We start from the raw sequence: 60,948 nt of genomic DNA, 5'->3' as shown, positions 1-60,948 counted from the left end.
TATCTCTTGGGATCAGGGAGGGTAGGAGCTCCTTCTCTCCCCCATGAGGATGTAAAGTTAATGGGCTAGAGTGGCAGTGGCAGCTTTGTGTGAATGTATGGACGAGTGTGCGAGGTGTGAACACACAGGAGGCCAGGTGCGTGTGAAGTGTGCACAAGTGTGTCCATGAATATGTGAAAGTGTGAGTGTGTGGGTGTGAATGTGTGTTGGTGTGAGGCTGTGCCAGTCTGTGTGTGTGTGAGCTTATGAGGGTGAGTGTATGCGGGAGCCTGGACGTCTGGGTGTGACTGTGCACGAAGCTGCGGAATAGATTCAAACTAATATTTACAAAATATGTGTAGGATTTAAGAATTAAGATATAACAGACCCCCGTGACTCCAGCACACAATTTTAGACACGTGACACGTGCCTTTGACATGTGCCTTCCCGCTCTGGGCCGCCGTGGAACCAGTCGCCCGGATTTTGGGTGGTCGTCCCGCTGCTATTCTTCATAGAGCTCAAGCGTTCTCGCCGTCCCGGGGCCGTGTGCCCCGGCGTCAGGTGACGCGGCTCAGTGCTGCCCTCTGCGGGCGAGGGACGCCGGCTTCCTTGGGCTCAGCCCCAGCCCGGTGAGAGGAAGTCCGCCCAGTTCGCCCAGGTGAGCCCGCGCAGAGGCGGACGCAGTCGCTGTGCACACGCACATGCAGGACAGGCGTGGACACAGATCCACGCACAGAGGTGTGCATAGACTCTTCCAGCGCCCGTCTGTGTTGTGTCCCCAGCGGGTGCCACATCCTGTGCGGGCAGCTCCAAAAGCAGCCGCTATGCCTAAGGGATGCGCCGTGGGAACCGGGCGGTCCCCGCGCGGGGGAACGTGCCCTCCCCCCCAAGCAGGGACCCTCGGATTCGGCTGGGTGGGCAGGCTGGCTTTGGGGCCCGTAGATTAATAGAGGGGGTGGGCGGGGAGGAAGGAAATGTGCCAGAGGCAGGGAAGGGCTTTTTTGAGATGGAGGATGGGGGTCGAGGGGCATGACACAACGACATAATGCGCAGGCCAGCTCTAGAAGGGAATTTCGTGTCCACGGGCCTGGAGGCAGGGGATGGACACACTGCCCAGCCATGGGAGGTCTACGGGGGCCGTGGGACTAGAGAGGGAGCCAAAGATGGTGTGAAGGAGCCAGGCCTGGAGGACGAGGGGCGGGTTTGCAGAGCGCAGGCGGAGCTTGGGTCTCCCGGTCCCCGCGTGCCGCCTCCGCCCCGACGGCCCCTCCCGGCACTGCCGCAGAGGCGCGACCCGGGGCGGCCAGCAGAGGGCGCTCCTGCCACAGAGTTGAGGCTCCGGTGGCGTGTCGCTGTTTAACGCGGCGTCAGTCTGGGAAAGGGCCGGGCCTGGGGTCCCCGTGGGAAGCGCTGGGGGCCACCAAGCATGGAGGCGAGAAGAGACGAGCTCGCGAGGTGGGAGCCCCACGGTGTCCCGTTTCTCCCCTTCCGCTGCTCTCTGGTCAGGCATATGTCTGGACAATGTTTCATCCTTTTGTCTCCAGGTGGTGGCCTTGACGTCACCCTCAGGAATGTGACTCCCCGCCCCCAACCTGCCCTGGAGGTCTTCCCCTGGGCCTCCGTTTCGGCCTAGGCCAGCGGCCTTTCCAGAAAGTTCCCTGTGTTCTAGCCCGGGGTTCTGCCTCCCACGCCTCCCCTGGCCTCTAGGAGGAGGACTTCCTCAGCCTGCCGCTGGAGCCCAGCGTCCCTGGGGCCTTCTGCTGTCCCCGAGCCCTGCGTGCGGTGTGGCAGTCTCCATCCACTACTGGGGGCGAGATCAGGGAGGAGAAAGTGCCTGCACAGTGACCCTCTTCCACCGCCAACACCATCCCCACCTGGGCAGAGGCATGCTGAGCTCAAGTCATTCATTTATTCATTTGTTCCCTTATTCATTCATGTCTACAGTTATGGGACACCATTTGCTATGTGCATTTCTGGAGGCAGAGAAGAAGGAGGCGGGGTCCCCAGCCCATGTCTAGAGGAGGAGACAGGTGTACAGGCAGGTGTGACGGAACCGGGTGATACATGCTCAGAGAGAGGTGAAGTGCTGTTTTCCTGTGAGCTCTGCTTTCCCTTCTGGCTTCTCCATCCCACCCAGTGGCACTGCCGCCCACCCACCTGCTCGGCCCAGAAAATGCAGAGTCATCCTGCTGCCTTCCCCGCGTTGGCCGCCGTGTCCCCGTCCTCCCCTGGCATCTGTCTCCCAGGCCTGGGGCGGCTCTGCCCCCATCTAGCTTTCACATCCCCACCAAAGCGAGCCCCTTCTGCAAACTGCCCGCTGCCCACACACAAAAAAGGAGGGATTAACACACGTGACTTGAGTGAGGGAGGAAGTCTGTTTGGAAAAGACCTGTAAACAAAGCAGGAAAACCAGCGAGCAACTGGGAAAACACAGTCACAACACCTGTGCCAAGTCGTCATTCCCATGTTCATGAAAAGCTCACACAAGCCGGTAAAGACAAGACCCGGAGAAAAACAGGCAAAGGGTAGGAAGAGCCAGTTTCTAAGAAACAAAAAGGAAAACAGGAAGAGACCAAAAAATACGGGAAAGGATGTTGTCTTAGTCTGTTTTGTGCTGCTCTAATGGATTACCCGAGACCTGGTAATTTACAAAGAACAGAGATTTATTTCTTGTAGTTCTGGAGGCTGGGAAGTCCAAGGTTGAGGTGCCCACATCTGGCGAGGGCCTTTGTCCTGTGTCATCCCATGGCAGAAGGCGGAAGGGCAAGAGAGCATGTGAGAGAGAGAAAGGGAAGGAAAGGGACGAGAAGGGGGCCAAACTCATCCTTTTTTCAAGACCCCACTCTCGAAATAACAGCACCCATCCATTCATTAGGATGGACCTCAGCACCTTTTAAAGATGCCACCTCCCAACACTGATGCATCGGGGATTGTGTTTCCGACACGTGACCTTGGGGGGACACATTCAAATCATACAGGATGTTCAATTTCACTCATAATTAAAGGAATGTTAACAGAGGCCCTTTTCAACTATCACGAAAGACAAAAAATGGAAAATAACAACAAACCAACCTTGACGATACCAGTGCTGAATTAGAATTATGGGGGGAACGTTATTCTCATTCATCTTTAGTGGGAGTGAAAATTTGTGGAACTTTTCAAGGAGACTTTTTTTTTTTTTTTTTTTTTGTTGAGACAGAGTCTCACTCTGTTGCCCAGGCTAGAGTGAGTGCCGTGGCGTCAGCCTAGCTCACAGCAACCTCAAACTCCTGGGCTTAAGCGATCCTACTGCCTCAGCCTCCCGAGTAGCTGGGACTACAGGCATGCGCAACCATTCCCGGCTAATTTTTTCTATATAGATTTTTAGGTGTCCATATAATGTCTTTCTATTTTTAGTAGAGACGGGGGTCTCGCTCAGGCTGGTCTCGAACTCCTGACCTTGAGCAATCCACCCGCCTCGGCCTCCCAGAGTGCTAGGATTACAGGCGTGAGCCACCGCGCCCGGCCAAGGAGACTTTTTTTTTTTTTAAATTGTGGAAAATTTCAAATATACACAAAAGTAGAGAGAAGTAGCAAAACGCACTCCTGTATTCGGTGTCCGGTTTCGATAACGGACAACATGTTGCCATTCTGGTTTCTTCTCTTTCCTCTTACCAGCTTTTGTGGGGGAAGTGAGAGTATTTTAAAGCAAACTCCAGATATCATTTGATTTTACTCTGGAAGAAAACTTAGCAATAGCTGTCAAAGTAAAAAATGGATTTACCCTTTAACCCAGTAAACCCACTGCTAAAATTTCCTCTGAGGATATATTTGCAAAGGTTCACCATGCTATGTGTTCAGGGAGGTTTATTAAGCCTTTGTTTGTAAAAGCGAAAAAACCTGGAGACCAGAGAAGTGGTCGGTAGGGATGGAGTAAAATTAAAACTCATGGGTAGGGCCAGGTGTGGTGGCTCATGCCTATAATCCCAGCACTCTGGGAGGCTGAACAGGAAGCTCTTTTGAGCTCAGGTGTTCGAGACCAGCCTGAGCAAGAGCGAGATCCCGTCTCTACTAAAAATAGAGAAATTAGCGGGGCTTGGTGGTGTGCACCTGTAGGCCCAGCTACTGGGGAGACTGAGGCAGGAGGATGGCTTGGGTCCAGGAGTTGGAGGTTGCTGTGAGCTATCATGACACCACTGTACTCTAGCCTGGGTGACAGAGTGAGACCCTGTCTCAAAACAAAACAAAACACAAAATAACCTACTCCCAGGTGTGATAGATTAAACAGAATGAGGTGGCTTTCCAAGAGATATTATTCACTGGGAAACTGAGGCATTGGAGACATCAATAATATCCCTTTTGTTTAATTAAAATCTATATAAATAGACTCATTACAAACAAAACGGAGCACAGCAGTGCTTGGATGACTCTTGCTGCAGGATAAAGTCCATACTCTTTGCAGCCTTTCCTGGTGGTCTTCCTTTCTCACCCTCGTTCCAGTCATTTCTCCCACTTGCACATCCTGTGAATTGGCCCACAGATTCCCAAAAGGGGTGCCAAGGAACCCGAGCTCCACAAGCTCCTCCTGGAAGTGTCTCCATGTCCAAATGAGTTTGGGAAACTCTGAGCGCCGTGGAGAGTCCCAGTGTGCGTTAGCTTGCTACAGGCTCTGGGAAGTCTGCCGTGAAACACGCGAACAAAAGCTGTTTGTCAAGGAGGTGCCTTGCCCTGGCCCACCAGGCTGTGGGTCGGGTTCTCAGCTCTGGCTCAGCAGAGAGCACAGGGCCCAGCTCTGGGACATCAGGGATGAGCGCCTCCGTTCTGCGGGGCCGGGCCTGCCCCTTTCTGGCCTTACATGGTCTCTCCCTCGCTCACGCCACCCCAGCCACGCTGGCCCCTCTTTCTGATCCCCGAAGAGGAATACCTTGGTCCAGCCTCAGGGCCTTTGCACTGGCTGTTTCTTTGGCCTGGAGTGCTCTTCCCTGCGCATGGCTGGCTCCTTCCTTAATTCAGCTCCCCTGTTAACTGTCACCTAGGAGTGGCCTTCCCCGGCCTCCGAAGCACTCATATCCCTCTTTGCGTGTCCTCGGAGAACGTATCATTCACTGGTTTGTTGGTTGCCCCCTCCCCAGCTAGAATGTCTGCTCCGTAAGAGCACAGATGTTGTCTGCTGCGTCCATATTCCCAGAGCCGGGGAGGGTGCCCAGCACAGGGGAGGGGCTCGGGTAGTAGTCGCCGAAGAAATGTGTTTCTTTATAAGCCCAGGTTCCACACACCCCTGTTGTATCCCCCGAGATGCTGGTCCAGCTACGAGTCTCCGGGTGTTCCCCCCACCCCCCCCACACCAGGCACCTTCCCACCTCTGCCTGGACGATTTCCCACCTCGTCACTTGGCAAAGTGCTGCCCTTGCTTTGAAACCCAACTTCACTGTCCCTCCCTGTGAAACTGTCCTCGGTCGCCTGGAATGAATGAATGAGTCACTCCCTCCCTGGTCCTCCCAAGGTGCTTGTACACACATACCTTTATCGCCACGCAAATAGCATTGTGCTATGATGAACTATCCGTGCGTCTGTCCGTCTCTCCCTCACGGGCCTGCTCTCATTAAGGGCAGTGTTCGGCTGACTCAGTACTCAATTCTGAGCACCCGGCCCAGTGACTGCCACCCAATGAATGCGATGAGTAGATGCTGAATGAAATCCAATTTTGGGCTCTTACTGCTTTTGTCCATTCAGCAAGCATCGATAGGGCACCTACTGTGTACAAAGCACTGATTTAGACCTTGTAGGCGGGTCCAAAGATGAACGGAAAGCCATCTTTTGGCTGCTAAAGGATTGCATTCTAGGAGGGTGGCAAAGCCACCTCCCATTAAGTCTAACACAAGTGACAGTGGCTACCACTTGTGGTACTAGAATGGTTCAGGGGAGTGAGTGTATTGATTTTCTTTTTCTTTTGTTTTTTGAGGTAGAGTCTTGCTCTGTCACCCTGGGTGGAGTGCTGTGGCATCATCCATAGCTCACAGCAACCTCAAATTCCTGGGCTCAAGCAATCCTCCTGCCTCAGCCTCCAGAGTAGCTGGGACTAGAGGCACACACTGTGGCGCCGAGCTAATTTTTCTATTTTTAGTAGGGATGGGGTCTTGCTCTTGTTCAGGCTGGTCTTGAACTCCCGACCTCAAGTGATCCTCCTGCCTTGGCCTTCCAGAGTGCTAGGGAGTATATTAATTTTCTATTGCTGCTGTAACAAACTACCACAAATGTAGGGGCTTAAAGCAACACACATTTATTCTTTCACAGTTCTGGAAATCAAAAGTCCAAAATGGGTCCTATGGGGCTAAAACCAAAGTGTGAGCAGGGCTGTGCCCCTTAGGGGAGAATCTCTTCCTTGCCTTTTCCAGCTTCTAGAGGCTTCCGCGTTCCTTGGCTCACAGCTCCACATCACTCTGACCTCGGCTTCTGTTGTCCTGTCTCCTCCTCTGACTCCAACCCTCCTGCCCCTCTCCTGTTAAGGACCCTTGCGTTTACACTGGGCTCACATCTACAAAGTCCTTTTTGCCCTCTAAGGTGCCTATTTCCAAGTTCTGGGATATGGATATTTTGGGGCTGTTATTCTGCCTACTGCAGGCAGGGAAGGATCCACCTCTCACTGCAGGGGGCCTTTGCCCAGCCAGCTTTTGGGGTGACTTGCTCAAGGCTACAGAGTCCAGATTTGACCCCACGTTCTTGGACTTGGAGTTTGGAGCTCTTTTCATGACATCACAGAGTCCTGATCGTAGATACCATGTTGCCTGACCCTGGGGGTTGTGAAGTTTGGGGGCTCTGGTTCCTCCCCAATAAAACCTTGCTGAGGAAGCTGTATCAACCTGAAATGTAAAACGCAAGGCTCCCAGGGCCCCTGGGTTCTGAGGAAGAGACAGCAGGGACAACAGGGCTGCACAAGTTTAGTGGAGGGGAGCTGGCTCCTGGCTGGCTGGAGGGGGCAGCTCAGCTCCAGGGACGGGCGGAGCAGGCCGTGATGGGGAGCAGCTGGACGGGGCTGGTGGGGCAGAGTGTTCCATGGAGCCCAGGCCTCTGCAAAGGAATGTTCCTGTCTTGCCCTCCTGTTTTTCCCTTGGAAAAGAAGGATGACCTACCCTGGTTCTCCTCCCCAAGCCCTCCTCCCCTGGTCCTCCTCCCTGGTCTTGCTGCCTTGGTCCTGCTCCCAGGTCCTCCTCCCTGGTCCTCCTCCCCTGCTCCTGTTCCTCTGGTCCTCCTCCCCCGTCCTCCTCCCCTGCTCCTGCTCCTCTGGTCTTCCTCCTCTCATCCTGCTCTGCAGTCCTCCTCCCTTGGTCCTGCTCCCCAGATCCTCTTCTCCTCATCCTGCTCTGCAGTCCTCCTCCCTTGGTCCTCCTCCTCTGGTCCTCCTCCCTTGGTTCTCCTCCCCTGGTCCTGCTCCCCAGATCCTCTTCCCCTCATCCTGCTCCCCAGTCCTCCTCTCTTGGTCCTCCTCCCCAGGTCCTGCTGCCCTGGCCCTCCTCCCCTGGTCCTCCCAGTCATCCTCCAGCCCTCCCTTGTTGGTCAGGCAGGTGGGTCATAGTGTGGTGGGCTGGGTGGTCAGCACCAGGGCGAGAGCCGAGCGCCCCCTTCCTGTAGGCTGCGCCGGGTGAAGGGAGGAGACACTGTGCTCAGAGCATCCCGAGGCTCGCATGGGGGAGAAACAACCCACCCCTGTGTCAAGGGAGCTCCCACGGGAGGGGAGCCAGGGTGCTGCCCTGGGGCAGTGTCCAATCTGAGGGGAAAGACACGGCCTCTCTTTCGGGGAGCCTGGCCCCACCTGCCCCAGGGGAAGCTACGCAAGAGCATTGCAGCGCAGGGCAGCTGAGTGCGTCAGTAGGGAGCAACCAGCCTCCGCAGGGCACAGGGAGAGGAGGGAGGTGGGGCCGGGAGGGCGGGAAGGAGTCTCTGACTTCCGGTTCCCAGGCCCTCAGGGCCCCTGGGCCAGTCTGCAGGGCAAAGTGGGGAGGGGCTGTGAGCCTCCCCCAAAGGGGAGCTCCCCAGAGTTGCCTCTTGCCCCTCCCCCATGGTCTCTCAGGCCAAGGAAGGGAGAGGGGAGGAAGAGGGAGGGAGGGGGAGGCGAGGGGGGAAGAGAGAGAGAGAGAGAGAGAGGATGCAAGGGCAGAGGGAAGAAGTCAGGCTGGTCAAGCTTGAGTTTTCAGCCTATGGGAAGCTGCAGGATTTCCCACACGTGGCTACCTCTTTTCGGAGACTTCCTCCCCACCCATTCCCGCAGGCTCCCAGCCCTCTCTCCCTCCCTGGCCTGTCCTCCCTGCCCTGGACCTCCTCTAGGGCATTTGGGCCTCTGGGTCCTTTCTTGGGAAGGGGCCCTGGGCAGCTGCTGTGGCTCAGCCTGGAAAGGTGGGGTGTCCCTGGGTGTCTGTGTCCTACGTCTTGGGTTCCCCGGGGCAATGGTTCCTGGAAGCCAGTCAGAAGTGGCTGGGTGGGGCAGAGGGAAAGAAAGGCTGAGTCTCTTGTCCCTGGATAGGGAGCCCCTGGCCGAGCCCTGGAGTGTGCAGGGGCACTGGGGGATCCCCCTGCCCCCCGTCTCTCCAAACTGGGAGGAGGCCGGGAGCCCGTGGCCCCAGCAAGCCAGACACAAATCGTTAGTGGGTGGATCTGAGCAGGAAATGGAGCAGAGGAAGATGGGGTTCCGCCTTGGAGCAGCCAGCAGGTGTGGCTGGGCGGGGGTGCACTTCTGGGGGGATGGCTGGCAAGGGGTGGGGAGTGCTTGGGAGAGGCAAAGGGTGCCCATCCTGGGCAAGGTGCTTGCTGGTGAGGGGCTCAGTGCCTGTGGGGCAAATGGAAAGGGGCTGATGGGGCCTTAGTGGCAGGGGACAGGGGTGGGGGGTGAGCACGGTCCTAGGGGTTGACAGCTAACGGTTGGGGGGCCTGTTGGAGCCAGGGTCAGCTGGGCAGCATGGCATGACCCTTGTCAACATCAGCATGCGCCTACTGCACACCGCCTGCACACAGGGCCCTGGATCCTTCTACACCGTCTGCCGTCCATCGGCAGAGTAGGGGTGGTGTCCGGGGCCACCTCCCCCGCGCCCCGGTCCTGCTCCGCACTTGAGCACGCTGGCTTTTCAGCACGCTGCAGGGGAGACCTAGGGCCTATGAGGGTCGTGAGGCTGGGCGGGCACCCCGGGCTCTGGGGCACCTTCGAGTCCTCCCAGCCACCTCCCTGGGCCCCTCCTGCCTCCCCCCTGTGCTGGGCTGCAGCAGCCTCGGCGGGAGCGAAGCAGCTGTCTGGATCGCCCCCTCCTGCTCCTCTTCCTCTTTCACATGGGCCAAGCTGCTGCCGCTTTGGGCCGTGGGCCGGGCGCTGCCCCTCAAGGAACTCTCCCGGTGGGGGCGGAGGACAGGCCCGGGCGGGAGGAGTCATGCCTCCTCCAGAGGGCCTCTGTGCGGACTGTGGCCGGATCCTGCCAGGGCTCCTCCCCAGCAGGGCGAGTGGGGGCTGCTGCGGCCCTGGCTCCAGGCCTCAACGCCAACGCTGCGCTGCCCACCGCCCCTGCGCCTTGCGCCTCGGAGCCCGTGAGGAAACTGAGGCTCTGAGGAGGAACATCCGGGTACTCTCAGCCCAGGCCAGGCTTGGCCACACCCTCCAGAGGCCCGGGAGGCCTGCCTGGGGTCCTGCTTCCGTCTCCGCTGTGGTCTCACCCTAGGAGAGGAGGCCGCGCTGGCCCGTCCTTCAGCACTCCAGGCCTCTCTGGGCTGCAGCATCCGAGGGGGTCTCACAGTCGGTGGGGCCTCCAGACAGCAGAGGCCAAGCGGTCCCAGATCCCTGGCCTGGGGAAACTGAGGCCCAGAGAGGAGGATGAGTCGGCCGACAGCAGGAAGCCTGATCGGTGATGGGGGGACCTTGTGGGGGCCGAGTGGTGGTGGGGGGGGATGAGGCCTTGGTGAGTTTGGACGGAGGAAGGTTAATAAACTCTCTGCCTCTTCAAACCGGGCTTCAAGGCTAAAGTCTGGGGGCTTTGGAGGTGGGGTTCCCAGGCAGGGTGAGGGCCAGGGGTCATGGGCTCTAGGGAGAGGCAGTGTGGGGAGGTGGAACCCCATGGCCTGGCCCCCTCCCCAGACTCCTGGCTCTTTGGTGCCGGAAGGAGAACAATCCCTCCTCTGAGCCCAGGGTGAGGCTTGCCTGGGGGGACAGCGTAGGGGGTGAGGTCAGCTCCTGGGAAGAGGGGCTTGGGGCAGGGTGGCTCTGGCAGGGGAGGGGGAGGGGTCTTCACTGCATGTCCTTCCATGTGAGGGTGACCGGCTGGTGCAGGGCCCGGCTGTGGCCCACTCAGGTGAACCCAGGTTCTACTGGGCCTCTCTCCTCCTTCAAGACAGTCCTGGATGGCCAGGAAGTCCTTCCTGATGTCTGTCCTTGCTCTCTAGCCTTGGCTTTGTGCCTCTCCCCCACTCCTCCCCCAGCACCCTTCACAGGCCCGGCGGGAGGAGGATAAAGTCAGGGCTCAGCCTCTCTCCCAGATGGCTCCTGCCCTTCCCAGCTGGTACTTTCCATGAAAGACCACCCACTTTCTAAGCAGGAAGTCCTTCGAGCAGTCTAGCCTTGTCAGAGGAGCTCTGGGCTACATGGAAAACCTGACTCGCTCCTTGTCCCTGTGAGCAGGCAGAGAGCCCAGGCCACCCATGCACTTCCCTCCCTGGCCCTGTCCCTCGGGCCCTGGCCACCCCAGGGAGCTCCGCATTCAGACAGTCCCGGAGCAGACGCCAGTGTCCTGGCAGCGCCTAAATCATTAGTGCCGCTGAGATTAGACTGGTAATCTCCTCGCTGCGTGGAGCGGCGCCAGCGCCAGGATGTGGGATCGCTGCTCCCTGGCAGGGGCTTCCTCAGGGCATGCAGGCTCCTGCACAAACCTTGCTCCCCCCGCCTCCCCCTTTCCCCCCACCCTCCTCTGGGAGGCCCTCTGGCCCGACTTTCCTCAGGTGCAGGGGGAGTGGGCAGGGAGGTCACCCTAACCCTCTGGTCTCAGCCCCTGGCCCCCCGCCCACCCCGCTTCTGTTTTGCCAGAGCTTGACTGATGTCACTATCTCTGTAGATTCCCTCAAAGACCTTGGGAGACAGGAATGATCCCCCTTTCACAAGTGAGGACATGGAGGCTCTTGAGCTGGCTTCCTGAAAGGTTTGGACCCGGAGCTCCCTCCGGGAAGGGCCATGTCTATCCCCTGCGTCTCCTCGCGCAGATTTGGAATAATCCCGGGAGAGCCGGGGGCTCTCTTGGGTCTGAGGCTAATTCTCTGCCTCTAACTGGGGCTCCATCAGAGCCATGTTGGACCCGGGGGAGGATGCCAGTCCCCCAATCCCTCCCCCTTGCCCTGGAATGCGGGGTGGGGGCCAGACCGGCCTCCCGGCTCCCAGCCTGTGAAGCCTTGCTCCACGGCTGCCTGCTCCCAGGCCTGGGCTCTCCGGACTGCCCCCAAGAATGAGCTCAGCCTCCTAATTGTGGCTGAGGCTGGAGGATCACCCTAGCCTGGGGCGCAGCTCCAACACCACCTTTGTTTCTGAACGGACAATGGGCTGCTAAGAGGCCAGGGCACCCGGGCTGGGCTCCTAGGCTCTAGCTCAGGAGGGGGCCGGGGGGGTGCACTCAGCGTGTCTATTCCAAGCCCCTGGCCCCGGGCAGCTGGTACAGTGGCAAATTCCTGGGCTTTTGGCTCAGACTTCAGGGGCCAGGGCCCAGCCCCCCTTCAGCCTGGCTATAAAGGGCTGACCAGTGTCTCCGTCCAGACCGGACCCTGCATCTGACCCTGGGACACCGTGGCTGCCACCACCAGCAGCATCTGCCAGTTCTCAACCTCCGGCTCCAGCGAGGGCCTGTGCATGCCCGGCGGGGGCTTCTCTCGGACGTTCTCCTTCCGTGTCGGGGCCGTCTGTCGGGCCCTCAGCCTCCTGGGAGCCGGCAGCTGTGGCAACATATCGGTCACCTCGTCCTTCTTCTTGGTGGGCTTGTGGGGAGGCTACAGCAGTGGCTACACCTGCAGCCTGGGTGGGGGCCTTGGCTCCAGCTTTGGTGTGGTGGATGCTCTGCTGAGGGGTGGCGAGAAGGCCACTGCACAGAACCTCAACGACCGCCTGGCCTCCTACCTGGACAAGGTGCGTGCCCTGGAGGAGGCCAACACCGAGCAGTACAAGAAGCGGGACCCGACCCGCCCAGCACGTGACTACAGCCACTACTTCAAGACCACTGAGGACTCTGCCCTCTGTCCTCTGCCCTTGGTACTTGCTTCTAATTCACTCCATCTCAACGTTGGGCCTCTGCAAACAATTCTCCCCTGTCCTAGCCTCCATCATTCATTCACTCACTCACTTGCTCTGGACCCAGCCCTGTGCTCTCTGGTCCCAGGCCTGGAAAACATCCTGTGCTGAGGGGTTGCTGGGAGTTCTCCAGGGGGACAGAGGGGAACTCCTCCCTTCCTCGGGGGAACATATTTGGGGTGGGTGATGGAGGAGTGGCCAGGGAGGTCTTCAGAGCCTTGAAGGCAGGAGTTGCGTTCCCCATGTGGAGAACAGCGTGGGCAGAGGCACAGGGCTGGGGAGTTTGGTGTGGCTGCTGGGAGATGAGGCTGGACATTCCATTCCCCTCTAGGGCTGCCCTCCTGCCTGCCTAACCTCCTCCAGGCAGTCCTCCTGGATAGAAGGCACTTGTCTTCTATCCCCGGATTTTGGGGTCTGTTCAACCCTTTGAGGTTCAGTCTTTGCCCTGTTCCTTGTGCAGATGTTGCCGAGTCCGGTGTGTTCTTGTGTCTGCTCTTGCTGTGGGTCTTCCTCACTCTCTCCACGACAGTCACTCTGGGCTTCCCTGAGGGCAGGGGCCCTGTTTGGACACTCTCAAGGGAGGAGTTTCTCTAAGTTAGCCTGATGGAGGAACTGACACCACACACACACACACACACACACACACACACACTTCCACACTCTCATGACCTCTGAGAACGTGGTCTTGGCATTCTGTAAACATGGCCACTTGCGTCTTCTGTACAAAACCTGCCCCTGGCGGGTCCTACAGTGTGCAGCCCCCACAGGCAGTGAGGGGCTAAAGGGGTGTGTGAAGCAGGCGGGTCCCGGGTGTGGGGCCTGCCCAGCTTCCCGGGCGGAGAGCCAGCCTGCTCCTGCCCGGGACCTCCACCAGGCAGGGAATTCCCGCACGCAGAGCTGCCGGCAGTGCCAGATCAGATACCAGGCTCGGGCCTGGCGGTGGGGAACCCAGGGGAGCCCTGGTGAGTCAACGCTCCTGAGCTTCGGGGTCAGCCAGCACCTCACCCCTCCAGCCCGTGCAGCACGTGCCAGGCCTCTGCCCCCGAGTCACCCTGCACACCCCTCAGCCCAGGGTTTCACAACCAACCCTCCCTGTGCCCGATCGGACTTCTGAGCACGGAGGTGGGTGGGGGGCGGGCTACAGATGGGCCCACGGAGGCCGGGGGCAGCTAACAAACTGGGGCCTGATCCGGCGGCACTTCCACAGAACCGAGGTCCTCGCGTGGGGTCTGGGAGGCTCTGCACACGATGAGCCCGCGGGGCTGCTTTGGTCTGCGGGGGCTTCTCCCTCAGCCTCAGCCTCAGCCTCAGCAAATCCCAAATCGGCCCGGCCCACAGGCCACCTTCGCCAACATCTCTGCTCCCTCTGGGTGGTGAGGAGGGGCCGTGCTGTCTTCCGCACCCCCATGGTCTCGATTGGAGCCTTGCTTGGGCATTTCCAATGGTGCCAGCGACAGCGGCCACAATCATCACCAACCCTCTGCTCTTCCAGGGCCCCTCCCTTTCATGTTCCCATTTATTTATTTATTTATTTATTTATTTATTTTTTTTTTTGAGACAGAGTCTCACTTTGTTGCCCAGGCTAGAGTGAGTGCCGTGGCATCAGCCTAGCTCACAGCAACCTCAAACTCCTGAGCTCAAGGGATCCTCCTGTCTCAGCCTCCCGAGTAGTTGGGACTACAGGCATGCACCACCATGCCCGGCTAATTTTTTCTATATATATTTTTAGCTGTCCATATAATTTCTTTCTATTTTTAGTCGAGATGGGGTCTCGCTCTTGCTCATGTTCCCATTTAAACCACCCAGATGACCTTGTGGGAAAAGAAAACTGTGCCCCAGGTTTGAGGTGGGGCCAACCATAACCTCATTAATTAGTTAATTAGTCACTTAATTAAACAAACGTACCCTGGGGGCTGACTCTGGGCCAGGGCACTGTGCCCTGGGCTGGGGGTTCCAAAGAGAATAAGATGGAGATGGCCTTGTCCTCCTGGAGTTCAGGGTCCAGCAGAGGAGGAAATACCCAAAAAAGTTATAGAAATAGGTATAAAATCGCAACCTAGTGAAGTGCTGAGGAAGAGAGATGGGCAGGGAGGAGAAATGGCAGGGAGAGGAGATCCAGGCAGGAAATCCAGGAGGGCTGTCTGGAGGAGGTGGCACTGAGCCTAGAGATGAATTTAGCTGGGAAGAGAGAGTGAGGCCTAGGTGGAGGCCATGATCCCCTAGTGGGAGAGGGCTGCGTAAGGGTCTCTCTCCGGGCATCCATGTTTGCTGTGCCTGGGCATCCTGCCCTTACCATTCTGTGAGCCCCCTGAGGGCCCTGACTGGGCCCCTGAAATTGCCAGCAGGGTGCTTGGAGGAGGAGACTACCACCCTCATGACCCTCGCTCTGGCCCACTCCCCTAAAGGCTGCATGGGTGCTGCAGGGCCTCCCTGGGGCTGCCGAGGGTGTTTGCTCACTGAGCCCGCGTCTCTCCCAGATCCTGGTGGCTACGATTGACAACGCCAGCTTCGTGCTGCAGGTCGACAGTGCCCGCCTGGCAGCTGATGACCAAGTGAGTCTGGGTCTCCGGGGCTGCCTGGGGCTCTGCACACCATGGAGTGCTCTGTGTGTGCATGAGGTGGTGTCCCTGTGGCTCCACGAGGACCCTAGGGCTCACACCTCCAGCCTGCCCAGGTACGAGACAGAGTTGAACTTGCACATGAACGTGGAGGCCGACATCAATGGCCTGCGCCGGCTGCTGGACGAGCGGATCCTGGCCAGAGCCGACCTGGAGATGCAGATGAGAACCTCAGGGAGGAGCTGGCTGACCTCCGGAAGAAGCACGAGGAGGTGGGGCCAGCTCAGGGACCGCAGCAGAAACTCGCCCAGGAGGTGGGCTGGGACCCCAGGATCTCCCAGAGGGCCCCCGCTTCCCAAGGAATCTTCCCTTGTCCCTTGAGGCTCGGCCCATTGCAGTTAACTAACTAATGAGTGAATCGGTGTAAGAACATACAATGCTAATTATTATAATTAATTTTAATAGTGATAGTCATAACAACAAGGACTATCTGCCCGGCACATTACCAGTGATTCATAGCAATGATCTCAGCTGATACCGACATCGCTGGGAGAGATACTCCGAGGCTTAGAGAGGTTGTGGGATTTACCCAAGGCTGCACAGGGACAATCCCTCGGGTCTGTCTGGCTCATGTCCATGTCCAGGTCTGACTCCACCTCTCTGCCTCGTCTCCTGCCTCCCTCTTCCAGAGAGCACTGGGTCCAGGGGCCCCCAAGGTTCAACCCATGGATAAGATCCAGGGCTCCACTGGGGGACTCATGAGGCCTCTAGTGCCCTGTCCTTGTGGCTTCCTTCTCAGCTGACCTCTGCTCTGGCCTGAGATGGGGGAGCCTGGTCCCCAAGTAGCAGGACGCCCAGAGAGTGCTTCCCCTGGGCTTTGAGGCCAGTCATACGATTGCTTTCCCCCTAGCAGATTAACATTTCCTAAGAGGTCTGGCTTGGCTGATGCCGAGACTGGGCACTCTCCCTGGGCTCCTGCTGTGGGCTCGGGCGTGGGTGAGGCTGCCCTCGCTCAGCCTGGCCCTGCTGGGGAGCTGCCATCCCCCTCTGGCCTCAGCACTCGCTGGGGATGGGTGGAGCCCACCCCCATATCACAGTGTGTGTTGGGGAGAATTGATATCCATAAGGGTGAGGAGCTGTTGGCCTGTCTGCCTGCCTGTCATCTGCACCTGTCTCCCAGAGGCGGAGCAGGCAAGCCCCAGGGTCTTTCTCCAGGATGGCCCTGGGTGAGCTCCTGCTATGCTCCCTGCCCAGAGAATGAATGGGCTGAGAGGCCAGGTGGGTGGGGACATTGGCATGGAGGTGGACGCCCCCCCTGGCGTGGACCTGAGCCGCATCCTGAATGAGATGCGTGACCAGTATGAGAAGTTGGCGGAGAACAACTGTGAGGACGCGAGGACGCGAGGACTGGTTCTCCGGCAAGGTGGGTGGCCGTCTGCGAGCGGCTGTGCACACGTGTGGGCACATGTGCTGTGTGCTGGTGCAGGCTGGAACACTGTCCCGGCTGGAAGGACCTCTGGGAACCAGTTGGACCAGCCCCTTGTGCTTTAGATGTAAAATGTGAGCTCAGAGAGGACCGAGGCTCACACAACCCTGCACTGTGGCCTGGGGAATGGATCCAGGTCTCCACAGCCTGCTCTAGGGCTTCTCCCACCACAGGTGCTTGCAGGCTGTGTGGACCTGAATCCACAACTCACACCCTTGTAAACACAGACTGAGCATCTACAGCATCCCAGCGACAGTAACAGGTACAAAAACAATAAAACTCAGTGCCTGTCTTTGAGGTGCTGCAGTGCAGTGGGAGTAACGCTTGCAAATGGCTGCAGAGCAAGGTGAATTCCGCCACGTGCCATGTGGGTGCAGAGGGTCTCTGTGTGCAGGCGCCTTTGGGGCCCTACAGAGGCCAGAGGGGCTGGAGGGGTAGTTCTGGGAGGCAGGGGCTCAGGGGCAGCCCCTGTCCTCTGCCCTGTCTCTGAAAGCCTCCTTAAGTCCCTGTGGCCCACCCTGCCTTCCAGACAGAGGAGCTGAGCCGCGAGGTGGCCACCAACACTGAGGCCCTGCAGAGTGGCAGGACAGAGATCGTGGAGCTCTGCTGCTCCATGCAGAACCTGCAGACGGAGCTGCAGTCCCAGCTGTGCATGGCAGGGCCTGCGTCCCCTCCCTGCCCCGTGCCGTCACTCCAGGGCAGGCCCAGCCTCGTAGACCACCCCACTTGGAGAACCAGAGGCTCCCCAGCCAGCCTGTCTCTTCATATGCAGTGACCGGCCCTCTCAGCCCCAGTCACCTTCCCACTGTGCTGGCAGCACCTCCACCCCACACAGGAGGGGCCTGGCTAGTGCTCCACTGAGGGGAAGGTCCCAGCACCGTCTCACTGTGCCACCGGCCCCTTGGTCCACAGAGAGCGTCACTGGAGGGCAGCCTGGCAGAGAGAGAGACACGCTACGGGGCCCAGCTGGCCCAGCTGCAGGGGCTCATCAGCTGTGCGAGCTCCGCTGTGACGGGAGCGCCCAGAACCAGGTGCTGCTGGACGTGAAGACGAGGCTGGAGCAGATCGATACCTGCCGCCGCCTGCTGGAGGGCGAGGGTGCTCAGCGAGTGGGCGAGTGGGCACCCAGGCACCTGCAGGGCTGGGCCCTGGCCACCCAGGCAGTGGCATTTGAGCACTGGCAAAGGCCAGGAGGTGTGAACGTAGGAATCTGCAGAGGTAGCAGGAGATGAAACTGAGAATGCAGGCTGGAGTCAGGCTGAGGATCCTCGAATGCCGAATTAATGCATCTGGACTAGACAAATAGGCAATGGGGAGCCACGGAGGGATTTGGAGCAGAGGAGGGGAATGATCATCAAGCTCTGTTAGAACATTCACTCTGGCCGCAGAAGGGAGAAATGGATCAGAGGGGTCAGTGAGGGGCTGGAGAGACTCAGCAGGAGGCTGGAGCAGGGGGTTAGGCCAGAGAAGTTCTGCTGTATGGGCCAGAGGGCAGGGAAAGGAGTGGTGCAGGCAGGAGAGAGGTTGTAGCTTAAACAGCAGGACTGGATGCCTGAGCATGGGGGCGAGCACGCTCTCAGTCAGGACTCAGCAAAGGTGCAGTGAACACGGAAGGAGTGGGTACCGATGACCCGGGTTTCTGCTTGCGATGACTGTGTGACTGGTGATGCCAGGATGGGCCAAGCAGCAAGGTGGGCGGTGGTCCGGTTTGGTGTTGGGAAGGTTGATCAGGCCCCTGGATGAGAGTGTCCTGGTGTCTCTTAGTCACACATTCCAGCTTTTTGCTCCCTGACAGTGGTGAAGTCCATTTATAGTCTAACCACAGTCTCTCCTGCTCTAATTGAGTCTATTTGTTGGGCCCTTTGGGATATGGAAAAACCACTTGCTCAGCTTCTCCTTGTAACTCCCTGGTTAGCAGCCACAAAGGGCCACAGGGCCTCCCGGTGCGCTGTCCCCTTTCCTGCTGCACTGGGACTGTGCCCTTGGTCCTCGGTCCTTGGGCCTGCGCTAGTTTCCCACCATGCATTGCACCCCCAGCTGTGGTTTCCTGCCAGTTTGCGAGACCCTCTCTCCCCTCTGCCCAGGGCCTCCTCAGCGGCTGCCCACAACAGTGCTCCCAGGGGCCGGGCTGGCCAGCATCCCTGAGCTGACGGGTCCTCCTCTCCCTGCAGTCTGGCCACGCAGTACTCCTGTCCCTGGCCTCGAAGCCCATCTGGGAAGGTTTAAGTGCCTGCCCTGTCCTGCCCAAAGGAGGGGCTGTGTGGACTCCAAAGGAGGGGACCCTTCTGTGTGGAGGACTGGGGGAACCGCAGGCTGGGTGGCTCCTGCCTGAGGTTCCCTGTGCCCTCTCCTCCACCTCCTGCAGCTGTGGTGACCAGCCGCCAGGTGTGCTCCATCGTGGAGGAGTCCAGGGTGGCTGGGTGGTCTCCTCCCAAGAGCAGGTTCACCCCTCCACCCTCTGAGGCCCCTTTCTGCATGTGACAGCCTGGCCCTGAGGGCCCGGGGCAGCCCTCACCTCGGCCCCCAGCACACTACTGCCACGCCCGAGTGGCCCCGTCCATGAGCTGCTGCCTTTCTGTGTCTGCTTCCTGCAGCCTCCCCACCCTCACCGGGGAGGCCTCCTGGGTTTGCCCCAGTGACTGCTATTAAAGCTTTGCCTGACATTCAACGCCTCATGTGCTCTGGTCTGGTCATTGGCTTGGGGCAGTGTGGGCTGAGGGATTGGGAGAAGAGAAGAATTTATTGAGTGTTTGGGTATCGACTTGTCACCTGCCAGCCTGTCCTGCCCACTCCATCCAGGCCTGGGGCTCCCGGAAGGAGAGGGAAGCAGGTGGAAGGATGAAGGGTGGAGGGAGGGGCAACCTCCCATGCTGGGAAAGTTTCTAAGAATCCGCCCCAGGGTCCCGCTTACCTGGGGCCGGTTCCCAGGAGGGCCCCACAGACTTCCTGGGGGCCACACCTGTTAGGAGTCTCCCTGCCTCAGCCCAGGGCAGGTTCCAGAGCACAGGGAGAGGGGCTGGGGGCCTTTCTGAAGGAGCCGTCCGGGCACTGATGGGTGAGAGGGGGCGGCAGCGACACAGCCAGCCCAGGAAACCAGACCGGCTCTGCCCGGCTCGGGGTGTGTGTGTGTGGGGTGGGGTGGCCGCTGTGCGTTTGCGCGTGGGGGGCGTCCTGTTTGCTTTGGTGGCTTGGCAGCTTCTGGGCTATTGAGGAATCTCCCTCGGCTGCTGGCGGGCTGTCTGGGCCTGTCTGGGAGGTGGAAGCCACCGGAGTCTGTAACACGACCACATTCCTCCCAGCTGGCCTGCCGGGACCCTGGGACCCAGGGCAGGGTGGGGCTGTGGGCTGGGCACGGGGCCACCTGTGGAGTGATATCAGGGAGCCTGGGGGCCGGCGGCTGGCTGGGGTCTCAGGAAGACCCTCTTCTGGAGCAACGTACTTTAGGTTCCCAGTGGGCTGGGACCTGAGACAGATGCCCCTCACCTCACCCTGAGGCCTCTTGTGGCAGAGAGGGGTGGGGGTGACGGAAGGGGACATCCCCCTCATTGTTGGTTTAGATCCCCCCACAGCCTGCCATTCCCCACCCTACGGCTGAGCTCTTTGCCCCCCAGCCCGGGACCCCCACTGGACAGAGAGGAAGGGAAAGGCTTAGAGGAGGAGGCTGGGCCACCACTGTCCCTAGGGGTGTGGCAGGGCCAGACACTGGCCAGCTGGACCCCTGGCCCCTGGGGTACATCCCTGGGGGTTGGGCTCCGCAGACGGGGGCCCGTGTGGCCGGGGCTCCTGGGGGATGGCTGCTGCGGCACAGTGAGGCGGAAGGGCCTGGCATTAGGCGGGGCAGTGTGTACCCTGCATCCCTTCTGAGGCCCCAGTTTCCCCGTCTGTGATGTGGGCTGGTAATCCGAGTTTCGCCAGCGGCCCTGAGCTAGGAGGTGGGCCCGGTGGGTTCAGTCCGGTTTGTTTCCAAGGCAGGGTGGGCTCTTCGTCCTCTTGCTCCCCAGCCCCCAGCCCCCCACCCCCAGCCCGGGGCCAGCCCCGTGTATAGAGTAGTGTGTGGGGAGCACAGCAACTTGGGGGGCTGTCTGACTCCCTGACCCATGTCCCCACCAGATACAGGGTCGAGGTGGGCAGGCTGGGGTGGCAGCTGCCTGGGAGGGCCCGGTGACGGTGACATCCTGCCTTCTCCTCTTCTCCGTATTAGGTCATGGGAAAGCGTAGCTGGAGGGCCTGCCTGAATCACAGGTGACGGGCCTGAGACCAGAGACACGCACACAAAGACGCAGGCCCCAGCACGGGGGTTTGGAGAAATGAGGCAGAGCCCCAGTGATGGGAGGGGAGGGGGCCCCCGCCACCTGGGCGCTGGCAGGTGGCCAGCGGTGATGAAAGCCCAGGGGAATGGAAACAGAGCCGTGAGCCTGTTGTAATCGCTACGCCCACTTGCCGGCCTATAAAAGAGGCGGGCGAGCCCCGGCACCGCACGCACCTTGGGGCCTCTCTCCTCCTCTCGAGCCCTCTCGCTGTGCCCGCTGCCCACTGCCGCCACCATGACCACCACCATCCGCCAGTTCACCTCCTCCAGCTCCATCAAGGGCTCCTCCGGCCTGGGGGGTGGCTCGTCCCGCACCTCCTGCCGGCTGTCTGGCGGCCTGGGCGCCGGCTCCTGCAGGCTGGGCTCTGCCAGCGGCCTGGGCAGTGCCCTGGGGGGCAGCGGCTACTCCAGCTGCTACAGCTTCGGCTCTGGTGGTGGCTATGGCAGCAGCTTTGGGGGAGCTGACGGGCTGCTCTCGGGCAACGAGAAGGCCACCATGCAGAACCTCAACGACCGCCTGGCCTCCTACCTGGACAAGGTGCGCGCCCTGGAGGAGGCCAACACCGAGCTGGAGGTGAAGATCCGAGACTGGTACAAGAAGCAGGCCCCGGGGCCCGCCCGGGACTACAGCCAGTACTACAAGACCATCGAGGACCTGCAGAACAGGGTAGGCTGGGGGGAGACCCAAGGGGGGCAAGACTTCTCCTCCCTCATCTCCTGCCCTGTTGGAGTCTAGCCTGGGGGCTGCCAGGGGGCCTCAGGGAGCCCAGGACAGCTTGGCTCTGACTTGACTTCTGGGAGCCTGTCTTGAGACCTCTATGGGGCCTGGGTCCTCTTTTTTGGGGGATAGCAGGTCAGGCCAGGGACAAACAGGCCTCGTGGAGCCCCTGGGAGCCTCAGTTTCTTCATCATGGAACTTCTTGCCACCTTGTGTGTCTGTGGGATCAGAGAGGATGCACGTGGCAGACGGGGCCTGAGGAGCAGGTGTCAGCAGGAGGGGTTTGGGCGATGGTGGGGCGGGGGTCTGAGTGAGTGCCTGATGGCACCTGCTGGGGGAGGATGCAGGAGGAGGGGGCGGGACCTCAGGAGCGAAGGCCTCTTGTGTGCCTTATTTGGGGATGTCTCTGGCTTCCCCTTCCCTCCTGCTGCCCCTCAAGTTGGGCTCAGCAAGCCCAGTGGCGGGGCTGCCAGTGGAGCCAGGGCTTAGGGCCTAGGAGTGGCTGTGACTTCTGAGTCGGTGAGGGCTCCTTTAGCCTCCTTTGGGGGAGCCTCTCAGGGGCACCCTCTTGCCCACTGTAATATGAGGGGCTTGCCCACATCCCCTCTTCCTGGAGTTCTGGGACAGCTTCTGCCTGGGGGACATTTCCCCATCCCTCCTTGGCTCTCCCACAATCCCAGCCAGCTGCCTCCTCTTCTTCAAGGCTGAGCCTGGTGTGGGGGTCTATGGGGGGAGGTGAGTTTCAGCCCATCAGCCTCCTGCTTGCCCCTGCCTCTGCCAACAGCACAGCACAGCGTAGGGGAGGGAACAGAGGCTTCCAGAGAAGGCGGCACAGCGTGGCCCCAGGCAGGGCGGGCTGTCTCCTAACCCTGATCTGGGCTGAGCCACCCCCACCCATGACCCGATTACTCTTCCATCTCCCCAGATCCTCACAGCCTCGGTGGACAACGCTAACATTGTGCTGCAGATCGACAATGCCCGTCTGGCTGCTGATGACTTCCGCACCAAGTGAGTCCTGGCCAGTAGCTGGGGTGGCCTGGGCAAGGTCGGGGAGGGGCTTGGGGCTCCCCTCCCCACCCCAGGACTCCTCGGTTGCTTGTGCCAAGGCCCAGGAGCTGGGGGTGGGGCAGTCCTAGGAGCTGCTCGCAGCCCACCCCTTAGTCTAGGATGCAGCAAAGGCAGCAAATTCTGAAGGCCACAGGGCTCTGGGCTCCGCAGGTGGTAGAGGAGAGGGAGGGAGGCAGGAGGCAGAGAGGAGAGAAGTCAGGAAGTTGGGTCGTCGTGGGGTCTTGCCCTGTGATGGTCCCAGGCCCCCAGAGCTGACGTGTGTTTCCACTCCAGCCTTTCATCGTCCCTCCTGAGCCCTTAGAGCCTGGCAAACTGAGGGGAGGAGGGGCTGGGTCCTGGGCCTGCAAGTCCAAGGAGCCTGGACTGAAAGTCCTGGTTCCCGCGGCAGGTTTGAGACGGAGCAGGCCCTGCGTCTGAGTGTGGAGGCCGACATCAACGGCCTGCGCCGGGTGCTGGACGAGCTGACCCTGGCCAGAGCCGACCTGGAGATGCAGATTGAGAACCTCAAGGAGGAGCTGCTCTACCTCCGCAAGAACCACGAGGAGGTGAGGTGGCTGCGGCAGCAGGCCAAAGAGGCTGAGGAGTGGGTGGCAGAGCCCTGAGGCTGGGTCACGACCGAGGCCGTGGGAGATTGCAGAGCAGGTGTGCTGGGTCAGTCACCTTGCAGGGCCGGCCTGGCTGCAGAGCACCTGTCCTGGGGGTCCGGAGCCAGCAGGCAGGGCAGCCTCGTCCTTGTACCACACTGCGTCCCTGCACCACGGAACCTCCGGGGGGCCCACAGGTCTTCCCCTGCCTGCCCTGGCCTCCCTCACGAGGACAGGGGATAAATGAGGAAGTCCCTTCCTCACCCCAGTTCAAACCCTCAAATCTGGACCCCCCGTGGAAGTTTGGAAGTTAGAGGGGAAATTCTGGGGGCATAGGCCTAAGAATTAAAATTTCTCTTTGGAGAGCCCTCAGTTTAATGGGGGCACCACAGTGTGATGGTGGAGGCAGGGCCTGCGCAGAGCAGACGATCAAAAGTCACTGGGAGGGTCAGAGGGTAGAGCACAGGCAGAATAAATGAGGGGTCCTTGGGAGGGGTGGGGGACCCCTGTGTGGGAAAGCTGGGGCATGGGAGGCCAGGACGGACCCCCATGCCCACACCCACGTCCCCCTCTTCCACAGGAGATGAATGCCCTGCGAGGCCAGGTGGGCGGCGAGATCAACGTGGAGATGGATGCTGCCCCCGGTGTGGACCTGAGCCGCATCCTGTCCGAGATGCGCGACCAGTACGAGAAGATGGCAGAGAAGAACCGCAAGGACGCTGAGGACTGGTTCTTCAGCAAGGTGAGGGCTGCGGCAGGCCAGAGGCCTCTTACAGGGGCTGGGGTTCAGGGGCCTGAGCCCTGATAGTAAGCCCACCACGTGGTGTCCTGGGGGGCCCATCCTCAGCAAGTTGCATGGACCCCGTGGGCATTAGGGTCACCTGTTGCATCGTAGCTAACACTGGGACCTAGGGGGTGGGAGTGAAGGTGGGGAGAGAGTGAAGACCTGGGAGTCTCCATCTCTCCCTCATGAAGTTGGGAACTAGCACCAGGGCCCTGCTGGTTCTTGTTTCCTGTTCTGGGCCTCCCACTTGCAGGGATTAACCACACAAATGTAGCATTTCAAAGGGCATGTTTCTGGGCTCTGGAAAGTGGGAAGCCGGTGAGAAGGCATATCCCTTCCCACAGCCAGATTTGGGAGGGGGCCTGACACGGGGAAAGGATCCAGGCTTATGCTGCTGTGTCCTGTGTCCTGTCTGCAGACAGAGGAGCTGAACCGCGAGGTGGCCACCAACAGTGAGCTGGTGCAGAGTGGCAAGAGCGAGATCTCTGAGCTCCGGCGCACGGTGCAGGCCTTGGAGATTGAGCTGCAGTCCCAGCTCAGCATGGTAGGTGCACTGCCAGGCATGGGGGTGGGCCCAGGGCCGGGAAGGGGGAATTGACCACCCTCACTGACCCCTGGTCCTCCCGCCCTCCTGCAGAAAGCATCCCTGGAGGGCAGCCTGGCGGAGACAGAGAACCGCTACTGCGTGCAGCTGTCCCAGATCCAGGGGCTGATCGGCAGCGTGGAGGAGCAGCTGGCGCAGCTGCGTTGCGAGATGGAGCAGCAGAACCAGGAGTACAAGATCCTGCTGGACGTGAAGACACGGCTGGAGCAGGAGATCGCCACCTACCGCCGCCTGCTGGAGGGCGAGGATGCCCAGTGAGTGGGGGCGCCTGGGGCCAGGGCCGGGGGGCCTCTGGGGCAGGGATGGGGCTCTCAGACCCACATCTAATCTCCTCGCTGTCTGTTTGTTTGCAGCCTGACTCAGTACAAGCCAAAAGAACGTAAGCATCTCGGTGGCTGAGGGCTGGGCTGGGGCTGGGGTGCATAAGACAGGCAGCTGTCTGTACACTGCTGGGCACAGTCCCTAGGGAGCTCCAGGGCATGAGGCTGCCCCTCGGCAGGGGCAGGGGAAGGGACACATTCAGGGGAGGGATCAAATGAGAGCAATCTGTCTGGTCTGATGGGGCAGGGCAGAGAACCGGTCCTTACCTTGGAGATCCTAGTCTGACAGGAGGCAGGGTCCCAGCTCTGGGTCTCATCTGGTGGGGAGATAGGGCCATGGTCTCGTGATCTTGGCTCTTGAGACCCTTTGGATGAGCAAAACAGTCCTATCTCTGGGGACTCTAGCCTAATGTGGTCAGATCCCAGGTGCCAGTCTGATGGGGAAGATGTGATCCTAGCCCTGGTGTTCCTGGTCTAGAGGGGGTGTTGGGGACCTGGGTTTTGTCTTGGAGAATCCCTCAGATGGGGAGATGGGAGCATTGTCCGTCCCCTGGAGACTGCAGAGGAATGGTGATAGATTTCATATAGCATCCAGTCTACATGGCTCCTTTCTTGCAGAAGGACACAGTGGGTCAGAATCGAATAACCCATCATGAGAGGACAGTGGCAGAGGGATGGGACGGAAGGGAGGCAGCAGCAAGGGCAGGAGGGACGCGTGTGTGGTGTGATTTGAGGGGCCAGTGGAGGCATTCACAGCGGCTGGGAGCAGACTGGAAAGAGAGCCAGCTCTTCCTCAGAAGGGCTGGGGGCTGAGCAAGGTTGTCTTAGCCCCTGCCCACCTCCAAGTGTCTGTTTCTCCTGCAGCCGTGACCACCCGCCAGGTGCGCACCATTGTGGAAGAGGTCCAGGATGGCAGGGTCATCTCCTCCCGGGAGGAGGTCCACCAGAGCCCCCGCTAGGGACTGGGCTCCTCCTGGCTAGCCCCCCAGGAGGCAGGGAGGCGGCCGCCCCATCTGCCCTGCAGCCTCCAGCCTCTCCAGCCCCAGCCTGCTGCTTCAGTCCTTTCCTTACGCTCCCCTGCCTTGCACCAATAAAGCCTGTTGACTCAGATGTGAAACGTGTCCTTGTCCTGGCCACTGAATGGGTGCTAGTGACCAGTGGGTGGGCTGGGAAAGGGTGAGGGGCAATGGTGCTTAGACACCCACTGTCATCGGCTTGGAGGTCAGGGGTCAGCTTAGACCAGGGTAAGGAGCAAGTCTGGGGAGAACTTGTGTGTGTGGGGGGGGGTGTTTGCATCTCCCAAGGGCTGATGATCCTGCAGGGTGGTCCAGGCTGTGCAGACCCAGGTGGAGCTGGCGTAGGGTGGTCCTGGGTGGTCTCTGCTTGCCCTGTAAGTAGCTCCATCACTGCAGGCAGTCAGGCAGCCGCTTCCCCTCCTTGAGCCTTGCTTTCTTATCCTTAAATGGATGAGAAGATCTCAGGATCTCAGGTGCCTGAATCCCAAGGGATGACTCACCCAGTCAATTGCTCCTCCTGGTCCTGTGGGCGGTGCCTTCCCCCCAGAGGGGTGGGGGGGGGGCGCGGGAGCTGGGACAGGCACACAAGGAGGGTCGTGGGGACCCAGGTGGGTGGTTAGGGCCGGGGCTCCTGTGTGAGCCTCAGGAAACCCCTGAGGAGGGGCTCCCATCGCCCCCACCCCAGGAACGTGAGCAGGAGGCTCTGCTTCCAGAGAAGGCTGTGGACCCCAGGCAGGTGTGGGAGAAAGCGGGGCCACTCTCAGGGATGTTTCCTCAAATGGTCAACCACAGCCCAGGATGGGGCAGGGTGGGGGTTCCAAGGAGCAGTGCATCCTGGGCAGGGGAGGGGGGCAGACTGTCCGGCCACTCCCAGGACCCTCTGAGCGCCAGCCCGGTTAATTCTGGTGGTGGGGAAGGGAAGGGGAGCTGTGGGGAACAGTGAGTTGGGACGCTCTTCCCACACCTGGAAGTCTTCCTTCGAGTAAATCCGGCAATCACTGAGCGGTGGGCTGGCCTGCCTTCTGGGTTTTCTTTAAGGAGGGGGTGGGCAGAAGGGGTTAAAGAGAGGACGGTGTCCCCAGCCCTTCACTGCTGGCCAGGATGTCTCAGTTGCTGCAGACTTGGCCCAGGGCGCCCACTTGCCCTCTCTCCCCTGGTGCCTGGAGGCTGGTGGCAGGTCCTGGCGGCACTGGGGCGGGAGTGGCCAGAGCCCCCAGAGCCTGGTGTGGTGGGGGGCTGGGGACAAGCGGTGCTCAGGCAGGGGCACTGACAGCCGTGATATGGGGACTTTGGGCAGGCCACGGGACCTCAGAAGCTGCAGGTTAAAGGCAGGGTGAGAGGGGCCACAGCTAGGTGCCCCGACGACGGTGAGTCTCAGGACTGTCTGGGGTCGGGGGCTCGTGCCACAGTGGCAACTGCAGCTGCCTGGCAGCCCAGACGGCGCGGATACGGCCGGAGGGTGGGAGGAAGGCTCGGTTCCCACCAGCCCCACCGCACTTCCGGCCACAACCAGAAGAACCAGCCCTGGGCTGCGGTTGGCTCATCCCGGAGGGTGATCTCACCTGAGCAACAGTCCAGGAAGCGGGAGGGTCTGGGGAGAGGCCCCCATTGTGTGGATGGGGACACTGAGGCTCCACGAGGAGTGTGACTCAGCCCTCGTCGGAGCCTGGCGTGTCAGCAGTGGGGCAAGGCGTGGGAGGGGTGGACCCCACTCCGTGCTGGGGAGAGGAGCTGAGCCTCACCCCTGCCCCACCCAGGCCCTTCTGTAGTCTCGGGTCTACTCTCACTGATGAGGCGAGTGAGGAGGGGTTGGAGTGTGGGGAGGACTGGAGACTGTGCCTGACTGTGCCCCTCTGCTGGGGAAGAAGCCCCTCCCCACCAGGTGTGTGTGTGGGAGCACCCAGGTGTGCTGGGAGCGAGCAGGTAGAGGCAGTGGCTGCCCTGCTGGTGGGGTTCCCCGGGGATGGCGTGAGGACTTTGGCTGCTTTGTCCAGGCACCCCAAGCAGGCCCAGGCTGCTGAGTATGTGTGCCTGGGGCCGGATTGGGGGCCCGGCTCTGGGACTCCGTGGAGGGACTCACGGTTCTCTGCCCCCTGCACAGAAGGTTGCACACCCCCCTCCATCAGTGAGGCAGAACTGCAGGTCTGTGGCTGTCCTTGGGCCACCACACTGCTGTCATATGATGGACGCACGCGCCTGATTCCCAGGCCAGGCCTGTGGCAGGAACAGCCAGTCCCTGGGACATCCTGGCAGCGTCTCCCGCAGGGAGATGGATATGGGGGGTGACAGTCTGTCTAGGGGGTTGCATCACTGTGTGCCTGGGTTTCCACTGGGTCCAGGGGAGGGAGGAGACACCGGCCCTGACCCAGAGGGACAGCACCTGCCCCAACGGGATGTGCGGGAGCCCCCAGCCTGGGATGGTGAGCAGGGCACGGTGGCAGCTCTGATGATACTCCCTCAGCCCTTCTGCAGTGTGGGTCTCTGGTGCCGTCCCAGGTTTTGGGGAGTTGAGGGCCACAGAGGGACCAGAGCCAGGGTGGGTCTGGTCCCAGGCACAGGGCGGAGGCTATATCTGAGCTTGGCAGAGCCACGGCACCCCTGCAGGGCCCTTGTTTGTGCAGACCACTGTGAAGGGCTGCGACAGGTACTCCAGTACTCTGAGGCCCTGCTAGGACCCTTCAGAGGGCCGGGCTAGGAGGGCAGCCCCTTCCTCTCCTGCTGAGGTTCAGAGAGAGTGACGTGTACCCCAAACACGCTGGAGGGGAGAGGACCCTCTAAGGTGGGCCTAGCACTCACAGATTCCTCAGACCCTGGGACCAGTCCCAGGGCCAGAGCCTGGACTGGGACATTTGTTCCCCCCACCCAGGGACCTGTCTCCTCTGTTTCCCCGAGGCCCCTTGCCCGTCATGGCCTGGCCACACGGTGTGAGGATAGTTTTTACCATCCTCTCTGTCCCACCTGATTGTATGTTTTGAGGGCTTCTGTGTCTTGTTCTTTGAGTTTGAGTGCCCAGCACAGTGCCTGGCACGTAGTAGGTGCATTATAAACACTGCTGAATAAATGTCATGATAGCCAGGTGCTTTATCTCACCTCGAATCCTCTAACATGCCTGGGAGGTAATGCTGTTGTTCCCAGTTCCCAGAGAAGGAAACTGAGGCTCCGAGAGGCTGAATGGCTCACCCACTCAGGGGCCTGTCTCACCCCTGCTTGCCCGACTCCAGGCTGCTCTGTCCTGGCTCAATGGGGCTCCACTCTTTCCTGCTGCCCTGAAACCTGTGGCTCTGGCCTGCCCCCCCAGGGTTGGGGGCCCTGCAGCAGCGCCCTCCCTCCTCTCAGCCTCCCTGCAACCCACCACAGCACCCTGGGCTGCCTCCTGCCTTCCCAGCCTGGGCATCTGCTGCGGAGCTTATATTATAAAACAGCCCCACGAGCAGGCATGTCCCGGGCCCTGCTGATGCAGGGGTTGGAGCAGGGCTGGGAGCTCCATGGGGACTCTGATGACCAGACAGGTTGCGAATCCCTGCAAGCCGAGGCGTGGCATTGGCCAATGGAGCTTCCCGGCTGTCTCAGGTGTGACATGACCTCATGCCTGACGTGGGCAGGCCAAGGAGGGTGGAAGGAGGCAGGTGGGGGAGCAATCGCTGCCTGGAGGGGGCCCCAGTGCTCTGTGCCCACCAGGCTTCGAAGTCCTGACCTGGGGGCAGGTGTACATTGCTGGCGTGGAGCAAATGCCCCTGCTCCTTCTCTGCCGACTCAGATACTCCTAGGCTCTGCCAGGACCCTTCAGAGGGCTGGGCTAGGAGGGCAGCCCCCTCTTCTCCTGCTGAGGTTCAAAGGGGTGCCTGTACCCCAGCTGCCTCCTGCCGAGGGGTGTGACATGGGCCCGGCTCCCCAGGACTTCCTGCTGTGAGATGCTGTATTCTCTGGCCCCCATTTTCTCTAGGGTCAAATGATAAGTTCTTTTAAGGTCGGAGGCTATGTCGTCATCTCCCTTCCCTGCCCCAGCCCTGAGAGCGGGCCATGCGGTGGGCGTGTGATCCACGGAGCCAGAGCCTCCGAGCAGTTTGATGAGTTGGTCGGCAACTTCCTGCCGCTTCTCAGCCCCTGCAAGTCCCCAGATCCTCAGCGCTGGGCCTGTGTGTGATCCCAGAGTTGGGGGCAGGGCTGGGCACTGAGCCAACTGGAAAGGAGACGTGCGTGTGTGTGTGTGTGTGTGTGTGTGTGTGTGGGCGCTGGGGGCAGAGAGTGAAGAGTTCAGAGCCTCCACTGTGAGAGCCGGTGCGAACCTTGGCCTGGGAGCCGGAGCCTGGTCCAGTCTCTGCTGTTTAACCTGGGGCAAGGCGCTCACACTCCCTGATTAGGGCTGGGTGGCCTTGAAGGCCATTTTAGGTTCTGAGGGTAATGGGTCTGTGATTGGACCTGAACTCCAGGCCCACCCTGACACCTGGGCATCCAAGATTCCAGAGTCCCCTCTGCCCACTGTGGGGTCAGAGTGGGGAGTATCGGGCTCCCTCTCTCGGGTCTGGACCCGCAGGTGTGCACATCCGCTCTGCTCTCACCTCTGGGCTGAGACTGACGGAAGGAGATGTGTGACAAAGCCCTGGTCCTGCTGTGACAGGGAATTTCCCGCCCCAGCACAGCTCAGGCCCAGGCCAGCCCTCTCCGGGCTCCCCACACCTCCACAGAGGCACTGTGGACCAAGGACAGTGGCCATGCCATGGGTCACCCCAGCACCCCGAGGAGGCCTCTGTCTGGGTGCCCAGACCCTCTATCCTCCCTCCAGCCCTCGGTGCTGGACCAAGCTCTCAGGCCTCGGCCATGCCCGCCATGGGCAGGCCCGTGCAGGGCGCTGTGGGGAGGTGGGTGAGAGCCGCGATCCGGGCCCTGCCTATGAGGCAATGCGGGCGCCCGGGAGGGTTGGTTCTAGCCCCGGCTCAGCAGCTTAGAGCCGAGTGACTTGGCGTGAATCACTGCCTCTCTCTGCTTCCCCTCTGTCCTACTCACCTGCAGCGTTAACTCTAGGGTTGAGAGAATAATATACATTTGAGATGTGCAGAGAGAGCAGGCGTTGGTGGGAGGGGTGGGTGACATCCCACCTCCCTGTTGACTGCTGTCTTGGGAGCCCACTTACCCGTCCCTGCGGCCCAGCTCCCTCCTCTGGGGACCGGTGGCGGGAAGGATGCCCCTTACACCCCCTCACAGAACCATGTGACTTGCATCAGGTACTCCGTGCTGTGCCTGAGCGGGCAGGTGACCAGTCTTGTGCCCCCCGACAACTGCACGAGTGAAGCTGTCGGGCCGCACTTGGAATCTGTGGACACATGAGAGGAAACTGCTAGAAACTGATCCCCAGATAGGACCGTTTCCATGCAGGGACTCAGCGGCCCGTGGCAGGGTCAGGGGTCACACGTGGCAGTAGTGGCAGGATGGGGCTCCCTCCCATGGGCCTACAGGTGGGTGCCTGTGATTAGGAGAGGGCAGCAGGGGGAGGAGGAGCCGGGGTGGGGTGGGTGCCCCTCAGGTGGGAGTGTGGGGCATGAGGGGGCGCCAGGCTGTGGCGGGGGCGTGAGCAGCAGGTGGCTGGAAGGGAAGGAGGGGAGGCTGAGGAGCAGAGTTGGCCACGGGTCAAGGGCCAGTAGGGGTCCTTCCTGCATGTTTCTTTGTGGAGGGCGGTGTGCTGTCCCCTTTTACAGATGAGAAAACTGAAGACCAGGGAGCTAAAGGGCCTGCCTGTGCCGTGCAGCTGTAAGAGGCAGGGCAGGGACAGCGACCACCTGTCTCCACAGCACCTGCTGTTTCCAGGGTGCACACACGTCTGGAATCCTGCTGGCTCAAGGCTGTCTCTGGAACTGGGATTAGATCCAACAGGGGAATGAGGGTCCTAGGATTTTTGGAATTAGAAAGGACTCTGCATTAGCCCAGGCCAACCTTGTCATTACTGACGGGAAACAGGTCCAGAGAGCAGAGGTGACGGCCCTCTGGCCACACAGCCACAAAGCAGAGTGGAGCCACGAACCCAGCTCCTGCCCAGAGCCGGGACTCTAGGATCCCCAAATCTGCTTCCCCAGACAGCCCGGGATGGCATCCCTGAGGTCTCTTTCAGCCAAGGCTGTCACCGTGGGGCAGGGAGTCCTTCCGATGGGCTGACTCACTGCCTGGGGACGCAGCCGCCACAATGCCGCCCTCGCCAAGGCCCCGCTGGCCCCTCAGGCTCTGGGAACGGAGTCAGATTCCCAGCACCCAGCCTGAGTCACGACGACTCGCGTTTGTGTGTTTTTCTCGGGGCCCCACACCCCCAAAGCTGGGTGGGAACCCTGAGCCAGCACCCAGCGGAGTGAGTCGACCCTGGGCTGAACAACACAGAGTGGGGAGCCGGGCAGGACCCGGAGTGATGAAACCCGAGGGCCCCACCTTCCCCAGATGCATATAAGGCTGCTGCGTGTGAGGCAGCCACAGCACTCTCTCAGCCTCCCCGAGCACCTTTCTCTTCTCTCTGCCAACTCGCTCGCTCGCTCACCTCCCTCCTCGGCACCATGACCAGCTGCAGCCGCCAGTTCACTTCCTCCAGCTCCATGAAGGGCTCCTGCGGCATCGGTGGTGGCTCCAGCCGCATCTCCTCCGTCCTGACCGGAGGGTCCTGCCGGGCCCCCAGCGCCTACGGGGGCCTGTCTGTCTCCTCCTCCCGCTTCTCCTCCGGGGGAGCCTGCGGGCTGGGGGGTGGCTATGGCGGCGGCTTCAGCAGCAGTAGCAGCTTTGGAGGGGCTCTGGGTAGCGGCTTTGGTGGAGGATATGGTGGTGGCCTTGGTGGTGGCCTTGGTGGTGGCCTTGGTGGTGGCTTTGTCGGTGGTGACGGGCTCCTGGTGGTCAATGAGAAGATCACCATGCAGAACCTCAACGACCGCCTGGCCTCCTACCTGGACAAAGTGCGCGCCCTGGAGGAGGCCAACGCTGACCTGGAGGCGAAGATCCGTGACTGGTACCAGAGGCAGCGGCCCAGTGAGGCCAAAGACTACAGCCCCTACTTCAGGACCATTGAGGACCTGAGGAACAAGGTTGGTGGCACTGGTACATGGAGTATTGAGAAAGGCCAGGACTGCAGTGGCCCTTAGGAAACCTCTTTCCAGCAATTTCATTTCATAATGAGGGAGACTGAGGCACCTTGGGGGAGTGGCCAGGGTTGCCCAGAGAAGGGGCAGAAGGTTCCTTTTCAGCGTCTCTGTGTCTGAGCTGGGGCTGGAACCCTGAATCTCCTGCTCCCTGCAAGGGTTCTTTGTGCTGCACGCTCAGCTTCTCAGCCTTGGGCCCAGAGTTGGGGTGGTCGGGGATGTGGGAGCCACCCCCCACACCCCGAGCTGGGAGAAGGCATCCCAACCTGCCTGGGGGAGTACAGGGTCTGCCTGCCAGCAGGAGACCCCCGTGTTTGGGGAGATTCCTTTTGCCCCTCTCTGCCCTTCACCCTGGAGCAGCACGGATGTTGGCTGACCAGGTCCACTGTCCTCCAACCCCATCCAGATCATTGCAGCCACCATCGAGAACGCACAGCCCATTCTGCAGATCGACAATGCCAGGCTGGCAGCTGATGACTTCAGGACCAAGTGAGCGCCAGCTGTGCTGAGGGCTGAGGGCAGAGGGCAGGGAGTGGGGCTGTCTGTTCAGCAAGGCCAGCAGACATTGGGGCTCAGAATCTTCAGGGATGGAGCCTGAGGCTCTGACTTCTGTCCTGCCAGGTACGAGCACGAGCTGGCCCTGCGCCAGAGCGTGGAGGCCGACATCAATGGCCTGCGCCGCGTGCTGGACGAACTGACCCTGGCCAGGACCGACCTGGAGATGCAGATCGAGAGCCTGAAGGAGGAGCTGGCCTACATGAGGAAGAACCACGAGGAGGTGGGCGCGCTGATGGCTTTGGGGGTGGTTGGCAGGCTTGGTGGGGTTGCCATATCCACCCAGGACCAGGAGAGGAATCAGCTGAGCTGACCTCTTCCTGCTGCCCCTTCCCAGGAGATGCTTGCCCTGCGGGGTCAGACTGGCGGGGATGTCAACGTGGAGATGGACGCAGCACCCGGCGTGGACCTGAGCCGCATCCTGAACGAGATGCGCGACCAGTACGAGCAGATGGCAGAGAAGAACCGCAGAGACGCTGAGGCCTGGTTCCTGAGCAAGGTGGGGCTCGGGCCCTCAGCCCTCCCGCAGGACTTCCCAGCCAGGGGCCGCCGGAGCCCCTCACACCTTCTGCTCTTCTGTCCTATCTCAGACCGAGGAGCTGAACAAAGAAGTGGCCTCTAACAGCGAACTGATACAGAGCGGGCGCAGCGAGGTGGCTGAGCTCCGGAGGGTGTTCCAGAGCCTGGAGATCGAGCTGCAGTCCCAGCTCAGCATGGTACGGAGGACTCAGCCCAGCTGCAGCCCCCACCTCACCAGTAAAGGCCACCCCCAACCCTGCCCCAATCCAGCTCCGCCTTTCTTTTCCCAGGAGTGGGCTGGAGGGCTCATTGTACCCATCATAAAGATGGGGAAATTAAGGTTCAGAATGGTGGAATAAATTTCCTCTGTATTTCCTGCCCCATCAATACCCCAGCTGGGGTCAAAAATCCACGCACCTCTCAGGAAACATGCCCAGAGACCCGGAGGGACAGGAGTGACCACCTTCATTGACTCTTTTTCTCTCTTCCTCACCTGCAGAAAGCATCCCTGGAGAACAGCCTGGAGGAGACCAAAGGCCGCTACTGCGTGCAGCTGGCCCAGATCCAGGGGCTGATCGACAGCGTGGAGGAGCAGCTGGCGCAGCTGCGCTGTGAGATGGAGCAGCAGAGCCAGGAGTACAAGATCCTGCTGGACGTGAAGACGCGGCTGGAGCAGGAGATCGCCACCTACCGCCGCCTGCTGGAGGGCGAGGACGCCCAGTGAGTGGGGGGCCGAGTCCTACCTCCCAGACCCTCAGCCCCCACTTGCTTCTCCCAGCACATCTAACTGCCCTACCTTTCCTCTCCTACAGCCTCCTGTCCCAGCACACGGCCGGCCAGTCGTATTCTTCCCGCGAAGGTAAGGCTCCCAAGGCCCCCGGCACTGCAGCCCCTCTGCCGGTTCCACGGGGTCGGGGCCAGGCCCTTCTCCCCAGAGCCCCCAGCCCTCCCCTCCCCCTGCCCTGGAGCCTGCTTAGCTCCCACAGCCCTTCTCACCTCCTCTCTCTCCAACAGTCTTCACCTCCTCCTCGTCCTCTTCCGGCCACCAGACCCGGCCCATCCTCAAGGAGCAGGGCTCGTCCAGCTTCAGCCAGAGCCAGAGCTCCAAGCACTGAGCTGCCTCTACCAGAGCCTCCTGCCCTCCCGCAGGCCTCACCTCCTGAAGGCCCCTGCTCTCCCAGCGCGGTTCCCAGCTGTCCCCCCTCCCCTCCGCTGGTGGCGGGCTAATTAAAGCTGACTTTCTGGTTGATGCAAACCTGTGTCGTTTCTGTTCTTGAACTGGTGGGAGGGGAGGTGAAGGTGCCTCTCAGAAACCCTTCTGGAGCCCCATAGCCTGAGACATGCAGGACAGGAAACAAACCTCAGGGACCTGGGAGGATCTCCCTGGAGGACCTGCACGCGGGTAGGGGAGTGGGAGGTGGGACTCAGGAAGGGGAGTGTTCACGGTGCCGGCAGGCACTGTCTGGCATTCTGCAGAGGTCCTTTCATGACACTTTTGTAGCAACTCTGTGAGGTGGGAGTGGTCAGGCCCATTGTGGAGGCGATAGCTCCTGGGATTCAGGGAGGTTAAGTCGCTTGCGTAAAACCATGCAGACAGTCAGTGGCGTGACTGGAGTTCAAGCTTAGGTCTGTCTGGCCACAAAGTCAGTGCTTTTCTTTTACTACCACTCTGCCTTTTTAGATATTTTAACACAAAGACTCCAAAGCTTGAGCTCTTAACTCTGCCCCTCGGCTCCTGTGCTGGAGGGTGGGAGGGAGCGCTGTCACCTTGGGGTCTCTCTCTCTTTGGTAGGTTCTGCTGTGGAATTGTCTGGTGGAGGATAAGCTATTTCACTGGGGGACAGACCCGTGCGTAGGGTCTTCCTCAGAAGGGATGTCTCTATTTCCTGTCTGGATTGTAAAAGCTACCAGCTTTCTGGAAGCTGCATGGGGGAAGGGGACAGAGAGGGTCTCAGTCTCAGCTAATCTGCTAATTGATTGATTTCAGTTTATTACGTCCACACTTGGCCATGCTTGGTGTCCCAGGGTTCGGAGTCCCTCTGGGTGAATTCTCCAGTGTAAACCTCTAGTTTCTCTGGGGTAAAGAAGGAATGATTGGCATCAGGCAGGTGGGGAGAGACAGAAACTATGGAGGCCTCTTGCTTTTTTTTTTTTTTTAAATTTTTTATAGAGACAGGGTCTCACTATGTTGCCCAGGCTGGTCTCGAACTCCTGGCCTCAAAGAATCCTCCCGCCTCAGCATCCCAAAGTGTTGGGATTACAGGCGTGAGCCACTGTACCTGTCCCATCCCTGCTTCTAACCTGTCCTCCTGTTTCTAGCTCCCTTGCCCCTACCTTCAGAGGTGCCTGGTGCCTCCCAGTCCAGAGCCTTTCAGGCTTCTGCAGTGTGAATCTGCTTGCGTCGTGGCTTCTCCCTGGGCAAGCACTGAGTGTTCTTTGTGCCTATTTTCCACCTTCCAAAATTTTGTTGCTATAATCTAATCTCCTGCTCTCTTTGTCAAAATCGATTTTATCCACTTACAGTAATTTTAGTTGTGTTTAGGAGGTGGAGATAAACTGCATGTTTAACCTGCCAGTTTAACCCAAAGTCCCTGCCTTACATGATAAAATCATATTCGTCTTTCCAGGTTGCCGAGCCTGATTCATTACTCTAGTGTTGACGTCTCAATGGACAATCGCTGTTGGTTGTTCAGCAAACGTCTCCCTATTGCTGGCCACCAACCCTGTCCCCAGGGCCAGAGGGTGAGCCCATGAGTCAGACTGAACCCTAAATTCCGATACCCAAAGATAACCACTGGTAACATTGTTGCGAGTTTCTTTCTCATCTAGTATATATTGAATATATACAGTCATGTGCTGCATAACTATGGGCTGTAAATACAATCATGGTTCCATAAGATTATGATATTGTATTTTTACTGTACTTTTTCTGTGTTTAGATACTTTTAGCTACACAGATACTTGCCATTGTGTTACAGTCGCCTTCCGTGCTCGGTACAGTAACGTGCTGGACGGGTCTGTAGCCTGGGAGCCGCAGGCTTCACCATGTTGCCTAGGTGTGTAGTAGGTTGTGGCATCTAGGTTAGTGTGAGTACACTTCGATGTTCACATAGTGACAAAATCTCCTAATGACACATGTCTCAGAACATATCCCCGTCATTAATATATATAAATGAAATATATTGATATATATTACAATTATAATTACAATTACACCGAATGTCTATACCATTTTGCATTCAATTTTTTATTAATATTATAAGAGAAACACTTTCCTGTGCTATTAAAAATGTCACGCATTTTTATTTTTTATTTTTTCTAAAATTAGTTTATTATGAATAAATCTAGATTTTTTTGTGTATATTAGTTCTTTTTTCTTTTTTCTTTTTTTATTTGTTTATTTCAGCATATTATGGGGGTACAGAAGTTTAGGTTACATATATTGCCCTTGCTCCCCCCCCCAATCAGAGCTTCTATCCCCTAGACGGTGCGCATCGCACTCATTATGTATGTATACACCCGTCCCCTCCCCCCCATATCTGTGCTCTTAGGTGATGATCAGTGAAACCAATTTGATGGTGAGTACATGTGGTGCTTATTTTTCCATTCTTGGGATACTTCACTTAGTAGAACGGGTTCCAGCTCCGTCCAGGAAAATATAAGAGGTGCTAGATCACCATTGTTTCTTATAGCTGAGTAGTACTCTATGGTATACACATACCACATTTTATTAATCCACTCACGTATTGATGGGCACTTGGGTTGTTTCCACATCTTTGCGATTGTGAATTGTGTCACAGATTTTTAAATGCTGTTTCTACTGTTTCTTTCTTTTTTGGTTGCCATTGAAAATAATGCAGAAATGAGCATCATCGTTCTGCATAAAGCTCTTACAAATATTTTGGATTATTTCCTTCGGCTAGATTCCCAGAAGTCTAATTGCTAAGTGAGAAGATACAAATGTTTTAAGGTGCTTGATTTATATGGCTAAATTGATTCATAGAGAAGTTGTGTCAATTCACATATATTGCCAGCAGGGAATGGGAGTGCCCATTTCAAAACATGCTCACTAACTTTGAGTGATATCTTTTAAAACTTCTTTGGTAAATTGATTTGTCTGTCACTTTTAAAGCTGATGTTATGGAAGGACCCTTATATAGAGACATAATCCTGGCCTGGGTTACTATACAACTCCTGGGCTGGCGCACACATTTATGATTTGTTCATTAATGAGATGTCAGAATGGAGGATATAGAATACCATGGGTGAGGGGCGAGGGGAGCTGTTTTAAAGAAGTGTCTGTCCCGGTGTCTTTCGAGTGCATACCTTTAATCAGTGTACCCTTAGGAAGCTCCAGAAGAAAAGCCTCTACTTGATGAAGAAACTGAGGTTTAGAGAAATTAAGGGAAAAATAAACTTTCTTGGGGTCTCACAGCTCGTTAATAAAATTTCCTGAGAGCAGGAATCACGTTTCTCCTGTTCATTGCTGTGCCATGTGGAAACAAAACAGAGTCCCTTTTAAATAGAAGAATAGTGTTATGCAGAAATGTGAGTTTCCCCTTCAATAAGGGTACTGGGTTTTTTGCATCTGGAAATGGCTTGCTACCTGCATTTTGCCAGCTGGCATTCAAGTCCCTGATCAGACTATATGTTGCTCATGGCTGGTCTTCTGCACTTCGTAAGATGCTGGCCCCTGAGACAGGAGTCGGATGGAGTAATCCCAATGTTCTTTGTAACTTGTCCATTTTGAACACACCCTCACATTCCTTATGCTTGAGTTACTTCAAAGTTTGTGAAATATTGTTTTAGATAATTGCATAAAGTGCTAAAACAATGACTAGAGTGAGAATTAATGACGGCCCATAAAGCGTGTCTGCTGATGTCAATGACTGAGTGCGAGCTTGTAAATTTTGCTTTCTTTGGGCCCATTGTTTCCGAGAGCTAGAAGAAGCCCAGTGTCTCTCCTAGAGTCTGAGATAAGCAATTTCTTAGGCTTATCTTCCCACTGCTGTGGCTTGGTGTTTAAGACTTTCTCACTGCTCCCTGAAAGGTAAACACCAATGAAACTGCTTGTTTTGCTTGTCCCCACCAACTCTTAGACAGTACCCAGCACCTAAGCGACACTTAGTGAAGACTTGTGGAGTCAAGCCTCGGAGGTTTGCTGTAGACGTCTCTGCGCATTCAGGTCTCCATGGAACCTTCTCGGAAGCAAGTTTCTTTTTCTTTCTTTTTTTTTTTTTTTGAGACAGAGTCTCACTTTGTTGCCCAGGCTAGAGTGAGTGCCGTGGCGTCAGCCTAGCTCATAGCAACCTCAAACTCCTGGGCTCAAGCAATCCTCCTGCCTCAGCCTCCCGAGTAGCTGGGACTACAGGCATGCACCACCATGCCCGGCTCATTTTTTATATACGTGTTTTTAGTTTTCCAGCTAATTTCTTTCTATTTTTAGTAGAGATGGGATCTCGCTCTTGCTCAGGCTGGTCTCGAACTCCTGAGTTCAACCGATCCACCCGCCATGGCCTCCCAGAGTGCTAGGATTACAGGCGTGAGCCACCGTGCCCGGCTGGAAGCAAGTTTCTTGAGGGCAGGCTTCTTTGGGTTCCATGTGCCTCTCGTCCTGTTGACATAAGGCAGCCTCCGTGGATAGGTATATTGACGCGCTGTCATGGAAGAGAAAGCAAGTATCTTCCTGAGCCCTGGAGGGACAGAGCCCATCAGAGAGAGCTGAGGCATCAAGCAGGTGGAGCTGCTCACCTGGCTCTTCCTCTGATGTGCTGTCTGGGTCCCCACCGCGGGGAGATAGAGCTCTGTGTCCCCCCTTCCCCAACAGTTGAGCAGATCGAGGAGTGTTAAAGCAGCAGCGGCAGCTATTCAGAAAGAGACCCCTTTTCTGACATCACCCCCTCGTTGACACACTTTCGGGTTGCAAGGGTCCCTCTTTCTCCTACAATGATAGGGTGGTAACACATAAAACACACACGTCTTGTTCTTTCCAGCTTTTATCTACCATACAAATAGTGTGACAACATCAAAGGAAATACAGCAAATAAAAACATTCATCCATTGTTCTGTGCCCAAAGTTTTTATTCTCCCAGACTCTTTTCCAGCTTCATGACCTGTGAGTGTACAGCAGAGATGATTTTCAAATTATTTAAGGGGCGTCATTTGATGTTAAATTAATGGAAATAAAAGATCGGTCTAAAAGGACATATGTACGAGGATATTTACTGCTTCATTACTTGTAGTGGCAGAAGATGGAAAGCAACTTTTCTGTTGGGAGTGGAAGGCTTGAATAAATAATGGCCCACTCCTCCTGTGGAGCATTAAGCAGCCGTCATCATCAATAAATTGCAGCTGTGTCAGATGGCAAGGAGGATTCCTCAAGGTATTGGGAGAGAGAAATGTACAATGCAGAGAAGCACAAAAGTGAATTGATTTCACTTGTGTGAAATAAACAATAACCATCTCCCTCCCCTCCTTTATGTAAACGCATGTATGTGTGCCTATGGTTACCTGAGCACCAAAAATACCAAAGGACACATATGAGGTTATTAACATAGACTCCCTCTGGGTCAGGGTGGGACAGAGGGGAAGAGGGGATCCAAGAAAAACAAGAAAGAAAAGAGCAGTGCACACATTTTTATGCAAGTACATAAAGTTGTATATATGAATAAAGATATTAAGCAAAAATTTAAGAACTGAAGAGTCAGTTAATTAATTTGTTGCATACCACATCAGCTTCCTAATTAAAAACAGATTGCACACACTCACATCCTGGCCTGTCAATTTTATATTGCCATAAAATAGATATTTAATTCACTTTGTGGTTTAGCTGATAATATGACTATACCAATTAAAAGTGATAACCAAAAGAAAAGAAATAAACATAAAGTCTGGTCATAGTCCCTTTCAGGAGGCAGTGTGGGATAGTGGGAGGAGGGTAGAGGCCAACCTGGGGCTGAACTTTGGTGTGAACTTGGGTGGATCCCCCCATCTTTCTGGGTCTCAGTTTCCTCATCTGTAAATTTAGGGCAGTAGTATCTACCCAAAGGGGTTCACGCGAGGATTAAAGGAGATTAAGGGTGGACAAAGCACACAGTAGGTATTCAATAAATGTTTCTCGCTCCTTCTCTCTCCCTGTTGACAGTTTTTAATGCTACCATCTTATGATTGCTTCATTTGATTCCAGCGGCGAGGCTGCAGACAGGCAGCTGTGTTCTGCTTCCTAAGGCTGAACTGGAGCAAATGCCTCCTTACTGTCTCCACGTACCTGCTCAGCCCATTTTACAGGTGAGGAAATTAAGGCTCAGGGAGGTTGAGCGACTTACCCAAGGGTGCATGATTAGTAGGTGGGGTGTCAGAATCCTCCCCGCCCACAGTGCCACCTGTGCATAGGTCTTCCAGGTGAGCAGATCTCTGGCCTCGTTTGACTTGATCAGGTTTGCAGAGAAGGTGAGTTCTAGCAGTAGCCCAGTGAATTCGGCCCACGTCCACTTAGAGGCTGCTCTGGGCCAGGTGTTGTGCTGGGCTTGGGGTGAGTGCAGGGTGGGCTACAGTGATAAATCAGGAGCTGCCCTGGTCCTAAATGAGATCCTCACTTACAGCGCCTATGCAGAGAATGGTGTTCTTTGTCCTCCTTCTCCTGGAGGCGCCTCCAGTGTGTGTGGGTGGGCGGTGCCCGTTGTGGCTGAGTGCTTTCTCAACACCGGGCCTTGGCTGATGTCTCTCCTTTCTCTCCTCCTCTGCTAGGTAGGGTGGTAAGGACTGGGCTCTGGACTTAACAAAGTCCTAAATAGTGGCCAGTATTTGCCCTGCCTTGTAGTGTGATTCTGAGGATTAGAAGAGATGATGAAGTTAAGACCTGGCCCATGGTAAGCCCTCAACACATGTTAGCCTTTTGGAAGGAGAGTGTAAGAGGGTGTGTTTTACCCCTAAGCTCTCCCTAGGGGAGACCTGCTTAAGCTGGCTCTGTTCTGTCCCACCGAGAGACTTGTCTCAGGGGTTCCATTTTCATATTTACATTCTCTACCACCATCACCACCATCATTATCACTACCATCATCATCACCACCACCACCACAATCATCACCACCACCATCACCTCTACCACTACCACAATAGCCACCACCATTGCCACCTCTACCACCCCAACTACCATAATCACCACCACCACCATCACCACCACTACCACCTCCACCACTACCACCATCGCCACCACTATCACCACCCCAACTACCACAATCATCACCACCACCTCACCTCTACCACTACTGCAATTAGTCTATGAAGACAGAGTCTTCTCAGACCTTAGAGGATGTTTGTGTCCTTTGACAGGGCCTCCTTGGGAGTTGAGGAGAGTTTCAAATTCCATCACGTTTGCTCCTTGTCTCAGCTGCTGGGAAACCCAGAGCTAAGTGTCAGGTCTGGTTGTCTCCTTCTCCCCTGCGATGACCCCTCCTTTTGCAGTAGACACAAACTTGGTGGGCTACTTAGCTCCTAAGGGTGCCCTTTCTTCTGATATCTTCCTCCCCGGTCATGGGCTGGGGGCACGTGTACCCGCTGGGTTTGTCATCAGATTCCAGCCGCTGGCCACATGGGGCCATGCAGAAGCTTTCCCTGCGATCATTCATGTTTGAGCTGATTCTCTTTGGCCATGGGCCGAAGGATGAGTTCAGGGCTGCCTCGGCCAAGGTCCAGCCTCCTCCCAAGGGCCCTCTGTGCCTTTTCTGCCTTGTTTTGGTGATATGAGCCCTGAACCAGCAAACTGCCTCTTTTCAAAGCGAATGCAAGCTGAGTTTCTGTCGCTTGCCACGACAGTGTGCTCGTCAATATACCCTATTAACAATGCTTGATTTATTTTTCTTCTACCCATGCTGGATATTTTTTTTTTTTTTTTGAGACAGAGTCTCACTCTGTTGCCTAGGCTACAGTGCCGTGGCATCAGCCTAGCTCACAGCAACCTCAAACTCCTGGGCTCAAGCAATCCTACTGCTTCAGCCTCCTGAGTAGTTGGGACTACAGGCATGCGCCACCAGGCCCGGCTAATTTTTCTATGTATATTTTTAGCTGTCCATATAATTTCTTTCTATTTTTAGTAGAGACGGGGTCTCGCTCTTGCTCAGGCTGGTCTCGAACTCCTGAGCTCAAACAATCCGCCCGCCTCGGCCTCCCAGAGTGCTAGGATTACAGGCGTGAGCCACCGCGCCCGGCCTCCATGCTGGATATTTTTAGTTTTATTATGCATGTGTCTTTTATCATAAGCCATCCAAGCCTTCTTTTGGAACTGGGGGACATAGAAATAGTCTGGTTTTTTTTTGCAGGTACTGCCCCCATTGCAGTGACAGCCAGGGCTGGGAGGAGAAGAACCAGGTCGGGGCTGATGCTGAGTGGCCTCAGGACCGTGTTGGCATCTGAGAGGCCACTTCCGCATCTTCCTCACTCCAGGGCTGGGCAAGGCCAGCGCAGGGCCTCCAGTCCCCAGGTCCCACCAGCAGCTCCCCTGCCTTCTCCCCTCACACCCAAACATCCTGCTGACTCTTGCCTACTGGGGTGTCCAGGCCTGCCCTGTTCCCGCAACCTCCACCCCGCCAGGCCCTGGCAGACTCACCAGCCTGTCACCCTGCTGGCCTCAGCAGCCCCCCCACCCTGCAGCTCCCTGCTTGCTCCCAGCCCGGCTCTCTGAGCTCCAGCTCTTTGTTCTCTGCCTCAAGGTCTTTGGCTGAATGATGACACCTGTCCTCCATTTGTGCTTCCCCAACCCCATTTGGTCCAACTCTAGGGTTTAATTGAAAGGAATTTTTGGCAAACATTTCCTCTGCGCCAAGCACCATGCTGGCCGCTTGCCTGGACGTAGCTACTCCTCTCAATAAGCCCACAGGTAGGAACTGTTGTTCCTCCCACTTGAGAGGGAACCGAGGCTGGGAGGGCTGCAGTGGCCTGTCCAGGGTCACATGGCCAGTCAGTGGTGGAGCCCAGACTTGAGCCCCGATCTTTCTGACTGAGGAGGCTCTGCTCCTTCCCCGAGCCCACTCGGTACCCCAGTCTGCAGGGGTGGGGTGGGCTGCAAGAGGCTGACCCTTCTCCCGGACCTCGGACTGGTGGACACGACTCCTCTTCTTTCTCCCTGTGAGGCTGCTAGAACACCTGGGGACCCCAGACCCCCCCCTCTTTCCCTTCTCCCCATTCTGCTGCCCGGGCATTCAGGACTCCTGACACAGCCATTCGGACTTCCAGGTGCTGACTCCTCGCCTCACCGCAGGGAGCTGGAGTTCCCACAGCCACACCCCTGGCTGGGAATGCCCTCTCCCCGCTCCACCCTCTGGGGCTCTTCCTCTTTCAAAACCTGTGTCAAAGCGCACCCTTTCCAAGAAGCCATGTGCTGACCCACCCCACCTGGTGGCTCCTCGGCTCTCAGCTTCCCCAGTCTGAGGACAGAAAACTCTAGGCCTGGCCTTCCTCCTCCATCAGACTGGGCAGCCCAAGAGCAAGGGGTGTGTCCCCCCCACCAGACCAGAGTAATTGCAGTAAATTGCCAAGCCGAGCCCCTCCTAGGTGAAAAACACGTTGTGGCCCCCTAAGACACTATAGCAAGCTAGAATGGGGGGCACCAATCACAGAGGCAGTGGGAGGGCAGAGAAGGGGAGAAACCCAGGGGACCTCAGGTGATGGGTGGGACTTCCTGGGACAGGAGAGGTCTGAGCCAATACTCTCCCTTACCTGGGTAATGGCTAATCTTCCTTACAGGTTTTCCTTACCCACAAACCCCACCAAATGTGCTCCATGTGGATATCAGAGTGGCCTTGGAAACACAGCTGGCAGCATCACTCCCCAGCTTAGAACCCTTCGGTGGCCCCAGTGTGGTCAGGATAAAGTCAGGCAGGTCCAGCCTTGAGCTGGGAGCTCCAGCAAGGCTTAACCACTTGCAGTTTCCATCAGACCAGCGTTGCACACCTCTGCGTCTCTGCTCAGGTGCTTCCCTGGGCGAATGGGCTGTCCTTCCTCACTTCCTGTGCTCGCTTAGCATCTGCTCATTTTCAAGGTGCAGATGAGTTAAGAGCTCCTCTGGGATGCTCGCCCTTCTGCCCCCAGGACGGGCTGCCCCCTCCATCCACCCTTTCCCCACCTGCCATTCATCCCTGTCCACCAACCCGTTGTCATTTCTTCCTTCCATTCATCCCTTCTTCTACTTCCCTGCCGGCCCACCCCACCCATCCACCCATCCCTCCCCTTTCCCTCCTCCTTCCTTCTCACCTTCCTCCCACTCACCTGTCCATCTGTCCACCTGCCCACTGTCCATCCATCCATCCATCCATCCTCTCTTCTGCATTCCCTTGGCCTCTTCCCTTTCCCCTCTCCCTCCCTCCCTTCCTCCTCCCTTCCTTCATTGAGCAGCTACTTTATGCCACACAGTTCGCAGGAATCATATCTTAAAGCTATGTGTTCAACTGGGGCTTGGCCTTAATGGACGTGAGGGATCCGGGTAGAGGGGAGGACAGATGTGGGAGTTCAGGCAGAGGTTGGGAATGGATGGGGATGTGAGATCGGCAGGGGGACTGGCCTGCTGGGGACAAGACCTGGTGTGCAGCGGGGCCTCACGGCTCAGGGGCTGGAGAATTTCGGCTGTACTTTCCCTGAACTGGGAGCTGACACGGGTTTGGAGATTTGCAAACCCATCTATTGCTTGGCCTTGGCCACCTGATTGTCTGTACTTTAACAACCTGGACTTGATTCTGGGGTGCAGGGACAGCCCTTTTCACCCTACACATATTCTCCTGCCCAGCTCAGAACTCTGGGTGACATTTAAACTTTTTTTTTTTTTTTTTTTTTTTTAGAGACAGGTCTTGCTGTGCTGCCCAGGCTGGAGTGTGGTGGTGTGGTCAGAGCTCACTGCAGTCCACAACTCCTGGGCTCAAGTGACCCGCTTGTTTCAGCCTCCTGAGTAGCTGGGACTATAGGAATGGACCACCACACCCAGCTAATTTTTTATTTTTATTTGTAGAGTTGGGGTCTTACTATGTTGCCCAGGCTGGTCTTGAACTCCTGGCCTCAAGTGATCCTCCCACCTCAGCCTCCCATAGTGCTGGCGGTTACAGGCGTGAGCAACGCTGCCCGGCCACATTTTGTGTTTTTGAAGCAGGCTCTGCTGTGTGACTTTGGACAGGTCCCTTTCCCTAGCTGGGCCTCATGTTTTCTATCTGTAAAGTTAAGGGGCTGGTCTAGGTGACTGCTGAGGCCCTTTTAGGCTCTGCCTTTTGAGGACTTTCCAGCAGGAGGGGACCTGTCATTGAAAAGTGAGGCTTGCAGCCAGCAGAGCTGGGGTGGAACCCTGACCAAGCAGCTTCCTTGGACCTTGGGAGGGTCTGAACCTTCCGAACCTCTGAACCGTCTTCGTCTATAACGGGGATGGTCACTGTCTGTCTGTCAGCTTTGCAGCACAGCTAGGAGGCTCAGACACGGCCGTGAACACTGAAATGCTTTGCTCAGCCCATCTGTTGTGTCAGCCCAGGCTCTCGAGGACACTTGGCCCAGACAGGCAGGCTGGCCTGGGAAACCAGCGGGTGGCAGCGCTCTCTGGGGGAAAGGGAGCCCCAGGGCCTTGGGAGGTGCCGTAGGCTCCCGATTGCCTCCCGTGCTGCAATCCTGCCCGCTGGCCTACTCCTGGCCCCCACTCGAGCCCTGCCCTCTGGCAGCAGAGGCTGCTCAGTCCCCAGCCCGGTGGTTCTGCAAGTGACAGCCCTGAGCTCTGGGAGACTTTACCTTCTCCACACACAGATAGCTGGGACTTAGTGGGCAGAGGGATGGGCAAGGTGAAGGGGGCAGGGGAGGGTGTGGAGGGGCAGAGAAGGAGGAGGGCACAGGACTCCACCAGGAGGAGAGGGAAGCCCAGCCCGGGGCAGATCCTGGGCGTGTGGGAATCACAGGGGGGTCCTAACTTGTCACTGGACTGTGAGCCTTTCTGGACCTCAGACTTCCTACCTGTGACATGCGGAGGACATGACTTGCCCTCTTCCTTCCCCCAGGGCTGGCAGGGCTGGTGGGGCCTAGGAAAAGACTTCAGACAATGATTAGGGAAACAATGGATATTTCTCTAAGGGAAGCCAGCATGGGAGTGTCTTGGGGCACAGAGCGAGTTCGAGGAGGCCCAATCCGGCTTTGAGGCCAGATGAGGACCAAGAAAGAGTCCTTCCTCCGGGCCCAGAGCCCCCAAAGTCTCTCCTGAAAGCCACAGTCCCTGAAGGAGTCCAGAGGAAATGAGGCTCTTGGACCTAGTGGGTGACAAGGACTCTTTCCCTCTCCTGATGGATGCAAAAATTAGTGGGTCAGAGTTCAAGGAGAAGCAGGATTCTTGCACAGTCTCTAAGCATAGTCCTTAAAGTATTTATTAATTTCAATGGAAAAAATGGGAACCTTGCAGCGGAGAATCCAGGAAACACCACCTCAGCCAAGTGAACAAGGTTAGTGTCACCCTCGATAAGACACATCGACGTACCTGTCCTATATGCCTGATGGGACACAACAACATTCCTGTGGTTTTCTTGCCAAAATGCATAACCTCGATCTGATCAGGAGAAAACATCAGACAATCCCTAACCGAGGGATATTCTAGAACATCATTGATCACTACTCTTCAAAAATGTCAAGATGGTGAAAGACAAGGAAAGACTGAGGAGCTGTCTCGGGTTGGAAGAGACTAAGGTGATGTGACGGCTAAATGCAATGCGGAAACCTGAGTTGAATCCCTCAAGAGAAAAGAAATGTTTGTGGAAAAACTGGTAGAAATTCCAATCAAGCCTGTAGCTAATTAATACCATTGTGTCGGTGTTCATTTATTGGTTGTGAAAATTATACACCACTTATCTTCATATTAGGGGAGGCTGAGTAAGGGGTACATGTGAACTGTCTGTACTATTTTGTAACGTTTTCGGGAAATCTACAATTACGTCAAAATAAAGAGTTAAAAAATAAAAGCTGCCTTCCGGAGCAGCTCGTTATTTTTGAAGAAGCCAGAGAAATCGGGTGGCAGAAAGTACGGACACAAGACCTGAGAATTCTAAGCCTCCCTGCCGCCCAGTCCCGGCACCCTTAGGCGCTGAGCTACACCTGTTCCCAGAAGCCTTAGGTTAGGCCCGCCCACGTCTTATCTCACCCATCTCCCCACCAAGGCTTCGCCACCGCCTCTGCAGTGTGGATGGCACCAAGCTGTTGTACGGTACAGTGGGTTGATAGCGTCCCCCCAAATTCATGTCCACCTGGGACCTTAGAATGTGACCTTATTTGGAAACAGGGTCTTTGCAGATGCAAGTAAGGTAAGGTTCCAGATGAGATCACACTGGATTGGGGGTGGGCACTAAATCCAAGGTATGTCCTTCTAGGAGACAGAAAAGGACACGCAGAGACACAGAGATGAAGGCCGCATGAAGGTGGGGTCAGAGGTTGGGGTGCTGCTGCCACAAGCCAAGGGACTCAGGGAACCCCCAGATGCTGGGAGAGACAAGGAAGGAGTCTCCCCTAGAGTCCTCAGAGGGACTGTGGCCCTGTCAACACCTCGATCTGGGGATTGTAGCCTCCAGAACGGTGACAGAATACATTTCTGGTTTTTTTTTTGAGACAGACTCTCGCTCTGTTGTCTGGGCTAGAGTGCCGTGGGATTAGCCTCCCTCACTGCAACCTCAAACTCCTGGGCTCAAACGATCCTCCTGCCTCAGCCTCCTGAGCAGCTGAGACTGTAGGCATGTGCCACCATGCTGGGCTAATTTTTTCTATTTTTAGTTGTCCAGCTAATTTTTTTCTATTTTTATTAGAGACGGGGTCTCACTCTTGCTCAGGCTGGCCTCAAACTCCTGACCTCAAGGGATCCTCCCACCTCGGCCTCCCAGAGTGCTAGGATTACAGGCGTGAGCCACCACGCTCGGCCCATTTCTGTTGTTTTAGGCCACTAATTTGTGGTAACTTGTTATGGCAGCCCTGGGAAACTCATATATATGGTCTGCACTTTTCTTATGTTTGTTCACATTTTAAGTAATTCAGGTGTCTGTCGCCTCTTCCCTTTCAGGCTGGAGACTTCCTAAAGGCAGGGTCAGTTTCTTCCACTAGGCTGTGGGCTCTGAGGGCAGGGCCATGCGTCCCTCCTGAGACTGGGCTGTCCCAGGTCTCCTCCTTCCGTAGGATGCCACCCCGTAGCGCCCGGCTGGTCCTTGGCACACAATGCAGGCTCTGTGAGGGGCTGCCTGGCCCTGCCCACGCCACCTGTGTGGGTTGGCACTGGTCTGCCCGCCGCTGGGTGGTGCAGGGAGAAGCTTTGACCACAAGAGACCCTGCCTGGGCTCCTCCCTGCCCCCCACCCGCCGGGGCAGGCTGGAGGGAGGGTCAGGTGCTGGTGCCCACACAAAGCCCCTGCCAGGGGTGTGGGTGCTCCGGGCCCAGCAGTCAGATACCCCCCAACCCATTAACCCCTGCTACCCCAGAGAGCTGTCCCCCTTGAAATGTCAGGAGTACCAGACCTCCCCCGCACCAGGGAGGGGACAGGAGTGTGTGTCCTCCGAGTCTCTGCTCCCTGTCTGGCTGGGCCATGTGTAGCTCCTTGGTCACTGAGTCTGTTTCTGCAGGGGAGGGGCGTTGGCCTCAGGCTCCAGCTCGAGTCAGAGTCCTAACCCTGGCTGGGGGAGAAGATCAGACTTGTATTCCACGCTGGGGTGCCAGAGTCCGGGAGGTGGGGTGGGAGGGGCCAGAGCTGGCAAATTCTCTTTTTAAATTTTGTGCATGGGTTTGTCTGTGGTTGGTTCCCTGCCATCTTTATCTTTTGGATTCCCCTTGTGGTGGGTGGAGGGAGGAAGGAGTGTCTTTTTGCTTCCATTGAACGTACCCTTGGTCCCCGCAGAGGAGGGAGACAGGGGCGGGGCGCACCGGGGAAGCTGGCTCTGGGCTCTGCACCCCTCTCCTGCTCCGGATCCCAACGGGCGCTGCACTTTTCTCCAGTAAGCAGCTCCCCCCACACCTGCCCACAGCCAACAGCAACAAAAGCATCTGTCCCTCAGCCAAAATCCCTGCTGCCTCTCACGGGGGAAATTGCAGGGCTGGGCCGGGGTGGGGGGACCATTCTCTAGAAGGAGATTAGGAGTGTCTGTCAGGGGCGGGGGCAGTGGGTGGGGCCCTGGCTTACTCACATCCTCGAGAGTCCTTGCCACGGCAGATTCAGGGAGCCCACAGCCTCCAGTGTCTGTCTCAGCATTGTCTTCTCAACTTCTGAGCCGTGATTGGTCCGGGAGAGGCTCCCTGACTTCTGCTTTGGTGACCGCCAAGGTGGGGGGTGGGGCTGGGGGAGGGCGCTGCTTCCCTCTGGGAGCAGTTGATCCTAGGAAGTGCGTTGGAGCCTCCAGCAGGGGCTGTTGGGGCCTGTCTGGGGAGATAGGATGTGTCAGGCAGCCCCAGACAGGACCACATTCCTCCCGACATGCCTGCCGGGGTCCGAGGAGCTGAGGGGATGACAGGAGGGTGGGGTGCGGTGGGGGCTGGGAAGGGGTGGCTTTTGGAGGTGGTCAGGGAGGGTGAGATAGCTGAGGTCTAAAGCAGGACCCAATGGACTCCTGGAAATGTCCCCTGACCTGTGGGTCCCCAAGAGTCAGAGACCTTCATGTCCACTCTGGCCACACCCTGGGCACAGCCCTGCTCTATCCCCGGGAGCCTGAACTCTCCCTGACCATCCCTTGGGCCAGCTCCACAAGGGGCTCAAATGAGGGTGCCTGGGATGGTCATTTCCCCACACTGGGGCTGCCCGAGGGGTCTGAGAAGTCACCTGGGGCTGGAAGGAAAAAGTCCCTCTAGGCCTGTTCCAGGGATGCTGCTCTGCTCCCTTTGGGGCCAAGATGCTGGGCTGCAAATGATGCTGACCAGACTTGGTGCCACACTTGGTTTACAAAACCTTTCACTTACGTTGTCACGTTGCATTGTCAGAGCTGACTGCAGCAGGCAGAGTGGTTGGTACTTACTCCCACTTTGCAGATAAGCAAACTGAGGCTCAGAGAAGTACTAAGTCCTAAGTCTAAGAACTAAGTCACGCAGGTGTAAATGGCAGAGCCAGGACTCACCTGGCTCCATGCTCTTTCCTGATATCTCTGGCTGTGCCCGTGAGGCTACCTGCCCTCGGCCAGACTGAGCAGCCAGTGCCACAGGCGTGTGGTAGGTGCGAGAGTCTCCCCGTAGGGAGGGCATTCGTTAGGGTCTGTGCCCAGGGCTGGGGAGAGCTGCCTGATTTCCCTTTAATGGGGGTGTCCCAGTGGAAGTCTGAGCCACCTGACTGGCGGGGTGTGGTGCAGGGATGTGACAGGCCCCTTAGCACAGCCCAGCAAGTCAGCCCTGGGAGGGCTCCCGAGACCTTCTTGTCTCCTTTAATAGAGGGCAGTGCTGAGAGTGTCGTGTCTGTGCCCAGGTGACCTTGCCATGCAGGTGCTCCTCCAGCCAGGTGTCAGCCCCCTGCAGTGGCGGGCTTCCTCTGAGTGGAACTCAGGTCGCCAGGTGTACGTGCAGAGCCCCTGCTCTGTCACCCTGCCTGAGCCAGCACGCGGGCTCCTGAGGGCTGTGGCTCCCAGGGCCCGATGGGAAAGTGTAGCCTGCAGGCCCGCACCTCCCTGCGTGAATCACGCCTGGCGGGACAAGAAAGCCCAAAACACCCCGAACAATGAGTTTCCAGTAAAATATGACAGACATGACGAGGCGGAGGAGGGGCGGGATCTGGCTGGGAGTTGGCACTGGCCCGTGGGTGATGAGAGCCAAGGGGAATGGAAAATGCCAGGCCCGCCCCCTACTCACCAGTATAAAGCGCTCACATCCTTTTGCCACTCACCTGAGCACCTTTCTCTTCTCTCTGCCAACTCGCTCGCTCGCTCACCTCTCGGCACCATGACCACCTGCAGCCGCCAGTTCACCTCCTCCAGCTCCATGAAGGGCTCCTGCGGCATCGGTGGTGGCTCCAGCCGCATCTCCTCCGTCCTGACCGGAGGGTCCTACCGGGCCCCCAGCGCCTATGGGGGCCTGTCTGTCTCCTCCTCCCGCTTCTCCTCTGGGGGAGCCTGCGGGCTGGGGAGCGGCTATGGCGGCGGCTTCAGCAGCAGCAGCAGCTTTGGAGGGGCTCTGGGTAGTGGCTTTGGTGGAGGATATGGTGGTGGCCTTGGTGGTGGCCTTGGTGGTGGCTTTGGTGGTGGCTTCGGTGGTGGCTTGGGTGGTGGCTTTGGCGGTGGTGACGGGCTCCTGGTGGGCAATGAGAAGGTCACCATGCAGAACCTCAACGACCGCCTGGCCTCCTACCTGGACAAGGTGCGCGCCCTGGAGGAGGCCAACACCGACCTGGAGGTGAAGATCCGTGACTGGTACCAGAGGCAGCGGCCCACCGAGATGAAAGACTACAGCCCCTACTTCAAGACCATCGAGGACCTGAGGAACAAGGTGGGTGGACTGGGCAGCAGGAGGTGCCATTCCAGCTACCTGACTCTGGAGACACTAGATGCCTCAGGCCACTGGCAGCTTTAGATTTCCAAGCAGGACAGACACCACCCAGCTCTCTTCTTCTGAGGCCTTGGATGCCCCCAACAGAGCTGGTCAGTGGGAAGACAGTGTCCCTTCCCTGCCTTCTCATGCCCTCTGGCCTCTAGTCTCCGACTACGTGAGACCAGTGATTCCTACTCTTTTTATAGAGGAAGAAGTTGAAGCTTTGAGAGGTGTTGTGACCTGCTGACGGTCACAGAGCAAATTAATGGCAGAGCCGAGGCAAGAGCCCTTGTGCCCCTCCTTCCAGCACAGGAGGCAGCTACCTGTTCTCCCGTGCAGGGGAGGAGTGAGGCTGTAACGGGACCAGACTAGACACCCAAAGTGCTCATTAGCTCACGAGTCTGGGCTGTGGCTGCCGCCGCCCATGAGCCTTGGCACTGGCTGGCCCTTCCCCACAGCCAGGCGGGCATGGAAAACCCAGCGACCATCTACGTGGCTCTCCGTGCAGCCTGCACAGAAGGAGCCTGGTGGGCTGTGCCCTCGGACTTGTGCCTTCTCCCTGCTCCCACGTCACCAGGAGCCCTCCCTGCCAAGCCCGCGTGGCTCCAATGACTTGCACAGATTCAGGAAACTTGATGATGAGGAAGGAAGACAGGCTCAGGGTCCTTACTCTTCTCATACCTTCTTATTCTTCCCCTGTGTACTCCTTCCTAATCCCCCTGTGCCAGCTGGATCTCATCTCTTGGGAAAGTCCCACCTGAGATCACATGCCCCGTGGGCTTGGAAAGGAATGTGCGTGTCTGCGGAGCACCAGCAGCATTGGCTGATACCGAGAGGACAGTCCCGATCAGGAAGGGGGCGAGGGAGCCTTAGGCCATTCCCCTCGTCTGTAGGTGGGAACCTGGAAGTCCCGAGACTGTCTTAGGTTTTGCAGCAAGTCAGTAGGCAGAACTGGGACCAGAACTCTGGGGCTTTTGATTCTAAGGCCAGGGCTGCTTCAACCCCCTTTGCTGACCATGAATTAGGAAAGTCCCGGGTCAAACCTGGACTGCCTGGGGTTTTCCTGTAGGCTGCTGTGGCCAAGGCTTGTGGGGAAGAGGGACATTCAGGCAAGAGCGGGAAAGCAGAAGCCTGAGGCAGGTTGCAGTGAAGTCCAGCACATGGTGTCCCTTTGACAAATGACCTGTGCCCTTTCCATCCTGCAGATCCTCACAGCCACCGTGGACAATGCCAACGTTGTCCTGCAGATTGACAATGCCCGTCTGGCCGCCGATGACTTCCGCACCAAGTGAGTTTGCAGTGGGTGGCTCAGAACATCCAGTCTCCCCAGAGTGGGGCATTTTTGGAGCGGTGTTTCCCAAATAGAGCCGGTGCCAGGATAGCTACATGAAAACCCCCTGGGGTGCTTGTAAAAAGACAAGACTCTCGAGCTCCACCCTTGGAGTTTGGATTCAGTTATTTGTAGCAGGTTACCCGAGTGATTCTGACCCACAGCTAGGTTTGGGAACCACCACTTTAGGGAGAGGCACCTCCCACTTGCCCACCTGCCCTTGAAGTGCAGGAGGTAGTCATATTTGGAGGCCTTACACATTATAGGTTGGCTGAAGCTAGACGTGCAACCCCCTCCTGCATTCTGCAGCCTGATGAACTGCCCCCAGGAATATTCATATCTGAGCCATCAATGGGCACTGTGTCCAACTACGCTGTTTCCAAGATTGGCTCCCTAAACCACCCACTGGGTGCCAGCTCTGGGAAGAAGCTGTAGGGGGACGAGAACAAAGCCTTCAGTGTGGCCAGGATGGGTGTCTCATTCCTTTTCTCCTGGGTCATTCCAGGTATGAGACAGAGTTGAACCTGCGCATGAGCGTGGAGGCTGACATCAACGGCCTGCGCCGCGTGCTGGACGAGCTGACCCTGTCCAGAGCAGACCTGGAGATGCAGATCGAGAGCCTGAAAGAGGAGCTGGCCTACTTGAGGAAGAACCACGAGGAGGTGAGGGCTGCATGGAAAAGCCAGCTTAGAAGAATAGCAGGGAGGCTGGACGTGGTGGCATGCACCTGTGGTTCCAGCTAGTCAGGAGGCAGAGGTGGGAGGATCACTTCAGTTTGAGGCCAGCCTGGGCAGCATAGTGAGACCCTATTTCTAAAAAAAAAAAAAAAAATAGCAGAGAGAAGAAATGGAATTGGGAGTGGGAACCCCAGTCACCTGCCACAGTGAGGCTCCTGACTGCGGACTGTTCTCTGGCTGCACAGGAGATGAACTCCCTGAGAGGCCAGGTGGGCGGAGATGTCAACGTGGAGATGGACGCAGCACCTGGCGTGGACCTGAGCCGCATCCTGAACGAGATGCGCGACCAGTACGAGAAGATGGCAGAGAAGAACCGCAAGGATGCCGAGGACTGGTTCTTCACCAAGGTGGGTGTCGTTTGGGGTGGAAGGGACCCAGACCACCTGCCTTCTGGGGCCTTTTGGTGTGAATGGTGTCCTCTTTTTTTGCAGACAGAGGAGCTGAACCGCGAGGTGGCCACCAACAGCGAGCTGGTGCAGAGTGGCAAGAGCGAGATCTCCGAGCTCCGGCGCACAGTGCAGAACCTGGAGATCGAGCTGCAGTCCCAGCTCAGCATGGTAGGAGCACTGCCAGGAGCACTGCTGGGCACGGGGTGGGCCCGGGACTAGCAAGGAGAGAATGACCACGCTCACTCATGCTTGATCCTCTTCCCTTCCCTCGCAGAAAGCATCCCTGGAGAACAGCCTGGAGGAGACCAAAGGCCGCTACTGCATGCAGCTGGCCCAGATCCAGGAGCTGATCAGCAACGTGGAGGAGCAGCTGGCGCAGCTGCGCTGCGAGATGGAGCAGCAGAACCAGGAGTACAAGATCCTGCTGGACGTGAAGACGCGGCTGGAGCAGGAGATCGCCACCTACCGCCGCCTGCTGGAGGGCGAGGATGCCCAGTGAGTGCCCGGCCCTGCCCAGTCCACGTCCCACTGCACACCCGCTGCCCAGCCACGAGTCTAACGGTCCTTCCCCCTTCTGTCTTCACAGCCTCTCCTCCTCCCAGTTCTCCTCTGGCTCTCAGTCATCCAGAGATGGTAAGACCTTCCTCCTCAGCACGGCTGGGCTCAGGACCACCCTGTGTACCCCAGCAGGTCTAGGGCCTTGGCTAGGGCATTGGCTAGGGCCTTCTTGAGGGGTTGAGCTATAGCATTCTTACCCAGTGTCCCTTGTGAACCTCGTTGGGTAGAAGAAGCCAATTTCTAAACCCTCCTTAGGGCCAGGAGCAGGGGCCCCCACATTTAACTTCTCCCCAATATCTGCGGCAGACCCCATGGTTATGTGTCAGCACCAAGGACAGGGCCCTGCATGGCTCTTCCTGCCAAGACTAGTCTATTGGGTCCATCTGGACTAAGCTGGCAGGAAGCTCAGTGTCTCTGACCTTTGGGGACTGTAGCTGGAAAGAAATGTGTTGACGGTATCAGTGCTTGGGCAACAGCAGGGTGAAGTCATAATTAAGGGAGAGAGCAGCATGGAGACAGTTCAAGTTTTCTCAACTTCTTGGCCTCCCCACTCCTGGTTACTCCATCGTCTGCCCACCTCTGGTAACGTTCTCTCTCCTCTTTTCCCCAGTGACCTCCTCCAGCCGCCAGATCCGCACCAAGGTCATGGATGTGCACGATGGCAAGGTGGTGTCCACCCACGAGCAGGTCCTTCGCACCAAGAACTGAGGCTACCCAGCACTGCTCAGGCCTAGGAGGCCCCCTGAATGGACACAGATCTCACCGGGGGATCCCCTCTCCTGCCCCCCAAGCATGTCACACCTGGACCCTGCTTTGCCCTTTCTCCCTACTGGCAATCAATACAGCTTCATGATCTGAGTTGCACAATTCTTGCCTCTGCCTGGTCATTGTTAGGAGTGGGCGTGGGGAGGAGGCGGGAGAAGCAACTCTTTGGAGCTCGTCTGAGCACCTGGCTGTGGCCTCTGGGACTGGGAGAAAGGACTTGGGGGTGGGTTGGGCTCAGGTCCCAGATGGCTTTCACCATCTCAGAAGACACAGGTAGATGTGTGTACCAGGTCACAAGTGGTGTCTCCTAGGGCAAGCGGGAACATTCATTCATTCACTCACTCATTCGTATGTCTCTTCATTCATTCATTCACCAGATATTGAGTGCCTTATGTGTTGGGCACTGTGCTAGGTTGAGCACTCTTAACATTTTGTGATGAGGGATTTCTTGGAGAACATATTGAAGGCTATAGATCTTCTCCCCTGCCCACTACTTCCAAATAAGCACACGCACATTTGCATATAATGCAATTTTGTAGGATTTGTGGGTCCCCAAAGCTCCTCCATAGAGGTCCATGAAGCCAAGATAAGAACTCAAGCTTACATTGGGTTCAAGCTTTACTGACAGTCTTGTCTCCCTCCACCTCACCTACTCTTGTGTCCAGGGCTGGGTCTAATCCTGCCTGTAACTTAGTTCATCTAGGGCAAGTTGATTACCATCTCCCAGCCTCAGTTTCCCTTCTGTAAAATGGGCAATAATGATAGTACCTACCCCGTGGGCTTGTGAGAATTTGCTGGAAGAATGCATGCAAGGCCTCTAGTGCACTGCGTGGCATAGTGTCAGCTCAGGCTGGGTTAGTGACACTGGGTGAGCTGCCTCTTGAGCATGGTGACTAACCGGCCATGATGATGGCATTTTCGGAGGCTCCGGGAATAGACTGGTTTCTCACCCAGGCTCTGCTCTGTATCAGCTATGACCTTAGAGAATCTGAGTCTGTTTTCCCACTTGTATAGTAAGGAGGATGAACCCTGCTTCTCGGGGTTGATATGAGAATCCAATGAGCAAACGAACCTTAAGAGCCAGGGTTGTAGGGGTGTCCTCTTGGTGGGGAGTGTCTTTTCCTCTCTTTTGGGGACTGGAAAAGGAGGGGGAAGGGGAGGAGCCTCACCTGGGTGAGTGGTGAGGATGCCAGAGTCGGGTGGGGCTCACTGCCCCAAGCTAGGAAAGAGTTGGACAGTCCTGTGTCAGTTTTACTCATTCATTTGGCTGCAGGAAGGAAACTTAGTCTAGGGGGAGTCCAGGGTCGGGGTGTGATTGAAGAAGGACATAGTTTGGACAAGGGGTCTAAAAGCCTGGGGTTTGGAATCAGACAACTCAGGCGGGAGTCCTGGCTCCTGCGCTAAACAGCCTTGAAGAGTTCGGGCAAGATCCTGAGCCCCGGGTTCCTCTTTTACAGGTGGGGAATAAGCACCTTTCCCACATGCGGCTGTTGCAGGGTCGAATGATCTCATGCCGGCAGTGAGTTTGGCATGGTGCTCGGCACACAGTCAGCACTCTATAAATGGTAGCGTAAGAGAGTGAGTTACTAGGAAAAGGAATGAGGTGTTGTTGGTTTCTGTTTTCCGTACCTCCACCCCAGGAAAGAGAGGACTGCTTTGTGTTCCTGAAACGCTGAGATGTCTCTTTCCCTAAGTTTTGTCATCAAGAAGGGTTGATCTGGGTGTACCCTGGGTGAGCGTGAGCTGTCCTGGGGGTGCAGTACTAGAGTTTCAGAGGAAAGGGGGCCACATGAGGGAGGAGGAAGGCTTGAGGGGGTTTCCTCAGAGACTGGCAAGGGATGGGTTTGTGGGCCCTGGAGGTGATAGGACCCTAGAGAGGAGGGACTTGTGTTGCCCTCGGGGTGCTGGACCCTGGTTCCCGGGATTCTCAGCTGGGCAGTGAGCCTCTTGCTCAAGGGCGGCGTAGAATCTGGGGAGTGGTCCACATGTGAGAGGTCACATGGGCCTGGACAGAGAGTAGTAGAGCATAGCAACGGTCACCAGTGGGGACTGACGCCTGGCAAGTTCTGGATGTCACAGGAATCCCCAGACACCTCTCCCTACCTTGGAGGTGGTGCCCGATCAAAGTTTCCATTCCCAAAGGAGATCTGCTTTAGAGGAATGGAGAAATGTGAGATTTCTGAGACTTGGGTGCAGCGAGTGAGCTTCCTCTCTGCCCGAGTGGTTGCTGTCACTGTTTGAAAGGAACACAAGGGCGAGTTGGACTTGCTGGAGGGTAGAGATGGCAGCTGGGGGCCACTGGCTGACAGCAGGCTCAGAACTGGGACAGGAGCCAGGCAGGGGGGCTTGGAGGTGGTCGCACCCTGTACTCTCAGGCCCCAGAGGAAAAGGGCAGATGGGGCAGCTTCCCTAGAGAATCACATGGACTCCCCTCCCCTGGGAGCCCCCACCATACCCCACTGGGAAGGGTAGAGCCAACATTTGGGTCCTGCCAATGATCAGGGCTCTTGTCCCCAGGGCCTGGAAGCCCCAAGCACCTAACTCCAGACCTGGGCCCCAGCTCTGATAATGGTGAGGCTGCCCCACCCTGCCCCCATCTAAACAATAGAGCAGCAAAGTGACTCGACAGCACAGCCTAGTGGGGACAGGAGGGGTTGCCTCTCTGAGTTCTGGGGCCGGTCAGGTGACCTCCCTGGCTCCACCGCCCCCGGTGTCATCTGGGAGGCACGATCCTCTCTCCGCCCTCCCAGGAGGCAGGGCCAGGCAGTGCTAGGTGAGCTGCCGAGGTGACTCCTCCAACCTCGTCTTCCCAGGGAGCCTGGCCCGAGCCAGGTCCTACAGACTGAGAGCGGCCAGCCCAGCCTGTGCTCTGGCTTTTCCACACCCCAGGTGGCCTCGGTCCTGTTCTGTTCTCTCTCAGGGATGGGATGAAGCTGACAGTCCCCGGGATCACTGTGTATTTTTCCTAGCTTACTCCCAGGTTTTTGTTTTATGGGGTGGAACCCACCTTGAAATTCTCAATCCCCTTTAGGTTGAGGGGATCTTTTTATCGTGACATTATCTCAAATGTCACAGGCAGCACAGGAACTTTATAGGCATCAAGTGGCATACGTCCCTGTGGTTACCTGATCAGGCAAGTGGCTCCTTTCCAAGGCCACTGATGACCTGGTTTGGGTAATGTAGCCAGCTATTCCTACAGGAAGGTGTTAGAGGAGGGAGCCCCAGGGAGACCTGGTGCCCAGGGGCTAGGGGCCCTGATATCCTGGCTGGGCTGCAGGAGGTTCCCTGGCCCGCCTCACTGAGCGTGGACGCTGCCACAAAGGGAACAAGGTGATGTTAGTGACTTCCAGGGCGATGGCCCGCCCTCAGGCAGACACAGGGCTGGCAGCCCCTCTGCCTCCCCTGCCGTTTGCTGGGCCAGAGCTTTCCTGTTGGGGCTTCCCTCTGCGGTGCTGTCAGCTGTGTGGCCAGGCTGGGAAAGGAAGCCTTTCTTCGCTGAAGCACTCTGGTGAATGGAGGGGGGGGGGGCGGTGTGACTCGGTGTGGGAGAAAGGGCAAAAAGAGACATAGAAAGAAAGAGACAGAAATGCACACAGCACTGAGACAGAGAGACGGAATGTCAGGGAAAGAGAGTATAGTGACTGGGGCTAGGACTGGGCAGGGGAGCATAGTCATTCATTCATTCACATACAGTTACCAAAGCTTGCTGTTTGCAGGTGTAGGGGACATGGGGTGAACAAAGAGGGAGACAACAGGAGGAGGAAGGCAGAGAGGGACCCAGAAAGTGCGTGGGGCTTGGGCAGAGAGGAGGCGCCCTGGGCCTGTGCCCGTTGTCACTCCCACTCACTGGAGGGCAAACCCTGGCTCCACCCCCTCTTGCTTAGCTCTGTGACTGTGGCCAAGACACTTGCCCTCTCTGAGCCTCAATCTCCTCATCGGTACAACGATTTTGAAATTAGTACTTACCTCGTGAAATAGCCGGTAAAGCGTAAATACAACCATGCAGGCGAAGCAACGAGGGTCTTGCCTGCGACACTGGCGAGTCCTTGACGGAAGGAACCGTGACCCTCAAGCATGTGTGGGTCCTCCCAGCCCCCACCGGCACAGGTGCTTGATCTCAATGGGGGCTCAGTAGACTAGAGGGAGGGACGAATGATACTCAAGAGAGCTGAGAACCCAAGAGGTCTAGACAGTCTGTGGGGAATCAGGGAGCAGACACAGAGCCACCGACAGTCAGGAAGATGTCACGCTGTGTGCCCAACTCATACCAGCAATTTTACGATATTAGCTCTTTTAAGCCATTCAACCACCTCATGAGGTTGGAATTATTATTATTATTATTTTTTTGGCCACACTGGACTTCTGTCCTTGCAGTCGCTTTGTTCCTTCCCACCTCAGGACATTTGCACAGCGGTTTGCCCCTTCCCTCCATGATCTTCCTCTTCTCCTTCCTCCTCCTGGCTCACTTCTCCCCGCCCTCCACTCCAGGGTCTCCTTCTCAGGGAGACTGTCCCTGTTCCCCAGCCCACTGCCACACCCCTTATTCTGTGTTCCCTGTTTCCCCACCAATAGTGCTGACCTCTGTTGTGAATTATACATTTATTTTTGAGGGTCTATTTTATGTGGTGACTGTCTGAGAAGGTGGGGGCTTGCTCTTCACTCTACCCCCAGCACTCAGTACAGGGCCCGGCACATGGGGATGCTCAGGAACTGTGGGTCCCCCCGGTAAGTGGAAGAATCTGGCTTTAGCTTCAGACCTGTCCAGTGCTCTCGGCTCTCTGCTAGGCGTGTCCGGGCAGACACAGCCTG

The 60,948-nt window shown here is 57.4% G+C and overlaps 3 protein-coding genes and 1 pseudogene across 4 annotated transcripts; all 4 read left to right on the top strand.

Annotated features, from left to right (window-relative positions):
* Positions 1-8,913: 8,913 nt before the first annotated feature.
* On the top strand, positions 8,914-18,762 carry LOC138392383 (keratin, type I cytoskeletal 42-like; annotated as a pseudogene).
* A 2,015-nt stretch (positions 18,763-20,777) lies between these two features.
* On the top strand, positions 20,778-25,796 carry KRT17 (keratin 17). The gene is made up of 8 exons (XM_069481421.1): positions 20,778-21,276; positions 22,253-22,335; positions 22,784-22,940; positions 23,560-23,721; positions 24,182-24,307; positions 24,401-24,621; positions 24,721-24,746; positions 25,552-25,796. Exons 1-8 carry the CDS (start codon positions 20,845-20,847, stop codon positions 25,644-25,646), a joined length of 1,302 nt encoding a protein of 433 aa, XP_069337522.1. The 5' UTR covers positions 20,778-20,844; the 3' UTR covers positions 25,647-25,796.
* Positions 25,797-32,236: 6,440 nt separating this feature from the next.
* KRT16 (keratin 16) lies at positions 32,237-34,607 on the top strand. Its single transcript, XM_069481420.1, has 6 exons — positions 32,237-32,755; positions 33,216-33,298; positions 33,431-33,587; positions 33,702-33,863; positions 33,955-34,080; positions 34,383-34,607. The coding sequence occupies exons 1-6, from the start codon at positions 32,237-32,239 to the stop codon at positions 34,605-34,607; spliced, it is 1,272 nt and encodes a 423-aa protein (XP_069337521.1).
* A 17,110-nt stretch (positions 34,608-51,717) lies between these two features.
* Positions 51,718-56,241, top strand: LOC138391584 (keratin, type I cytoskeletal 14). 2 transcript variants are annotated; one of them, XM_069481418.1, is made up of 8 exons: positions 51,718-52,318; positions 53,566-53,648; positions 54,196-54,352; positions 54,613-54,774; positions 54,859-54,984; positions 55,091-55,311; positions 55,403-55,449; positions 55,985-56,241. In XM_069481418.1, exons 1-8 carry the CDS (start codon positions 51,776-51,778, stop codon positions 56,080-56,082), a joined length of 1,437 nt encoding a protein of 478 aa, XP_069337519.1. In that variant the 5' UTR covers positions 51,718-51,775; the 3' UTR covers positions 56,083-56,241. The 2 variants fall into 2 exon arrangements, with proteins under 2 accessions (XP_069337519.1, XP_069337520.1); XM_069481419.1 differs by lacking the exon at positions 55,403-55,449 and having other exon boundaries at positions 51,776-52,318; positions 55,953-56,082.
* The last annotated feature ends 4,707 nt before the right edge of the window (positions 56,242-60,948 follow it).

The sequence above is a fragment of the Eulemur rufifrons genome, chromosome 9 (genome assembly GCF_041146395.1).
Source record: "Eulemur rufifrons isolate Redbay chromosome 9, OSU_ERuf_1, whole genome shotgun sequence".
Lineage (NCBI taxonomy): Eukaryota > Metazoa > Chordata > Mammalia > Primates > Lemuridae > Eulemur > Eulemur rufifrons.
Note: the sequence above shows the minus strand (reverse complement) of the source record. Positions and strands in the feature narration are given on the sequence as shown.

Excerpts from the sequence above, each read along its gene's own strand:
- KRT17 (XM_069481421.1), top strand. The coding sequence starts at position 20,845 with ATGACCACCACCATCCGCCAGTTCACCTCCTCCAGCTCCATCAAGGGC. Across the intron at positions 22,336-22,783 it reads GCTGATGACTTCCGCACCAA|GTTTGAGACGGAGCAGGCCC; the intron begins GTGAGTCCTGGC and ends TTCCCGCGGCAG. Across the intron at positions 24,747-25,551 it reads TCAGTACAAGCCAAAAGAAC|CCGTGACCACCCGCCAGGTG; the intron begins GTAAGCATCTCG and ends TTTCTCCTGCAG.
- KRT16 (XM_069481420.1), top strand. The coding sequence starts at position 32,237 with ATGACCAGCTGCAGCCGCCAGTTCACTTCCTCCAGCTCCATGAAGGGC. Across the intron at positions 32,756-33,215 it reads TTGAGGACCTGAGGAACAAG|ATCATTGCAGCCACCATCGA; the intron begins GTTGGTGGCACT and ends AACCCCATCCAG. Across the intron at positions 33,299-33,430 it reads GCTGATGACTTCAGGACCAA|GTACGAGCACGAGCTGGCCC; the intron begins GTGAGCGCCAGC and ends CTGTCCTGCCAG.
- LOC138391584 (XM_069481418.1), top strand. The coding sequence starts at position 51,776 with ATGACCACCTGCAGCCGCCAGTTCACCTCCTCCAGCTCCATGAAGGGC. Across the intron at positions 52,319-53,565 it reads TCGAGGACCTGAGGAACAAG|ATCCTCACAGCCACCGTGGA; the intron begins GTGGGTGGACTG and ends TCCATCCTGCAG. Across the intron at positions 55,312-55,402 it reads CTGGAGGGCGAGGATGCCCA|CCTCTCCTCCTCCCAGTTCT; the intron begins GTGAGTGCCCGG and ends CTGTCTTCACAG.